The sequence below is a fragment of the Lissotriton helveticus genome, chromosome 4_1 (assembly GCF_964261635.1).
Source record: "Lissotriton helveticus chromosome 4_1, aLisHel1.1, whole genome shotgun sequence".
Lineage (NCBI taxonomy): Eukaryota > Metazoa > Chordata > Amphibia > Caudata > Salamandridae > Lissotriton > Lissotriton helveticus.
Genome location: NC_136063.1, coordinates 935,222,009 through 935,294,097, shown reverse-complemented (window position 1 = coordinate 935,294,097; position 72,089 = coordinate 935,222,009).

Sequence of the window (72,089 nt, the reverse complement as noted above, 5' to 3'; positions counted from 1 at the left end):
ACAACATACATATACGTCCTACATGTATTAATTCCTTGTGCCCCACGTGTGTCAGCACTTGCCATTGTTAGAGTGATGCAACAGTGCTGCAAGTCCTTCATTAATTATGCTAAAAAAATATGCAGTTACCTATGCAACTAAAAGGGTCACCTGCAGATTTCCCGATTGACATCACTACTTCATATGGAATGATGTACTTGTGTCTAAATGGTACTTGCATCATTTACCAGGCATAGTCAAACCACATACCAGGCCTTAATGCTGGCCATGATTTGACGTCCCCTGTCAAGATGTCTCTACCATGAAAGTGTTGTGCTGTGTGTGTTGCGTTGTGTGTCAAAATCCAGCACGTATACACTCCGAAGCAGCACCCCATGTACAAGTGTAAAAGAAATCAGAGGCGGTGCCCAAATGAATAGCAGGGCACACCTGTGCTTTTCATAACATCACTACCAAAATTGCCATTGTTTGTTTCAATAGTGCATTTGACACGTGTGTTGCCTTGTGCAGCATACAGGGATGATGTGCCGTTAAACTTGTATTGTATCTGCGTATGAAGTGTCAACTTTCAATCCCTAAACAAACCTTGCCTGCACACAGATGCACTGGCATCATGTTGAAGAGGGGCCTGCATTTGTGCATGCAGAGCATTGGGTTCATGCGCAGGCAAAATGCATATGTATTGAGGTATTCCATGACATCTAGATTTGTCTTCGTGTTAGGAATTACTCAACATTACTTCGCATCCCTGTGTCTGAGCATCAATGATGATGCCAAGATGCGTCACAATTGATGCCCTGTTAGCAATAGGCCCTTGACAAAATGTGCCTAACATTGCATGAATGTGCATGTGTACAGGTGTCAATGTGTAAGTGCAGACTGATGTGGATGTTCTTGCTCCATTGCAGAAAACATGTCACAAGATGAGGAGAGGCAGTATAGGATTCGTCTTGAAAGATACCGCCACATCCGCAATGTTGGACGCTCATTCAGGCAGATGGGACGCAGACATGAGCAGACACGTGCAGCTGGAGCCTGGAGATCACCAACTCCCACTCCACCATCCAACACGCGGACCCGGAAGCAAAAGGGAAATAAATCTGCCATGGACACTGGACCAGGACCTGAATCATGGCAAGAACATCCTCCCCAAATGGACACCGCATCCCCAAAACAGAGTGGACCCTCAAGCCTACCCACCACTGCACCATCAACATCAGGTTCGTCTGCACCCCCAGCTAATCTTGCGTCCGGATCATCAACATATCCCACTTCCGGACATCCCTCTGCTCTGACCCCTGTGACCACCACTGCTCCACCATCTGAAACCATCACTGCTCTGCCCCCTGCAACTAACCCAGGTCTATCAGCAGTAGCGTCAACTGAACTGCCCCATGCCGAAGTCACACATCCTACAACTGGACATGCAGCAGCCCCCCCAGAGCTCGACGTTGGCCTACTGATGGGCAAAATTGCCACACTTGAAAAGGGCCAACAGGACATTAACTTGTAGATGGCGGGCATACAACTGCAGCTGTTGAGCATGGTTGCTGACTTAAATGCCACCATTAGCCAAATGGATGAGCAGCAATAGCCACTCACTCAACAACGCCACTACAACTGTGGTCGTTGTCCCGGACATGTAATTTCACATGCAAAGTTACAGACAATGTTATTTTTTACCTCTTAAATAGTTAGATAGGCATTAGGATAGTTGTAGTAGTTAGGAATAGTGTTAGGATAAGTGTTAAGTTATTAGGAGTGGGTGGGGGGTTGATGTATAGTGTATGTTAAATGTATTTTAATATTACAAAATTTTAAAAATTCCAAAAAAATATATATTTGTTTAGTTAGGTAGGTTAATTAGCATGTGTTTAGATTAAGTGTATGTATGCCTGATGTGTGATTGTTGAATAGGGGGTGGGGGGTCATCTGTGTGTTGTGGTGTATGTGTGAGGTAGGTTTAGGAACAGTAAGAAAGTATAAGTGTAGATGTTAGTGCCTTAGATTAGCTTAGTGTAGGAATTATCTTCAAATGTTAATAAGTGTAGTGTAGTTGATAATTGCATTTTATTTATGTGAACTTGTTTGTAAATAAAATATGTTTAAAATTTACAAAATGTCTGACTTGTAGGCATATGAAGTTGTGAAATCAGCTTAGTGTGAGCCTTACACTTGCTGTCCTAGGAATGTCAACAATGATCTTATATCTGACATTACCGTTAAATGTTAGGTTTTGTGATCCAAATGTTCATAACACTATCACTAATTCATAGAGGCCACTACTCACCCTTGAGGGACTTAAGGTATTGTGTGGCAGGTGAGCCCATGTGACCAACATTCATGTGAAAAGATCTTGGGATCTCTTTTATGATGTATTGCCGTAGTGAAGCACAGCAGGTCTTCCTGTTGCGCTACTCGTTTGCAGGCTAAAGGGCAGGACCGTGCCGTATCTGTAAGATAGTGCGCAGTCCTGTTGTTTTCACCAGCAGCGGTGCACAATGGCCTGTCCTGCACAAACGCAGGCACCTTTGCACAAAGGTGCAAGGGTGGCTGCCTTGCGGGGAACATTAATCTTGTACAGGAACGGACACCTCTCAGTTAAGTAATCATCACAACAGCCTCTTCCTCATACTATATGTGCTGCATTGTGTGGAAAAGGGAAGACAAGGGGAAATTATGATATTTCTCACCATTGCTCCTTCCTCACACCTGCCCTGGGTCTGTGTATTTTTTGGCCAGTGCCTCAGATTTCATGTTCCTATTCAATCTGGGGCAGTGTCAAAAGCAAATGGATGTTACTGGGAACGCACCCAGCAACACCCATTGCACGTGCCTGCAACGCAGAACACTGCGTTCAAGGGCCGGATTTTTAGCATGCTGCATTATCCCATGACTATGGGCCTTGGTGATGGCTGATATGTATTAGGCAGGGTTCGGCGCACAGGACGTCACTACCAGTGAGGGACAGATGGCGCAAGGGGCGTCAATAATTAGGCCACCTGGTATTGAGACTGTAGCTCAATGTTTGCAGTGTTGGCCCAATGCTGAGGGGGAGTATGACCCAGGTCTTTTCTGCAAGTGGAAATAAATCGGCATCACGGTCTGGCTATGTTGATGCATGGAAATTTGACCATGGCTAGGTATGTATTGAAGAGGTATGTCTTGTGGCCGTGGAAGCAGATTGATTGGTAGAGGTTTGCTGGTCCAGGGTTGTGGCTGACTGTGGAGGCGTGTGTGAGCTCCTTGAGTGTCAGTATATCTGTCTGGGTGTGGATGCAGTAGAGCTCCAGTTAGTGCAGGCTGAATTGGTATTGTCATGGGACCCACAGGGAACGTCTACCTACGGTGGTCTGGACATTCATCATTTTTTTCCTTAGGGAATTTGTGATACTGATGTAGAGGGCTATCACATTGAACAGGCTGATGATGATGGATGTGTGGCTGATGTAATCAATGAAATCTGTGCCAATTAATGTGATGCTCTTGCTGAGTTTGCGGAGTGTGAAGAAGTATGGTGAGGATACTGCAATTATACATAATGTTATGGTGAGGGTTGAGTTCTGTACAATGTAGAGTTTGCGTGCCACATATGAGTGCTGTAGTGTTTGCCCAGCCCACGGGACCACCAGGTATAGTCCCATTTGGTATTGGTGGTTGTGAGGATGATGACCTGTTTTGAAAACAAATAGAGATTTGCCCAGCTGAGGCACATTCTTGTTGGCACATCTTGCATCCATTGTGGTTAGTTGTGTCCTGTGATGTTGGGTACCTTGGGGAGGGAGAGGCAGAGCGGGGTGTATTAGGCGTAGGATACTATGCTGAGTCCATGTTCAATGATGTTGTCAGCAAGTGGGGCCATGTAGACGTAGTAGACAAAGGTACTGAGGGACAGTCCCTGAGGAACTCAGCATCAGTACTCTGCGTGTTTTGATGTGAAATGTATTAGGCTGATTCATCTGCTCCGGACTGCAAGGGAGGAGACAATCCAGTGTGGTGTATTACCTTGCGTCATGCCATAGTGGAGTCTGGCTGCTAGTGTGTTGTGGAACATTGTTTCTTGAAATGATGAGATGTATTGTGTATATGGAGTGGCAGTGTGGCCTACTTTGAGGAGTGTGTGGATGTTGCAGTGGCGTGTAGGAGGGATCTATTGATGCTGTTGTTTGTCATGGAGCAGGATTGGGGATGCCTGTGGGTCTTGCCGTCTGTTTGGTCAGCAGGGGTATCATTGGTAATGTCATTTAGCTCTCACCATTTTCAATTATTGTGGAGGTGCATGTTCCAATGGTGGAGTCCATATACTGTCACTGTTTATGTGCAATGGGGGATGCAGCCCTGTGGAAGATGTGCTGTGGGCAGGGTTGTCTGGGTGCTCCTTAATGTATGGCCATCAAGGTGTTTGTGGTGTCAAACATGTTGACATGTGGCCAGCAGAGGATGGTGTGTAGTGTGGCTTACTTGGGCGAAGGTGTTGTGTGGGATACCTTGGTTATGTTAATCAAAGTTGACATTCACTTTGCTGATCTAGTGGTAGGAGACTGATCCAAGTGTCTTGCAAATTTCCGTGGAGTGAGTGTGGCCTGAGCTGGGTCATATTGTGACATTTTGTATGGAGTTGATGATTACCATGGATTCGCAGGATGTGTAGAGGATTGTGCCCTTGATGAATTTGCTTTTGTGTGTATCAGATGAGTTTGACATTTTGCTGTGATGTTGGACCTGTAGGCGGAGTGTATTTCCTGGGGTTTGGTTGACCCTCAAAGCTAACTCCAGTAGCCTGCACATGAGCATTGATAATTGTATGCCCGTGGATACACATGTGACATTGGTGGTGTGTTGTATGTTGTGCTTCAAGGAGGTGTGCAGGCATGTATGTGCATATGTAGTACAACATCTGTAATTCGTAATGATCTGAGTTTGTGTGGCACATGGTGGATGGAGGGGTGTGTATCAGTGCTGAGGCAAGGGGCTCTGTGTTGATCTTGCACCAGTGTCTGCACAGGGAATGTGGCCTTGACATGTGTAAGGTGTGTTTTGTTAATGATGAGAGGATGCATTGGGCCTGTGATCTGGGAGGATGTGAGGGATGGCCAAGGAAAATGTTGTTATCTTGGATGAAAATGTGTTCAAGGGTGGGTCCCACCTTGTGAGTTGTGGTGATGACAACTTGGGTATATCTGATGTTGGCAATGTTGTCTAGGAGTGCGGTGAAGTTGAATTGGAAGAGTTTGTCAAGGAGTTATACTGGTGTCTGAGCTGTACATAGTCCCTGTATTGGTGGTTGTTGTGCGCTCTGTGATCTGCATTGGAGTTGCCAAATGCTGTGGCACATCAAGGATGCCTGTATGCGAGGGTACAACATGGAGTTGTCCTGTAGTTGACTGTGATACAGGACTGGACATGTTCAGGACTGTGCAATGACTTGATCCTAATGGCATAAGTCTGTTGGAGGCAGTTCCTGGAGATGATGGCAAGCCATCCCTCCATGGTGTTTGTGTCCGTATATCTGCATGATCTTGTACAAGTTGTGCATTGTGTATGCAATGTCCGTTACAGATGAGAGCCAGGCAACATAACTTGTGCCAGAGGCTGTTGATGGCATAACACATTTATATGACATGTCTGTGCAGAGGACATGTGTGTAGGAGGATGCAGCTCAGCCATTACTGTGCATTGGCATACAGCTGGCTGTTCATAGCTGACATTGTCTGGAGACGGGGTAAGGTGCTTCAGCTGTGTCAACTTGAGACTGTTGCTTGTTAGTTGCACGGTGTTGAGAGCTGACAGTTGTATCATCTTACAAGGTTGCATACATGGAGTGTTGCATTTGTAGTGGGGGTTGTTTTAACGACCAGGGTAACTTGAGCTGGTCTTGCTCATGTTGTGTATGTTCACTGATGTGCTTGAACTCTGCACAACAATGGTACCTATATACATCATCCTCCATTCAGCTGGGGTTGTGTGTAGGGTGAGCAGCTTGGAGGCAGGAGCATGGACGTGTGTGGGTGCTGAGTGGACAGGTAACTGCAGTGGAAGTGGCAAGTAAAAGTCAGTGTGAATACAGAGAAAAACAGGGGATAGGCAAGAGACAGCCTAAATTAGCGCTATCAGGAACAGCAGACACACACAACAAGGGCACAAAACAGTGAACAAGGCACAGACAGACCATGGTGCCACAGGCAAATGGGCGCATTGGCAATCTACATTGTACTAGTGGTACGGATCGTACCACGAGTCTAGAGGGGCATTTCAATTTGGCTATGACATTTCTTGTCTGTTGTTGTACAAAAATCTGTTTGATGGACCTGTACATTAGTAGTTATTGTGGATGTATGCTAGCTGACTCATTCTCACATTGCATTTTTGGGGATTTCCTAACTGACTCCAACCTTGAAATCTGTGACGTTGTCACTTCTCCAAATGAAAAGTGTAACCGTGCTCAAGGATCAGTGGTGTGCCGAGGCTTTGCCATTCGCTCCGATTGACATCTGTGTTAGGACATCTCAATTCTGACATGTCATGTAAGTTATCTTGCCATGGCTAATTCCACGGCCAGTTTTGTGCATCAGTGTGTCAACATACATCAGGCACACTTGGCCTCATCTATGACAGCCTTGCTTCACTTTTGACATGTGAAAATAGTGACGCTTCGGTGCTACAAGGCTTCAAGGAATGAAGCCCACTGTCTTTGCAGCAACACTAAAGTGTTTGTAGTACTTCATACATGATACACCATTAGAGTGATAAGTGATGTGGTTGGTTGCAGGCACTGGTGTGATGCATGTCCCTATTCCTATGCTTAAGCTAATTGCATTGTCTGCTACTTACCTCACGTTAGGATGTGCCTTTGATGCCAGCCACGTGCAGATGTTTCACATGTATACATACATGTGGTATGTCAGATATTTCATCATCACATACATACACCTTGGACTGACCCACTTTTATGCTAGGTTGCAAGCAGATCAGATTTTACCATTCACACCCTCCTTGTACAAATTGTAGTGTTTGTCATAACAACTTGTGACATCATGTGCTATCTTAGACATTTTCAATCCTGTACTACACACGTTACTGGTCACTTTCTGAACATTGCCAGTTGGACATTGCATGTTGTGTTTGCTAAATAATTTAAGTGACACAACTTAGCAAGTAGCAAGGTATGACAGAACTCTACTAATCAAGGGACACATACAGTAGGGTTGAGGATGTACATGCACAGTCCATACAATACCATGACATTTGTGAGCTGTATGTGTGAGTAGGTTTTTATTGTGTGGTAAGGGAGTGCCAACATCATACGTTCACCTCATGGAGGGAGGCCACAGATAATTACTTGTAAATCCATTGACTAGCAGTAATTGGTATTTCTTCATTACTGGGGTACAATGTCAGTAGTATGAGCACCAGACAGTGTATATTTAGTGTCCTGGTACAATAGGTGATGCTAACGTGCAGTTTTGCGCAGGACTGGACATTCATCAATTTCTTCATCAGCAGATGTATGTTCCGTCGAAGACGGCTGTAATGCCAGAAAACCGGTCCCCGGAAGCTTGTTTCCTTCCCAGTGTAAGAATTGGCTTTTGTAGTCTGGTCTGCCCTGTTCCCATGATGCACTGGGCCAGGGACAGACTCATTTGCATACAGCCAGGTTCTGAAACTGGGATGGTGCAATGAGCTAAAAAACGGTGTTGGATCTAGCCCAGATCTCTTGACTGGGTGAGAGTATTCTGCTTAATTCAGAGACTCTGTCCCTCACCACCCCTTGTTGTAAATATTTTTGTCCACCCTAAGCGTGGAAGGGTATACTCAGACATGAGTCCCTTGCTCATTGCACCATCAGGATTCAAGCAAGCCGGGCCGAAGACAGCTGTAATGCCAGAAACCGGTCCCCGGAAGCTTGTTTCCTTCCCAGTGTAAGAATTGGCTTTTGTAGTCTGGTCTGCCCTGTTCCCATGATGCACTGGGCCAGGGACAGACTAATTTGCATACAGCCAGGTTCTGAAACTGGGATGGTGCAATGAGCTAAAAAACGGTGTTGGATCTAGCCCAGATCTCTTGACTGGGTGAGAGTATTCTGCTTAATTCAGAGACTCTGTCCCTCACCACCCCTTGTTGTAAATATTTTTGTCCACCCTAAGCGTGGAAGGGTATACTCAGACATGAGTCCCTTGCTCATTGCACCATCAGGATTCAAGCAAGCCGGGCCGAAGACGGCTGTAATGCCAGAAACCGGTCCCCGGAAGCTTGTTTCCTTCCCAGTGTAAGAATTGGCTTTTGTAGTCTGGTCTGCCCTGTTCCCATGATGCACTGGGCCAGGGACAGACTAATTTGCATACAGCCAGGTTCTGAAACTGGGATGGTGCAATGAGCTAAAAAACGGTGTTGGATCTAGCCCAGATCTCTTGACTGGGTGAGAGTATTCTGCTTAATTCAGAGACTCTGTCCCTCACCACCCCTTGTTGTAAATATTTTTGTCCACCCTAAGCGTGGAAGGGTATACTCAGACATGAGTCCCTTGCTCATTGCACCATCAGGATTCAAGCAAGCCGGGCCGAAGACGGCTGTAATGCCAGAAACCGGTCCCCGGAAGCTTGTTTCCTTCCCAGTGTAAGAATTGGCTTTTGTAGTCTGGTCTGCCCTGTTCCCATGATGCACTGGGCCAGGGACAGACTAATTTGCATACAGCCAGGTTCTGAAACTGGGATGGTGCAATGAGCTAAAAAACGGTGTTGGATCTAGCCCAGATCTCTTGACTGGGTGAGAGTATTCTGCTTAATTCAGAGACTCTGTCCCTCACCAGCCCTTGTTGTAAATATTTTTGTCCACCCTAAGCGTGGAAGGGTATACTCAGACATGAGTCCCTTGCTCATTGCACCATCAGGATTCAAGCAAGCCGGGCCGAAGACGGCTGTAATGCCAGAAACCGGTCCCCGGAAGCTTGTTTCCTTCCCAGTGTAAGAATTGGCTTTTGTAGTCTGGTCTGCCCTGTTCCCATGATGCACTGGGCCAGGGACAGACTAATTTGCATACAGCCAGGTTCTGAAACTGGGATGGTGCAATGAGCTAAAAAACGGTGTTGGATCTAGCCCAGATCTCTTGACTGGGTGAGAGTATTCTGCTTAATTCAGAGACTCTGTCCCTCACCACCCCTTGTTGTAAATATTTTTGTCCACCCTAAGCGTGGAAGGGTATACTCAGACATGAGTCCCTTGCTCATTGCACCATCAGGATTCAAGCAAGCCGGGCCGAAGACGGCTGTAATGCCAGAAACCGGTCCCCGGAAGCTTGTTTCCTTCCCAGTGTAAGAATTGGCTTTTGTAGTCTGGTCTGCCCTGTTCCCATGATGCACTGGGCCAGGGACAGACTAATTTGCATACAGCCAGGTTCTGAAACTGGGATGGTGCAATGAGCTAAAAAACGGTGTTGGATCTAGCCCAGATCTCTTGACTGGGTGAGAGTATTCTGCTTAATTCAGAGACTCTGTCCCTCACCACCCCTTGTTGTAAATATTTTTGTCCACCCTAAGCGTGGAAGGGTATACTCAGACATGAGTCCCTTGCTCATTGCACCATCAGGATTCAAGCAAGCCGGGCCGAAGACGGCTGTAATGCCAGAAACCGGTCCCCGGAAGCTTGTTTCCTTCCCAGTGTAAGAATTGGCTTTTGTAGTCTGGTCTGCCCTGTTCCCATGATGCACTGGGCCAGGGACAGACTAATTTGCATACAGCCAGGTTCTGAAACTGGGATGGTGCAATGAGCTAAAAAACGGTGTTGGATCTAGCCCAGATCTCTTGACTGGGTGAGAGTATTCTGCTTAATTCAGAGACTCTGTCCCTCACCACCCCTTGTTGTAAATATTTTTGTCCACCCTAAGCGTGGAAGGGTATACTCAGACATGAGTCCCTTGCTCATTGCACCATCAGGATTCAAGCAAGCCGGGCCGAAGACGGCTGTAATGCCAGAAACCGGTCCCCGGAAGCTTGTTTCCTTCCCAGTGTAAGAATTGGCTTTTGTAGTCTGGTCTGCCCTGTTCCCATGATGCACTGGGCCAGGGACAGACTAATTTGCATACAGCCAGGTTCTGAAACTGGGATGGTGCATTGAGCTAAAAAACGGTGTTGGATCTAGCCCAGATCTCTTGACTGGGTGAGAGTATTCTGCTTAATTCAGAGACTCTGTCCCTCACCACCCCTTGTTGTAAATATGTATGTTCCGTCTCAGCTGATGATGTCATCACTGGTGCTGTCGACATAGGAGGTATACCCACATTAGGGACTGCAGATGTTGAAGGGAGTGTTCCAGCATCATGTTCCTTGCCCATCAGGTAACGCATAAATGCACCAAGCATGACTTGCTGGTTTACCAGCACTGCTGTAACATCCTGTTGGTAGGCAGCCAAGTTGATGAGGTATGCATCCTGTTTTTGATTCATTACTTGAAGTATGTCCTGAATTTCCCTCAGCCTGTTGGCAACTTCAAGGCTGGCACTTGTGTTGGGCATTTGTTTGTGCCTCTGCTGCATGACTTCAGATATGTCATTCAGGGCCTGAAACAAACCACGTGGTGGAGCATCGTTGCTGCTTCCAGTTTCCGCACTGCCACAACTAGATGTTAGGCAACGGAGGACTCCCTCTAGGGTGGCTGCCATGCTCTCTATCCCTTTCCGCACCTCCTGTGCCAACTGACCCTGTACATCAACAACACGTTGTTCAAATGCATTTAGGGTGTCCTGCGAGTGGTGAGGCTGAGATGTTGTGGGAGGTGGCGTACGAGTGATTCCATGTTGGTCAAGCGGAGATCCCACTATGCTGCTTTGCGTTCTTGTGCGGGGAGAGGGTGTTTGATTTGATTGTAAGAGGTCCTGGAAGAGGCCTATGTCCACGCTTGGTACACTGTCAGTGTCCTCTTAATCGTCTTCAAACAGAGGTTCCTGCTCACGAGTAGGTGTAGCATGCCCTGAAATGTAAGGAGATGTAGGTTTAGGCTCATGTCTGACATATGGTCTACAGATTCACAAATTTGAGTTATCTTGACTTTTGGACTTTGATGTGTGCCAACATGTCAAAGTTAAAGCTACACATCATCAATTATGTAACCTAAAATGTCATGGCATGATTAATTTAATGCATTCAACCTATCACATGGCACATGGCCAGACAGCGCATGCCCACTTGCAACATTCAACTTGCGTGCATGTCCTGATGGGTGTTTTTTGGTGTATATTGAAGACACATTCCAGGACAGTAGCAAGTCCAAGTGGCATTATGCACTCTGTATGTGAGTTACAGGTATGAGTACACAATTACTGATGAATTGGCACATGGATTTCTTTATATCTCACATCATCCCACCTGTCATAGCCATCATGGCTGTGTTGTTTGTGTGTGAGCCATTTCCTGTGTCTTCATGCTAATGACGTTATATTGAAATGATACAGATTGCTCCTGGTATGTTGCTCAACCTACACGCAGCTCCGCCTGTGTGCCCCAGCTGCCGCTGCCGAGTACACACTGGTAGGTGTGCTCAACCACCGTTTGTGTGTCCCGTTAGTGCCCTCTGTGCAACTGTTTTTCCCCCTGTTTGCACACCATTTTTCTTTATGTGCCACCCTTTCACCACCCCATGCACACTTGCTGCTCCCGCCTACCAGCTGCTCCTCCCTCCCATATCCCTATATATGCCAGACTTTGCGCGGCTGTGCAGCTGCCGCACCAAAGGCACACCTTTAGCAAGCCTGTTTGCAGCCATCCGCACCTGGACCGTGCCCAGCCCCAGGAACCCTTGTGGCCACAAACGCCACTACACCAGACTCCAGTACTACGCCTGTACCCTCCACGCACTCAATGCCGGCCAGTACCACACTTGCTTCCAGGCCACCACAATAACATACACACGGGACACTTCTCCTGCTGCACATGCAGCTTCACATGCGACAGAGCCACCAAACCTCCATGGACTGGACCCAGCCACCTCCAATGCATTATCCACAACACCCACTCCGCACGCAAACAGCCCATGTGGCTCTGGGATCTGCTCAACATCTCCGCCCCAGATGTGTGATTCTTAACCGTGGAACTACTCCTGTGCGAACAACATCACCATAGACATCCCAGACAGCTTCAAGATCAACCCCAGCGATTGTGCAGACTGAATTGGTGGATGAATCGCTATCGACCAGATGTCCACCCTCAAGGTCGGCAACCATGCAGACAACAGCATCAACACCGCCAACCACCTGCACTTAACGATCCACAATGACACCCAACACCACCCTCAGAGGAACACTCGTCTACAGCACCCCGGACTCTGTACTCCATCGATGACCTCGCCAGCACCCACGCATTTGCCTCCACGCATTACATCATCCTGTGGGACCTGAACTTACACCTCAAGAACAACAACGACGCCAACTCCGCAATACTGATCAACAACCTCACTAGACCCTGCCTCAGACAACTCAAGACCGCACCCACGCCCCGGCCACAAGCTGGACCCCGTCTTCTCAACAGGCACCCACGTAACCTCCAACCACACCACTGAACTCCACTCGAACAACCACCGCTGCATCAATTTGACCTGGAATAAATCAACCACACACCACCACAACCAACAGCTGCTTCGCCAATGCTGGGTCAACGTCAACGAAGAACAGCAGGTCACCCTCCTCGGACAGAACCCAAACAACAACCCCACCAACCCAGACGCCACAGCCCAAAACCTCTGACAGTGTATCTAGGACAGCACCAACACTTTTGCCCCACTCAAGTAACCCTCCAACAGCCACGCCTGCAACAGAGCCACCTGGTTCACCGACTACCTCCAGACCTACCAACGCGCATGCCGGAAAATGGAGTCAAAATGGCTCCACGGACACACACCGCACAACCACACAGTCCACAAGGACGCCACCTGTATACATCACCACCTCTACAGATTTACAAGGAGCTCCTCCTTCAGAGCCCGGCTGGATACCAATGCACACGACAGCAAAGAGCTCTTCAGCATTGTTATAGAACTCTCAAACCCGTGCGCAAACGTCAACAACATCCCACCCTCACAAGAACTGTGCGACTCACTGTCCATCTTCTCACAGTGCACGTTTGGTGACATCCACGACTGCTTCAACAGCACAACCGCCCCAACTATGCCATACTACGCCTCCCCTGCGAGGACCACCATCGCCAAGCGCATCACCTCCTGGTACAACGTCTACACACAAGGTCATTGACTCCATACACTCTGGATCACCAGCAGTACCATGACCACACCACATATTGTACGAAGCAGACAAAGCCATCATACAGCAACTACGCAAGTTCATCTACATCTTCTTCGATGCAGCCACATTCTTGGAAAGATGGAAGCATGGCAAAAGCATTGCCCTCCTCAAGAGGCACAGGCAGACCCCAAGGCCCTCAAGGACTCACGGCCCATCTCTCTGCTCACGTTCCCAACAAAGGTCATCTAAGAAATCATCAACATGCAATTGGGCCGCGAGCTTGAAGAAACCAACATCTTTGACCCGTCCCAGTCCGGATTCATACGTACATACAGCAGCAAGACAGTCCTCATGTCCACCACAGACAACATCAAGTGCCAACTAGCCGGCAGCAAGACATCAGCCCTCTTGCTCCTGGACCTGTCAACCGCCTTTGACACGGTATGCCATCACACTCTGAAGACACACCTCCAAGAATCCAGAATCAAATTGAAGGCCCTAGACTGGACCACGTCCTTACTCTCCGGCAGAACCCAGAGCGTCCAGAGCGTCAAAATCCCATCCTTCAAATCAAACGCCAACAACATCATCTGCGGCGTCCCCCAGGGGTCATCCCTCAGCCCAACGCTGTTCAACATGTACATGTCCCCCTCGCACAAGTGGCCCACCATCACAACCTCTACATCATCTCCTACACTGACAACACCCAGCTCAACCTCTCCATCACCAGGGACACACACACAGCCTAAACAAACCTCCACGAGGGAATGAAGTCCCTCACCAACTGGATGAGGAGCAGCAGTCTGAAGCTGAACTTCGACAAGACAGAGGTCTTTCACAAAGTGGAATCACACAATTATGATGATTTATCATAAGTATCCGAGGATGAGGACCTTGTTACATCCTCATCCTCGGGCCCACACCCTAAACCTGGGACGACTCCTGGTGGGCAACCACACTGGGAACAGCACCAACACCCACTGACAATGCACACAACTTACGATCCATCCACTACTCCTCCCTCTCCATGTCTGAGCAGGTCAACGCCATCTCCTCCTCCTGCTACGACAGCCTCCGCATGCTATGCAGGATCTACAAGTGGATCCCCACCCCAGACAAAAAGAACGGTGACACAGGCCCTCAGCAGCAGCAGAGTGGAGTACGGCAACGCACTGTACGCAGATTTTTCCCAGCCAAACACCTACAACAACTGCAACGCATCCAATACACATACGGCTACATGAATGTCAAAGTCCCCCACCGCAGCCACATCATCCCCCAAATGTGAGCCCTACACTGGTTCCCCATCAGCAAGTGGATCACCTTCAGGCTCCTGACCCACCCACACAAAGCACTCCACTAGGCCGGACCAGCCTACCTGTACAGCAGACTCAGCTTCTACACCCCAAACACCAGCTCCGCTCCCCAAGCCTCCCCCTCACCACTGTCCACCGCATCCTATGACCAACCTCCAGCAACAGATCCTTGTCCTACCTCGCCGCCAAGGCCTTGCACACCCTCCCTGCCCACCTACGGCAGACCCAGGACCTACTCGCATTCAGAAGACTCATCAAGACCTGTCTCTTTGAGCGGTAGCTGCAGCCCCCTCCCATCAGAGTGGGAGATCCAACAGGTGTTGTTGCATGCTGAAGGAGTGGTTCCGAGAACACAGACTTATGTATTGTCTGATTTTGTCTTCATGCGGCTGTGGTTCATGCAGACTGCAAAGTCATACATTCCTCAATGTGTTTCAAGTCTGTGGTTGGTGTAGTCTTAGGTGTGAGAGAGGGTGAGCTGTGTGTCATGAGCAATGGATACAATGTTGAGCCCGTGTTTGTTTCAAATGGCGCTGAGGCAGCCCTGTTCATGTTGAAGAGGGTCAGGCACATTGATGGACCCTCTGGCATTAAGCATTGGATTTACGTGTATTTATAGAGGAAGGTTGTCTGTCTGACCCTTGGACCTCTTGCTGGGATGAATGACCCAGTTAAGCGGTGTTCCCTGGAATCCTGCCTCATGTAGTGTCGCTATTACTGTGTGTTGTTAGTCTGTGTCGGCGGAGCACAGTCACGGCACTTGGTCCCAGAGGGTGCGGATGTCATCTGTGGCTGTGAATAGGGTGATCTTGGTGCTGTTGTTGATCTGATAAGGACAGGGCTCTATGTGATCCCACAGGTGGATGTATCTCATGGTCGAGGGGGTGCAGTCAGCTGTGACTGGTGTCCCGGTGGGGATGGTAGTATGGCTGTTGTGTTGGGAAAGGTTTGCGTGGTGCTGCCCGTGGCATCTCGTGTGTACCGCAAAGTTGTTGTTGTGTATTTTGTAACTTTAGGGTGGACTTTGTTGCACACTTATCACAGGGCTGTAGTGCCAGGATGATGTCTGTAGCTTTGCTGCATAGGTTGGTGTATTCATGCTTGACCTTGACGAGTTAGCAGGAATTTCCCGATTCTTAGAGTATTTATTTGTGGTAGTCGGTCATTGCGTCCATATATGTGTTGGACATTTCATGTGTCTTGGTGTTTATCCAGTTCTTCCCAAGGTATCTGCTGGTGCGTCTTGCTTCTTAGAGATCAGTGCTCTACCATGCGGTGTCCCTGTAGTGCTGTTTGTCAGACTTGCAGAGGGTGGAGGGCTGGTATGCACAGTTGTGTATCCAGGTGTGCATTTCAGCCTCCATGACAAACATGGCCAACACTCCAGCATGTGGCTGCATGACTTATCCCATTTCCAATTACCAGTCACACCAGCACTTCACAGCGTTGTGATTGACTCGGAGTAGGGAGCCTGGCTGCCTAATTCCTTTTACGTGACACAAAGGCAGGGTTGCATAAGCTCCAGACACATGGGACACAGCTTTGAGCTAAGACTTCCCTCAATATATGTTTTGCTGCACCGGCTCACACACACATCCCCGCATCCATACGACATTCATTGTTATTTCCTGCAGTTCCAAACTCACAGCTGTCCACCCCCGCAATTGCCAATGTTTGACACTGTGCCCCCATGCAGAGCAGGTGTACCACTCTTGTGCCAAAGGCACATACTTATTAGCAAAACATGGCATGACATTTCATTACATTGAATCATTGTTTAATACTAGGCATGTTGCAACTATGGAGTAGGTGTTGCACAGCGGAGACTTTAAGTACACTGTTCAAACTTAAGTGAGTACATCCCCAAACTATCCTTGTCACCACAGACACAGACATGAAGCATGAGAATCCTTGATGAACAACCACGACACACACAATGGAGTCAGATTTGTGATTAATGCACACACCATTTTTCATTAGCAAAACTAATATACACACCATTTGTAATATTTTACAAAATTTCACCCCCTATTTCTCATGATGTACATCAATACAAATAAGAGTAGAGCCATATTTTACCACATGAGACACCCAAATGTTCTTAATTGACACATAATTGAACAACTTTTTACATATTTTGTACACGAGTCACAATATTTTTTGTTTTTACTACTGACACACATTACCACATGAAATATTTACATCACAACATAATTGTGGTCACAATGACGTTATTTGAGATGATATTTTGCAACACATGCGTTGCATTGTTAACATTGTACTGCATGCATTGTAATGGTCATCTCAAAACACAAAGGCAAACATGTTCTACGCTGTTTGCATCTGACTGGCTCAGGTCCACACTCTGTACCAAGGATTATTCCTCTTGGACACTGCAACAATACAATGTCAGCAACCTCCTGACCATCAACCCTGTATGCCACCTCACCTGCCAGGACCACCCTCTGCTCCAGACATCACCATCACTGTCACTGACAACTTCTGTGTCACCTGCAGGAGGCAGCACGCCAATCATGGAAGAGGCATTGAAAACCCATACACTGGTACACTCAGAATGAGCAGGCACACTAATGTGCCATGGATGACCATGTACTACGGCAACTACATTATCGTGACCAGGCCCATGGCCAGACTCAGCAGCACACTCATGTGCAGGACACCCAGGCCATGTGTCCCATTCTCCAACACCATTGTAGACCTCATTGCACACCAGTGTCGCACATCCACAGACAGCATCCCTCTTGATGACCTCAAGTTCTACCTCAGCAGGTAAAGTTACCTGAGCACCAACACCTCCTGGGTAAATTCACTGACATCAGACACAAGCATCAAGGGACCGCAACATACCACTGAACAGGACACGGTTAAGTACATATACTACAGCTGCAGGTACTTCAGATTCAGGCCAGACTTCTGACTCTCCTGGCACTACCATCATTGGATGCATGGCATATGTGACTTGACCAGCTATCACCACCGCCATCCTTGTACCCTCTTGCAGCTGGAGCAAGGACACTGCATGACATCTCATCAACTCCTTGTGCAATGACAGTCCACCAATGGTTAAATACTTGTGACACTACAGCACACAACTTCCACTGTTAGGATCTCTAATGACACCATCATTTATGCACCACTCATGAATGTCCTTGCGTCAGACCTTCCCCCCTGCCTCATGGCAGGCATGAATGTGGGGCAGTGCCATTGGGATCGGCTCCCGCAATGCATTGCTGGAGTTGCGTCATGGTTGTGCATACACATACATAATGATTTCAGATGGATCAGTAATTACTTACCTCATGGAGCAATGTCCAGTGAGTACTGTACATCCATGCTATTGCAAGGGGGACATGTTGAGAAGTGTTGCCTCACTGTCTTCCTGCAGCAACACTTTTCATGGTTGGGGCATAGAAATGCACACAATATTGTTGTATGTGCACATTCCTAGAGTGTATCTTGGTCACAGGGCAACCCTGAGACCTTGTTTGCAGCGCTGTCCAGTACCAGTCCCATGCATAGATGTTGTTCCACAAATTGTCACCTTCCTTAGGGACTTGTATGTTGTGGCTTTACATTCCAGCAGCTAATGTGCATTTGCGTAAGTTAACTTGTTTCTTTGTATGTCTGTGACAGCCTTGCTAATCTTGCGAGGTGCAGTTAGTTAGATTGTTAGCATTATTCGGATACGTAACGCCTACCTTGCATGTCATTGCCATAGTTTAGTTGGGACATGCAATGCCATTGACATACAAGTTATCACTCCTAAGCATTTGCTGTCATCTGTATGCTACAGCTTGCTAATGTGAAAATACATTATTTCCACTTTAGATGCACAAACAGTGCTGCAGACTCGCTCATGATCCATTTGTATAATACACTATGGTGAATATTTGCTCAATATTTTGCAGCTGGACTGCCCCACTTGCAATATTGGTGTGCTGCAGTGCATGCATAGGTACAGGGCATGAATGGAGTCCATCGATGAGATGGTGCACATTCCAGCACACTATTGATGTTGGGTGTTGTATCACTGCAACAACCCCATTGGTACACTTATGTTTTGGCCATTCTCGTGACAACATGGATGTGCTCTATTCACTGTGTGACACTACATGTTGCGATTGATGTTATATACATCATTCATCCAGATGTAGCTGGTCAGTGCTTTAGTCATGCATTCATGCAGTCAAGTCAGGAGCATCATTGAAGTACAGCAAGCCTTGGTGCGAGCCTCGCCCTGTGACACAGCCTCACCCCTACACCTACCATGATGCAGGTGTGAGGTACTGACACACTTGCCAGATGCTAATTTATTTTCAGGAATTAGATGGATTGTACAGCACCACTACTGAGACTTTTTATTGGATGTGCAGACCCACCGTGCATACGTTATGCATGATGCTTGTATAATGTGGCACAGGGCGTCCCATGCTCACTAAAATTCCTGAGTACTTACCCTTACATATGCAGATAATGAAGCTGAAACCATCATGCACAAAGTGGAACGATAAAAGATTTTGGGCCAGCATGGGGTAACTATCAGTTGTGACTCATTATTGGGCTCACCTGTCCTTCACAACGACATAGGTGCACAATGCTTGCCATGCACCTACCCCGGCAAAGTTGCACCATGTTGCAGGGGGTCCTGCGGTGCAGGGGATCATTGTTTGTGTGCATGGAACGGACACATTCCTGCATGAAGCAGTCATCAGAATATTTTTCCTCTTTCTATGTGTCCACTTGGATGCAACACCTATATGTAGGGGATATCGAAGAGGGAACAGATAATGTTTCTTCAGGTTGGGCAATCCTTACACAGACCCAGAGGATGCATGTGTTAGTTGCGCAGCGTAATATTTACAGTTTAACTTTGCTATATATATATTTAGCACGGCTGTTTAGCCGTGGGACCGTTAATTTTATTCTGTCCTTTCTTTCTTTTCTTTTCGTGAGGCACACGAGACAGGATTACTTTTTCAGTGGGACTTGGTTTCACAGTATACCTGGACTTCATTGCCATTGCGATGCAGTGATTTTTTGCCCCACTGTCGTAACTGTAGATTTGCGCAAGGTACGTAATGGATAACCCTTTAAGATAGCAATTTAACAAATTGTATTTTAAGAAAGTGCTGGAGTCCATTTGAGTGTTCACGTTTAGGTAGTAGTATCACAGGGCTATATTACTTGCAGGACGAAGTGCGGTCCAGTCATGATATCAAGATAACCCCTTTATGGTAAATTATGTGGCGATGGAGGGCATTGTATTTAAATTATTTCATTTTGCAAATTGCCTGTATGTTTCTGGGTATTTTTTCGACAATTCCCGTTCCTTGATCATGTAGTGAGCCATTGCGCATGAGCAGGGGAGTAGTGGGCCCGATTTAAGCTCATGCGCGTTTATCTCCGGTGCTCACACATGCGCATTTAGTTGCTTCTCACTAGGATTCCTTTCCTCCCCGGAAAAGGATACCGCCTCACACCAGACCCGGCCTGTGCATTTAAACTGGCGGTTTTGCCAATGTGAGTCTCCTTTCGGCAGAAGCGTGGTCTTGGGTAGGTTGCAAGAAGGCAGCACCCGCACTCATTTGTAAGTACTTCAAAGATGCAATATCCTGCACTGTTCGCACTCGGCCCAGCACTTCAGATGATTGGCTAATGTGCCTGTATGCTGCTGTCTCTGTGTTTGTTTTTACAGCCCGGTTACTTGCGGACGCCCATAATTCTGACCACGTAGGATTACTACACGCAGTGCTTGGTGAGCATATTCTTTGAGCACTTATCTCTTTACAGTTTGTACGCCCGTTTTAAGTAAACAAACCAGGACAGATTGCTTTGTCGTATGGAGCATATATTTTAAACTTTACTAGGTTGAGGATCACTTAAACTCCTCCCCGCCTTTTTTCAATATTGATGCTATGTAAGGTAGGGGCCAAAACCACATTAAACAAAGCCCCCCCCCCTCTCTTTTTGACCAGTTACGATCAACCTGTCCTGTGTGCCTTTCTACTTTATTGCTTAAGTGTAATTGATGTACACACATGTGGTACATTTTGCGGCATCAAGATGTCATCGATGCTGTCTTATTACTTTGTTTTGTTCTTTTTCAATTTCCTAGGCTTCATTCAGGAGTGGCTTCCACCTATTAGCTGTGACCATGATAAGGGTACACAGGTTCTACTCCACCCTGATTGAGATAAGAGGGTAATTTTTATACTCACTAAATCACGTGCACTTTACATATTCTTTATGGTCCTGACGAAGCGCTAACGACCTATGGGCAACGGAAGCGCGAAACATGTTGACCTTGACAATTGACACCTAGGCATAATAGGCCTCTTGGGTCAATAACTTTTAGCAGTATTGACTGCCAAGGGTATACTTTTAAACATATCGCTGCATGTTTACCCTTGTTTTAATTTCAATCTATCACACTGGCACGATTTTTCTTTACCCTCCTCTTGACTCATTACCCGCACACCCACATGCATCATCCGGCATTCCTCTAAAAGATCTCCGATAAAGTGACCCTTCGGGGGACCCGTAGGGAATTGCAGCGCCGGCCCTACGAGGAGCAAACGCCCGATGATGAAGCATGACACTCTTCGGGGTGTGTGAGGGCAACAGAGGAAACACAATGTCTTTCCCTCTCATAGCTTTGGGTCTTTTACACCTAGGAATCCCCCTTTCTCTTTTTCCTTTCTTTTGCTTCCAATTTTTTAAGTATGGGTGACTTTTTGCACCACGATGCATGGGTGACTTTTTGCTCCCTGGCATAGGAACTTTGTCCTCCTTGTTGTTTAAACATTGATTTTCGGAGCACGGACACTGGACCTTATAAGCTCCTTGGTCCCCCCCTCTCCTTTTGATACATAACTTTGCTATTGGACATTGTCAATTGAACATGTATGTTTCTGGGTACACCCCCAGCAACAGCCCTGGAATTCCACTTTCTCACACTTTAATGTGTGAATTATGCCAATTACATGATATGTAGTACTATGTAACATGGCTGTCTCTGGCCTATTATTGTGCCTGTGGCACATTGTGCCACCAGTACATACTCACAGTTACATCCTGGCAGCACAGTGGTGGCAGTGCAGGTCATAAATGTGTTATTCTCGGTCTGTTGCAGGATGTTGTGTGATTGGTATTTCATTAGGGTAGTTTTTGATTTGCACCTGCGTGTGGCAATTGTCAGGTGTACCAGTGGGCTATTTTGTAATATGTTTTTTGTTTAACATGGGTAGATGTTTACGAAATGTGACATCTGCATGTCCGAGGTACAATACATTTGGAAGACACTTTACAGTTAATGACATGCATGACTTCTATTTCCACAACACGTCAGTAATTCAGCCAGCCACCTTAGTTTATGCACTGCACAACATTACCTTGTTTGCAACATTGCCCCTTGTAGGAACTTACCCTGTGTGTCTTGCGGTTCCTCATGCTGTGCACTGTCCTGTCCTGCAATTCCTACCACCAACTCGTCTGGGATGACCGCCGCAACCCGCTCCTCAAGGTCATCCAGCTCTTCCTGGTGTGATGGGCTGCCTCCTCCTGTCAGCGTTGCTTCCTTGCGATTTTTTGCCATTTTTCTTTTGGCCTACGCTTGATGTCATTCCAGCGTTTCTTTAGGTCAAGCACTGTCTCTTTGATTGGGCCACACAGTTGACCTTCGTCATTATGGACTGCCAAATGGCCTCCTTTTTTGATAATGGCAACTTGGAACTTGCAAAAAGCTGGTGCTAGTGGTCTGTCACCTCATTGATGAGAATGTCGTTCTCCTCAGCACTAAAATTTATTTTCCTTTTCCTCTTTCCATGTGTTTCTCCCTGTGCTTCAGGCTGGGCATCCTGGCTGCCATGTGGAAGGTTCCCTTGACTGCTGCTGTCTCCTATCTGCTCCATGGTAGCTATTTTTCGCTTTGCGGGTGAATTGGGAGATGGATGCGTGTATTTTTGGCGTTTTCCCGGAATCTGACGCAACGTGAAAGTGACGCAGAGCGACGCAGCTTTGCGTCAGAACCGCGATTCTGACTTACGGCACTTTTGCGGCTGTTGCGTGACTTTCTGTTGCGTCAAGACGGCAGCGTCTGCGTCACTTTTTTTCTACGTTCGGCGTCACTTGCGACGTGATGCGCCATTGCATTAATTTGACGCATCTGCGTCGCAAAATTGTGATGCAGCGCGTCGTACGGAATTGTGACGCATCCCTGCGCCTGCGTAAGGATGCGTCATTTTTCATAAATGAGGCCCATGGTACCATCATTTACTTGTACTGCTCTGATGAACAGATTGATAGTGTTCTAAAGAGCAGCAAATGCTGTTGAGTTTAGAACCACTGTTCTTCCAGGACTGAAATCAAACGTATACAGCTGCCATAAATGTGCACAGGACCACAAAGACTATATACATTACTTATCTTTGGAATTGAAGAAACCCCTTTCTTCAGGAATAATTTTCAATGAACCTTCCACTTGTATCCAATGAGGCTGAAAGCCTTAAGTAAAGAAATCACTCCCGATGCTTCTAGTGTCCAAACCATGCTGCCCTCGTTTGAAGAGAGCAAAAACATACAATGTGCATTCACTATCCCCCTTAACACGACTGAATTGAACTACAGGCTTCATGCTCATATTGAAAAAACATGCTGTGTTTGGCTAAAGGTTCCTGGCAGCTTGCATACTTACAGTTAAAGTCACTAGTAGATGATATTGTAGCAATGCGTCTATTAGAACAGTTAAAGTGCATCTTCCACAGCATCATACACAGACAGTCTGTCTGTGCTTCAGGACACACAAGCAATGTCAACATGCAATGTCTTAAAAATTAGAAACAATACATGTTAAATCTACTTGCTTATGTTGCTGTTCACCTATAGGGCCCCATTAGGATGGCGGGTGGATTGCCCCCGCCATCCGTGTAGAAAAGACCCCCGCCATATTATTGTGGCTGGGGGTCCGCGGCGGACGGAAAGACCGTCCGCCGCATTTCCGCCCCGGTCGACTTGCTACCGGGGCAGAAAAGGCTGCAATATGGTCGGTGTCTCTTGAAACGTGGGTAAGTGTAAAAATAACCCTACAGTTAGAATTATTTTTTCCCAAAAATATAATACCTTGGAGGATTTAGCCTGCTAGAAGTTTATCTCTTGAGACCAAGCATATACTGTTCATTGAAAGACATTTCGTTTACAATGGGCGGGCTTGGAGCACATCCACTGCTTACTATGTGTTAGCTTCATTGTCATTCTTTTTTGCTCCCTACTAAGTGGCAAGTGTTTACTGGTTTCACTTACTCTTCTTTCATTTTTAGCATTGACCACGTACTGATTGCTTAATTTTGATTTGTTGTGATTAGTGACCTTTCATTGCACGCTCTGTGCTTGAGGTACTATTTTTTTAATTCGTCTTTCGGATCGTCATTGTCTGCCTTGCTTGTTTCCTCCTACCCTGCCATTGTATGTGTTGCTTGTTCCCTTCCACCCTCCCATTGTCCATATTGCTTTTTTCCTTCCACAATCCCATTGTCCATATTGCTTGTTCCCTTCCATCCTCCTGTTGTGTTGCATGTTCCTTCACACTAACCCTGGGCACAAGACCTCGCTCCACCCACGGAGTGTACGTAGTGTTGCCTACTTTGCATTTTGAAAAGTAGGCGTAGTAGGCAACACTACGCACGCTCCGTGGATGAAGCCAAGTTGCCCGCCACCCGCCTCACTCCCGCCCTCTCCTACATACCTAATTTCAGCTAAATATACTAGAAAAGTAAATTAAAGGCACTTACCTGGTCCGCGGCGTCCCGGGGCTCCCTCTTCTCTTTCGAGCCGCGACTCCATCCCAATGCGCATGCGCATGCGCGGCCGCCCGCGCATGCGCATTTCTCGCAAAGATGAAATGTTGTGGCTTTACATTCCAGCAGCTAATGTGCATTTGCGTAAGTTAACTTGTTTCTTTGCATGTCTGTGACAGCCTTGCTAATCTTGCGAGGTGCAGTTAGTTAGATTGTTAGCATTATTCGGATACGTAACGCCTACCTTGCATGTCATTGCCATAGTTTAGTTGGGACATGCAATGCCATTGACATACAAGTTATCACTCCTAAGCATTTGCTGTCATCTGTATGCTACAGCTTGCTAATGTGAAAATACATTATTTCCACTTTAGATGCACAAACAGTGCTGCAGACTCGCTCATGATCCATTTGTATAATACACTATGGTGAATATTTGCTCAATATTTTGCAGCTGGACTGCCCCACTTGCAATATTGGTGTGCTGCAGTGCATGCATAGGTACAGGGCATGAATGGAGTCCATCGATGAGATGGTGCACATTCCAGCACACTATTGATGTTGGGTGTTGTATCACTGCAACAACACCATTGGTACACTTATGTTTTGGCCATTCTCGTGACAACATGGATGTGCTCTATTCACTGTGTGACACTACATGTTGCGATTGATGTTATATACATCATTCATCCAGATGTAGCTGGTCAGTGCTTTAGTCATGCATTCATGCAGTCAAGTCAGGAGCATCATTGAAGTACAGCAAGCCTTGGTGTGAGCCTCGCCCTGTGACACAGCCTCACCCCTACACCTACCATGATGCAGGTGTGAGGTACTGACACACTTGCCAGATGTTAATTTATTTTCAGGAATTAGATGGATTGTACAGCACCACTACTGAGACTTTTTATTGGATGTGCAGACCCACCGTGCATACGTTATGCATGATGCTTGTATAATGTGGCACAGGGCGTCCCATGCTCACTAAAATTCCTGAGTACTTACCCTTACATATGCAGATAATGAAGCTGAAACCATCATGCACAAAGTGGAACGATAAAAGATTTTGGGCCAGCATGGGGTAACTATCAGTTGTGACTCATTATTGGGCTCACCTGTCCTTCACAACGACATAGGTGCACAATGCTTGCCATGCACCTACCCCGGCAAAGTTGCACCATGTTGCAGGGGGTCCTGCGGTGCAGGGGATCATTGTTTGTGTGCATGGAACGGACACATTCCTGCATGAAGCAGTCATCAGAATATTTTTCCTCTTTCTATGTGTCCACTTGGATGCAACACCTATATGTAGGGGATATCGAAGAGGGAACAGATAATGTTTCTTCAGGTTGGGCAATCCTTACACAGACCCAGAGGATGCATGTGTTAGTTGCGCAGCGTAATATTTACAGTTTAACTTTGCTATATATATATTTAGCACGGCTGTTTAGCCGTGGGACCGTTAATTTTATTCTGTCCTTTCTTTCTTTTCTTTTCGTGAGGCACACGAGACAGGATTACTTTTTCAGTGGGACTTGGTTTCACAGTATACCTGGACTTCATTGCCATTGCGATGCAGTGATTTTTTGCCCCACTGTCGTAACTGTAGATTTGCGCAAGGTACGTAATGGATAACCCTTTAAGATAGCAATTTAACAAATTGTATTTTAAGAAAGTGCTTGTGTCCATTTGAGTGTTCACGTTTAGGTAGTAGTATCATAGGGCTATATTACTTGCAGGACGAAGTGCGGTCCAGTCATGATATCAAGATAACCCCTTTATGGTAAATTATGTGGCGATGGAGGGCATTGTATTTAAATTATTTCATTTTGCAAATTGCCTGTATGTTTCTGGGTATTTTTTCGACAATTCCCGTTCCTTGATCATGTAGTGAGCCATTGCGCATGAGCAGGGGAGTAGTGGGCCCGATTTAAGCTCATGCGCGTTTATCTCCGGTGCTCACACATGCGCATTTAGTTGCTTCTCACTAGGATTCCTTTCCTCCCCGGAAAAGGATACCGCCTCACACCTGACCCGGCCTGCGCATTTAAACTGGCGGTTTTGCCGATGTGAGTCTCCTTTCGGCAGAAGCGTGGTCTTGGGTAGGTTGGAAGAAGGCAGCACCCGCACTCATTTGTAAGTACTTCAAAGATGCAATATCCTGCACTGTGAGCACTCGGCCCAGCACTTCAGATGATTGGCTAATGTGCCTGTATGCTGCTGTCTCTGTGTTTGTTTTTACAGCCCGGTTACTTGCGGACGCCCATAATTCTGACCACGTAGGATTACTACACGCAGTGCTTGGTGAGCATATTCTTTGAGCACTTATCTCTTTACAGTTTGTACGCCCGTTTTAAGTAAACAAACCAGGACAGATTGCTTTGTCGTATGGAGCATATATTTTAAACTTTACTAGGTTGAGGATCACTTAAACTCCTCCCCGCCTTTTTTCAATATTGATGCTATGTAAGGTAGGGGCCAAAACCACATTAAACAAAGCCCCCCCCCTCTCTTTTTGACCAGTTACGATCAACCTGTCCTGTGTGCCTTTCTACTTTATTGCTTAAGTGTAATTGATGTACACACATGTGGTACATTTTGCGGCATCAAGATGTCATCGATGCTGTCTTATTACTTTGTTTTGTTCTTTTTCAATTTCCTAGGCTTCATTCAGGAGTGGCTTCCACCTATTAGCTGTGACCATGATAAGGGTACACAGGTTCTACTCCACCCTGATTGAGATAAGAGGGTAATTTTTATACTCACTAAATCACGTGCACTTTACATATTCTTTATGGTCCTGACGAAGCGCTAACGACCTATGGGCAACGGAAGCGCGAAACATGTTGACCTTGACAATTGACACCTAGGCATAATAGGCCTCTTGGGTCAATAACTTTTAGCAGTATTGACTGCCAAGGGTATACTTTTAAACATATCGCTGCATGTTTACCCTTGTTTTAATTTCAATCTATCACACTGGCACGATTTTTCTTTACCCTCCTCTTGACTCATTACCCGCACACCCACATGCATCATCCGGCATTCCTCTAAAAGATCTCCGATAAAGTGACCCTTCGGGGGACCCGTAGGGAATTGCAGCGCCGGCCCTACGAGGAGCAAACGCCCGATGATGAAGCATGACACTCTTCGGGGTGTGTGAGGGCAACAGAGGAAACACAATGTCTTTCCCTCTCATAGCTTTGGGTCTTTTACACCTAGGAATCCCCCTTTCTCTTTTTCCTTTCTTTTGCTTCCAATTTTTTAAGTATGGGTGACTTTTTGCACCACGATGCATGGGTGACTTTTTGCTCCCTGGCATAGGAACTTTGTCCTCCTTGTTGTTTAAACATTGATTTTCGGAGCACGGACACTGGACCTTATAAGCTCCTTGGTCCCCCCCTCTCCTTTTGATACATAACTTTGCTATTGGACATTGTCAATTGAACATGTATGTTTCTGGGTACACCCCCAGCAACAGCCCTGGAATTCCACTTTCTCACACTTTAATGTGTGAATTATGCCAATTACATGATATGTAGTACTATGTAACATGGCTGTCTCTGGCCTATTATTGTGCCTGTGGCACATTGTGCCACCAGTAAATACTCACAGTTACATCCTGGCAGCACAGTGGTGGCAGTGCAGGTCATAAATGTGTTATTCTCGGTCTGTTGCAGGATGTTGTGTGATTGGTATTTCATTAGGGTAGTTTTTGATTTGCACCTGCATGTGGCAATTGTCAGGTGTACCAGTGGGCTATTTTGTAATATGTTTTTTGTTTAACATGGGTAGATGTTTACGAAATGTGACATCTGCATGTCCGAGGTACAATACATTTGGAAGACACTTTACAGTTAATGACATGCATGACTTCTATTTCCACAACAAGTCAGTAATTCAGCCAGCCACCTTAGTTTATGCACTGCACAACATTACCTTGTTTGCAACATTGCCCCTTGTAGGAACTTACCCTGTGTGTCTTGCGGTTCCTCATGCTGTGCACTGTCCTGTCCTGCAATTCCTACCACCAACTCGTCTGGGATGACCGCCGCAACCCGCTCCTCAAGGTCATCCAGCTCTTCCTGGTGTGATGGGCTGCCTCCTCCTGTCAGCGTTGCTTCCTTGCGATTTTTTGCCATTTTTCTTTTGGCCTACGCTTGATGTCATTCCAGCGTTTCTTTAGGTCAAGCACTGTCTCTTTGATTGGGCCACACAGTTGACCTTCGTCATTATGGACTGCCAAATGGCCTCCTTTTTTGATAATGGCAACTTGGAACTTGCAAAAAGCTGGTGCTAGTGGTCTGTCACCTCATTGATGAGAATGTCGTTCTCCTCAGCACTAAAATTTATTTTCCTTTTCCTCTTTCCATGTGTTTCTCCCTGTGCTTCAGGCTGGGCATCCTGGCTGCCATGTGGAAGGTTCCCTTGACTGCTGCTGTCTCCTATCTGCTCCATGGTAGCTATTTTTCGCTTTGCGGGTGAATTGGGAGATGGATGCGTGTATTTTTGGCGTTTTCCCGGAATCTGACGCAACGTGAAAGTGACGCAGAGCGACGCAGCTTTGCGTCAGAACCGCGATTCTGACTTACGGCACTTTTGCGGCTGTTGCGTGACTTTCTGTTGCGTCAAGACGGCAGCGTCTGCGTCACTTTTTTTCTACGTTCGGCGTCACTTGCGACGTGATGCGCCATTGCATTAATTTGACGCATCTGCGTCGCAAAATTGTGATGCAGCGCGTCGTACGGAATTGTGACGCATCCCTGCGCCTGCGTAAGGATGCGTCATTTTTCATAAATGAGGCCCATGGTACCATCATTTACTTGTACTGCTCTGATGAACAGATTGATAGTGTTCTAAAGAGCAGCAAATGCTGTTGAGTTTAGAACCACTGTTCTTCCAGGACTGAAATCAAACGTATACAGCTGCCATAAATGTGCACAGGACCACAAAGACCATATACATTACTTATCTTTGGAATTGAAGAAACCCCTTTCTTCAGGAATAATTCTCCATGAACCTTCCACTTGTATCCAATGAGGCTGAAAGCCTTAAGTAAAGAAATCACTCCCGATGCTTCTAGTGTCCAAACCATGCTGCCCTCGTTTGAAGAGAGCAAAAACATACAATGTGCATTCACTATCCCCCTTAACACGACTGAATTGAACTACAGGCTTCATGCTCATATTGAAAAAACATGCTGTGTTTGGCTAAAGGTTCCTGGCAGCTTGCATACTTACAGTTAAAGTCACTAGTAGATGATATTGTAGCAATGCGTCTATTAGAACAGTTAAAGTGCATCTTCCACAGCATCATACACAGACAGTCTGTCTGTGCTTCAGGACACACAAGCAATGTCAACATGCAATGTCTTAAAAATTAGAAACAATACATGTTAAATCTACTTGCTTATGTTGCTGTTCACCTATAGGGCCCCATTAGGATGGCGGGTGGATTGCCCCCACCATCCGTGTAGAAAAGACCCCCGCCATATTATTGTGGCTGGGGGTCCGCGGCGGACGGAAAGACCGTCCGCCGCATTTCCGCCCCGGTCGACTTGCTACCGGGGCAGAAAAGGCTGCAATATGGTCGGTGTCTCTTGAAACGTGGGTAAGTGTAAAAATAACCCTACAGTTAGAATTATTTTTCCCCAAAAATATAATACCTTGGAGGATTTAGCCTGCTAGAAGTTTATCTCTTGAGACCAAGCATATACTGTTCATTGAAAGACATTTCGTTTACAATGGGCGGGCTTGGAGCACATCCACTGCTTACTATGTGTTAGCTTCATTGTCATTCTTTTTTGCTCCCTACTAAGTGGCAAGTGTTTACTGGTTTCACTTACTCTTCTTTCATTTTTAGCATTGACCACGTACTGATTGCTTAATTTTGATTTATTTTGATTAGTGACCTTTCATTGCACGCTCTGTGCTTGAGGTACTATTTTTTTAATTCGTCTTTCGGATCGTCATTGTCTGCCTTGCTTGTTTCCTCCTACCCTGCCATTGTATGTGTTGCTTGTTCCCTTCCACCCTCCCATTGTCCATATTGCTTTTTTCCTTCCACAATCCCATTGTCCATATTGCTTGTTCCCTTCCATCCTCCTGTTGTGTTGCATGTTCCTTCACACTAACCCTGGGCGCAAGACCTCGCTCCACCCACGGAGTGTACGTAGTGTTGCCTACTTTGCATTTTGAAAAGTAGGCGTAGTAGGCAACACTACGCACGCTCCGTGGATGAAGCCAAGTTGCCCGCCACCCGCCTCACTCCCGCCCTCTCCTACATACCTAATTTCAGCTAAATATACTAGAAAAGTAAATTAAAGGCACTTACCTGGTCCGCGGCGTCCCGAGGCTCCCTCTTCTCTTTCGAGCCGCGACTCCATCCCAATGCGCATGCGCGGCCGCCCGCGCATGCGCATTTCTCGCAAAGATGAAAAAATGAAAACAGTTTCACAGCAGCCACCTGATTCATCTGCATTCCCCTGCTGAAGCAGTCTCTCAATTGAAAGCGCCCAGCATAGAGCCAGTCCCATTACATGAGGAACATTGAAATCAGACTTAAAGATTTAAAGCGCTTTAGCATAACCCCAGATGCATTACCTCAGGAACCTTGGAATCATACTTTCATTTGGGAGCGCCCAGCATACCACCGGTTGCGTCACCTGAGGAACATTGGAATCACTAAATTGAGATTGCCTACCAGTAGCACTACTTGAGGAGCATTGTACTCCCTTTTATTGAGACACCAAGTATAGCACTTGTTGCATTACCTGGCATGCGTTGCCCTACATGACAAAACATTGAAAACGGACTGTCACAAAGTTGGCCTGGCCTCAGCTGAGAGTCGATAGCACGTTTCATGAATGGCTGTCCTAAGAGTGTAAGAACCTGCCTTACATCAGCTTCCCGCTAACATGCTCGCGCCCACAGGCCCACAGGCATCAGTGGGGAGCAACCACTATACACCACGCGCTGCCGCCCACCTGACTCGTGCTGCTACGCTATCTGGCGTGTGGCCATTCAATTCTGGAAAATGACTAACACCAAGCACCCCTAACCCCAACAAATCAAAGCGCGCGACAGGCCCGTCCCCGGTATGGGCATCGGGGGCTGGCACGCCCGCCATACCTTCGGCGTGGCCCATGCAGGCCCCGCCTTTCTATGGGTATGGGTCATGTATCTCAGAACCTTACATAAGAGTGTATCCACCTCTACAGTTGTGGCTCAATCCATTTGCCACAAACTGGATAGCTTTGTGGCAATCAGCTGATGGTTCTTGGTGTTTTCTGCTCTACCCTCGAACATAAGCTGTTATTATCACCATTTTATTACTGTCGCTCTCCCATATGGCGGTCACCTCTCTCGTACTCTTTCCATCTCCCCCCTCTTTTCTCTTCCAATTCTTAATTTATATTGGGTATGCCTACTATAATCCTCCCCAACAACTACATTTGTTAGGACTATGCATCACTCTTTTATATGCTCTATTTAGCAAACTCAGTGTTGCGCTTGCCTTAGTAGCCCATCGCCTTCTGCCTGTCGACAAGTTTAAATCAGACTCTGTTTATCTATTTTCCTCTTTGTACAAGGTTGCAGAAGGACGTATACCTGTACTGACATTAGCATGTTCTAGTAGGCTTCATGTATGTATGTATTACATTATTTCTGTTTCGTACTGTTTGTAAGAAAATAATAAAATATTTAGAACACAAAAAAAATAACTGGCTGGACATTTATGCTCGGGTTTATACTATTTTAAGACCATGAGTAAAGTCGAGTTTACCCCTAGATTCAGCCTTGACTACTTCCCTGTGCTGTTGCTTCCTTGATAACCAAAACCCAAATGAGAAGTAACCTGACATTCACTGAGCTGGGCCTTAAGCCCATGGTACCTTTTCATCGACTGATTACATTACATGCATGGGGCTTCCATTTTGCAATGCACTTGTATTCAGTCATTGCCGAGAGCCCATCTTCCCACAGCTACTAACAACTACAAGATGAAATGGATTATACGGAACTCTTTCGCACCGCAGTATACCAAGGCCTAACTTTTAAATAAAAGTCACCCAAGGACAGGTTCTATATTGAGCTTTTAGCGTTCAGTCTCCCTGAAGTTCAGTCTGCTACAACCTAGCGCCATTTAAGAAATGCGTCACAGTCTCTGCCAGAAATGAATGGATCGCCCCGTCATTCAGTGAAGCATTGTCTGCTGGGAGGCAGCCATTGAACTTCGGCCTGAGAGACGTTAAAGTGTCTTTTTATTGGCTCCAGCCTGTTTTGCAGTTCATTTTCAGCTTCCTCCACTGCTCCTGCCAATAACTGGAATGAAACAGTGAGCCAGGTTCCAATTTTTCATTTCCACAGTCCTATCGTCTTCCTGAACTCAAATGTATTTGCTCACAGGAACAGCATTGCAGTCTGCTCCTTACAATGAACAATTGAGAGAATTGACTGTGTTAACAATGTCGATAAGTTGCGTTGAGAGCACAAGGCTATTCCTCTGCTTGCTGGTGTCCAGGGCCAGTACAAAGCATGGAGGTGGAATTACGAGAGGAAGATCGCCAAAATAATCCAGACCATCGCAAACACAAAACAACATCACTGAAGCATAAAAGGCCACTTTATTCATAAGATCAGGCAATTTTTCTAATATCAAACATATTAACTCATGCTTTATATTTTTCTTCGAAACCGTACAATTTGAACTTTAAACCAAAACCTTATATTTCATTTCAAACTTTATTCCCTTGTAACTGTTTTGACCAAAACCAAGCCTAAGCTTCATTTTATGAATTCACCCCACATTTCCAATATATTTTAATTTCCTTCTTTTTCTTTTCCTTTTCCCCATCCTGATCCTCCCCCACCCCCTCTCGTGAAGGACGATCAACTCCGCTATAGACATTGATCTCCCCCTATTCCGCCTGTGGACTATAGATTAGAGCAAATTGCCTGTCCTATAGTGGTATTCGGACTTAAAACACCCTTCCCTTCTTTTATCTCCTTTTTTTAAAAAAAAATTATTATTATTTTTTTATATTTGTATATATATTTATTTATTAAAATTTTTTTTTAGGGTGGGTGGGTGGGCCTCACAGAAACAAACCTCCTACTCTCCTCATGATACTGCGCAATTACGGCGCTCCCGCTTCGCCTAAACTAACGTCCCTACCTGGCTCGCGCTGTTCCCTGCCTCCTAGCCAATCAGCGCGGTTGACCTGTTCCACTTGGGCAAAAATCCTCGGGGGGAGACGCTTAGTGCTCCGCTCCCCCCGAGGACCTCATCGCCCAAAATAATCCAGATCACCACAAACACAAAACAACATCACTGTAGCATAAAAGGCCACTTTATTCATAAGATCATGCAATTTTTCTAATATCAAACATATTAACTCATGCTTTATATTTTTCTTCGAAACCGTACAATTTGAACTTTAAACCAAAACCTTATATTTCATTTCAAACTTTATTCCCTTGTAACTGTTTTGACCAAAACCAAGCCTAAGCTTCATTTTATGAATTCACCCCACATTTCCAACTTATTTCAATTTCCTTCTTTCTCTTTTCCTTTTCCCCATCCTGATCCTCCCCCACCCTCTCTCGTGAAGGACGATCAAGTCCGCTCTAGACATTGACCTCCCCCTATTCCGCCACTCAGGAAAAAAACCCAGATTTTTCCTGAACCCCACCCAAACATTTCCTTTCTTCATCTCGATATTAGAATATTTTTGTATGATTTTTTTATTTTTTTTTATTTTATTCTTCCACAACTCCTGAAGTGACCCATAAATCAACGTTCAACTGTTTATACAACATGTCTCTTATCTCCAGAATATAGTATGCCATTCCCAACTGAGTTAGATGCACTCCATCATCTCAAAACAAATGGCCTTCCCTACCAGTGATGTTATCATGTGCTACGGTCTGAATACCCATGGCCACACAAAAAAATTTCATTGCCCTGTTTAGTTTTTTCCTGGCTTTCTCCATTGCTGTTTGATTCCGTGCATTCCTCCAATGTTTCCTGAAAACAAATTCAGAACATACAAGCCTAGTACCTAACAAGTTGTTTTTTATCACCGCTAAGCCTAGCTGCATCTTCTTTATTAGAACTAAACCAGACAATGCTACTAGGTCCTTTTCTCCCAAAAGAAGTAGCAACAGATCTGGGCCGCCTCTGTCATACCTGATTTTTGCAAGCAATGGAAATAAACTTTCCCATCTCATCCCTCCTTTACCGCACCAGTAAAGTTCATGTCCAGCGCTGGGGATGCCCAGATTTCTTCCATATATCTAGTGTTATCGCAGCCCACTTGACAAACGAATGGCCTATGATCCATATTTGTTTTTTACTCGGACATAAACCCCGAACATCACCTAGATGAACGAAAAAACTTATTAACACAAGAACAATTAACCATTATCACTGTTTTTTTTTGTGGTTTTTATTTCCGTACATATCGCACACAGCAAGTTGAACGCCATCTACCTATCTTTTTGATCGCTCCCCAACCCAACCCCAATCTAGCTGCCTCTGACGCTGCCTCAATCCTAAACGAATGTGTAGCAACTTTTGTTGGATCCTTACCCAGCAATAATAAAGCCCTCCGCAAGACTGACAGCAGCTGATGGCTCGAAAGTTTTTCCCCTGACTTGTGTACAAAAATAGGCCCATCTGAAAAAAACCTGTGCAGACCTAAAATCCTTCCACTCACCCACAGGACAACACCCTTTTGTGTGGCTAGGATTTAAGTGTATCCACACTCTCTGACCCAGCTGATCCGTTTTTGATTTCTTTAATCAGATTTTCAAAACATTCCCCTCCAAAAATACTTCCGAGCTCTCTAAACCAGTCTCCGCCCTTAAACCTAACAATTCAGAAACTCTAAATGCCCCGAAGAACCGCCATGTCATGCATAACCTAAACATTCTAACTTCATGAAAATCATAACAGGAGCCAGGTAATTTCAACAGCACTTGCTGCAATAACTCAAACAATATAGGAGCTCTTACATTAGTCCATTTGGAATTCTCTCTCTGCAAACCTTTTAAAACATTTTTTGCTAGTACATTGTTAATTGGATCAAAACCCCAGTCCAGCTGCCCGTAAAAAGAGACCCCCGCTAGTTTTCCTGCTATCGTTGTATGAGAAACCCCTTTGTTGACTAACTCCAGGACAAAATCTAAAAGGAAAGGAATGGTCATCTCCTCACTGTTTACATGGTTAAAAGTCTTGCTATAACTTATAAATTCGTGCCATGCAAGCATGTAACTCCGTTGAGTGGCCGGCACTATAGACTGTTCCACAAGCTGCACGATCCTCAATCCCCTAGGGCCCAGACGCTGTGAGGAATAGGTGTTTTCATGACTGCTGCTCCCGGGGCCAGCGACCGAAATCTTTCCCACTGGGAACGAGAAAGCGCATCAGCGATTGTGTTATTTACTCCTGAGATGTGCTTTGCCTTGAACACTATATTCAATCTGAGACTCAACAACATGAAAGCCCTCAGTAAACTCAGAACTCTCAGGTCTTTTGCTTTCTGTCTGTTGACTAAGTTGACCACTGCCATATTATCTACGTGGAACAGTATCGTCCTGTTGCTAAGTTCAGATCCCCATACTAGTAGTGCTACTAATAGTGGGAACAGCTCAAGGAACGCGATACTACAACCTTGTGTCTTCCACCGTTCAGGCCACTCTTCCGCGCACCAACGTCCATCCCAAAAAATCCCAAATCCATTTGAACCTGATGCGTCTGAATAAAGCTGTACCTGCCAAAGCATACCTTCTTCAATGAAATGTAACGACACTCCATTAAAGTCTTCAAGGAACAACAGCCATATTCTCAAATTTTCCTTCATGTTTTTTGTTAGTCGAATCCTGTGATGGGGCATAGTTACACCCGACATGGCCATTCCTAGATGTCTGCAGAACGTCCTGCCCGCCCTGACAACTCTGCATGTAAAGTTTAAATAGCCTAATAAACGCTGCATTTGTCATAACTGCAACTTGTCCACCTGCAACGCATCTGTGACACATGCTCTAATCTCCACCAACTTGTTCTGCGGAAGCCTTGCCATCATCTCAACTGTATCAATTTCTATGCCCAAAAATGTAATCTATGTATCTGGACCTTCTGTTTTGTCTGGCGCCAGAGGCACCCCAAATTCCGTTGCCATGCTCCGAAAAGTATTCAAAGCAAATTCACAATGCCTAGACTGTGCCTTTCCCATGAATAAAAAATCATCCAAGTAATGACAAATTTTATCTGTGCTACACAACTGTTGGAATACCCACTGCAAAAATGAGCTAAACAATTCAAAAAGAGCGCAAGAAACTGCACATCCCATTGGGAGAACTTTGTCAAAATAAAAATAGCCTTCAAATTGCATTCCCATTAACTCAAAGTCAGCTGGATGTATCGGGATCAATGTGAAAGCTGATTGGATGTCGCATTTTGCTAGCTCGGCATTCTCTCCTAACTCTCTGACCATTCTCATTGCCTCATCCACTGTGGTGTATGACACTGAGGTATCTTCGGCCGCAATGAAATCATTAATAGACATGCCCTCTGGCCATGAGAGGTGCTGTATCATTTGGTACTCCCCCGGTGTTTTCTTGGGAATGACCCCTAATGGTGAAACTATCAAATTTTCAAAGGGCAATTGAGGAAAGGGGCCTGCCACCCTGCCAAACCTTACCTTCTCTTCCAATTTTTTCCTCACCACTTCTGGGAATTCTTTTGCAGACCACAGGTTGTCTGCCCATCGTCTGACTCTAGGACCTTGGTAGCTTATTCTAAATCCTTCTTTAAATCCCCAATATAATTTTGCTGCCGCCGGCCTGTCTGGGCAAGAATTCAGCCAAGGGATAAACAATTCCCACTTAATTGGGGTAAAAGCCTTTTGATAAAGGATGAAGTGGTGCCCCTCTCCCCCTTGCTGCTTGTCCTTGCTCTTGAAACTTATATCCCATCGCACTTGGCGCTGCTGCATAGCATTGAGAGAGTGTGTGCCTACCACCACATTGTGAGCATTCATGTTTGAAGCGGCAGTATGGCCTGCTGCAATAACCCCTGTTGTAATTCCAGCATGCTCCCAGACCACTTGTTTGCCCTCTAGCCATCGTCCCCGCCCCTCCCTGGGCGGCACGCCCCAGAAAGGGCCGGTAAGTCACTGGCAGCCCACTAGCTGTGTGTGTCATTGCCGGAGGGTGTGAAGATGACATCCACTGAAGCCACAGTTCAGCGTCTATGTCTCCCCATGGTCTATCTCCAGCCATTCCCATCCTAGCCCTAAACTCCTCATCATAGTTTAACCATGAAATACCTCCAAAATGCATGTGTGCTTTCCTCACTACGTCCATGTATTTAAATAATGATACCGCCCTCTCAGGGAATCTCTCACCGTAAATGCTGGCAAATATTAAAAAGGCTGATGTCCAATTGTCTATACTACGAGGCACTCTGGGACGCCTTGCTATTTCCATTTCTTCCTCTTTTGAACCTTCCTTTGCCTGGACATCACGATGCAGCAAACGAAAAACATCAACATACTCATGCTGCCATATTTTCTGTTTACTTTTTATTGACAAATGCAAACCTAAAGGCATTGCCAAACCCATATAAGGCAATCTTTTTGGTAAATTTGCCCCCTCTTTAAGTTCTTCTTGCTTTTTACCTTGACCCTCCCTACCAACCTCCTCACCTGTTGGTGGAAGCTTCACCTGCTGCAGCGGTATATCCTGCTCGTTGGCCCCCTGCCGTTTTCCAGCCCCCGTTTTTGCCCCCACATCCCACGCCCCCCACCATTGCGGCTTACCCTTTGGTAGTTGCTCCGCTCTCCTCCGCAAATCCGTTTGAGATATCCGCTCGTGATTCTCTTGTTGATCCAAGGGTGCTGCATCTTCACGTTCAACCTGAAATGATTGAGCATATTTTGTTGTCCCACTCCCCCTCCCCTTAACCTTTTCTTTATTCATGACAACCTCCATATTGTCAAAAACATCCTCCTCCCGTCCCCCCTCCCCCAATCCACCTCATTCTCAATCTTCCCTTACCCACGTGCTCTGGGGAAAAATGATTTGCTGGCTTCTTCCTGGACATCCTCCATCTCCCACTTCCCCATCATAAGTTTTCCAATTCAAAACAGGCCCTCGCTCTAAAAGCCTGCCCGCTTGTGATGAATCCGCTGAAAATTCAACATTGTAACCACTTTGCTCAGTGGTTGCCCTTGCTGTCTCAGCTGTTCTGCCATATCCTCCGCCCGTGCCTGTCTTCGTCTTAGCCCTATTGTGATCAGGTATACTGTTCCGTGACCTCTCCTCCTGTCGTCCCACCAAACCCACATCTCTACTGGTGTCCCCTCTGTTGCTCTTCTGACGGTGCATGTCCCCCGCTGGAGCATGTGCCACCCACACCCACTAAACTTTCTTCCAAGTCTTGTTCCTCCGGTCCAAAGCCCACAGGCGTGTCTGGCTCAACAGGGAAAATGTATTCCCTGTTAAAACGAGTATGCTCCAATCCATTGTCATACATGAAATCTATGTAATCCTCATGAGTACTCCCTTTGTGCAAACCCTCCCTCACCCGCTCTCTGTGTCCCTTATCATGTGCACCTAGTCGCTCTTTCTCGAATGCCTGCGTGTCTCGTGCAGCATCCTTGGCGTTCTTGACAATTTTAAATTGTCCCACTCCAGCCATATCCCCCGTGCCTTTTGCCTCCTTGCTAATGAAAAATGCTGGCACCATATTCTTTTGCACTATACAAGTCTCCACCTGCTGGTGCTGCTCCGCAAGTTCCTCCTCACTGCCACTAGAATAATCAACCAGTGCCAGGGAACGTACCTCTTCTGCTCCTGGACTTAGTCTACCCGGCTCCTGCTGGTCAGCGTCATTCACTTGAGCAGTGACTGAGCTCTGAGGCACACTAAAAACCGCCACAGGTCTGGGTCTTGTCATCCTTACCAAGCTTGGTCCTGCTCCTCGGCACCTCCCCCCTCCTATGCCCCGCAGCTCGCTTCTAGGACCGCCCCCCACTATGACACCTCTCTTCCCAGTGACCTTGCACGACTCACCCAGCAGCCCTGCGCACCCGTTGTTCCCCCTCGCCCACGCCGGGGAAAGCAAATGCGTCTTCCTTCCTCCTGAAGACGTCAGCTGGCCGCTTCTCACTGTGGACATCCATCGACCTCTCGCCGAGCGCGCTCTCCTCAGGCCCCTTCGAAGCGCTGACGCCGGCCAGCAAGCCTCCACTGCACGCTGTACACCCTTCACGTCATTCCTCCTCGGCGGCCTTACCGGACGAGCAGCGACGTCATCAATACTGGGAAACAGCAGGTCACTCCTCCCTGCCTCCGCAATAACTCGAAGTGCCTCTCTCAGCGCTTCCTGGGATACCATGACGGTAGGCTTTCTTTTTAAATATATTATATTCTGGCAGCCGCTGCCTCACAGAAACAAACCTCCTACTCTCCTCACGATACTGCGCAATTACGGCGCTCCCGCCTCGCCTAAACTAACGTCCCTACCTGGCTCGCGCTGTTCCCTGTCTCCTAGCCAATCAGCACGGTTGGCCTGTTCCACTCGGGCGAAACTCCTCGGGGGGAGACGCTTAGCGCTCCGCTCCCCCCGAGGACCCCATTCAAAAAAGTACTACGTAGTTTTGTAATGAGCATTTTGAACAATACATGTATATCTGCACACTTTACCTGCACACTGGTCCAGAGTCGCTAGTTTTTAACTCTAGAATGTTGTAAAACTGCAAACCATTCCAGTATGGCAGCCTTTATCTTACTTTGCATGGAGAAAAAAAGCTATCTCCTCAAGGCCTGTTTGCCACTGCACTCGTATCCTCAATATGGCACAGTTACAGAGGCAAAGTGATTCCCTCACTTGCATGGAGCCACTCCCCATGGATTGCATCAACACCATATATACAACAGAGCTGTCTGTATTAGATAAGGGGATAGTGCAAGAATCTGTGGCATCTTCTGTAATATCAAAGTTCCCGGGGATGCAGAAAGTGGGCTCACTTGCCCATTGAGCTCCTGGTCATTTTATGTAATACGTACTGTGGTGTATGATAGTAAATGTTTTTTAATGTTTCTGCTACACATTCAGCTCCCAAAGCAGTGGCGTAACACAGGCCCCTGAAGCCCCCACAGTGCGGTGTGCCCGAGCTCCATGGGGGCCCCCAGCACAGTGCTTTACCGTGCCACCTGACACCTACCTGATGAATGGGCACAGGGGTCAGACATCATGAGGACCAGAGCAGCTGTCCCTGTGCTTCCTGTGCTTCAGCGCGCGGGAGTCAACAGTCTGTGTTTGTTGTGTTCGTTGAACAGAGCAGTTCAGAAGCAAAATGGAATTAGTACTGTATATCGCACAGGGAGCTAATAATTGGCTAGATGTACAAACTCAGACCTGTCCTTGCTGGGCTTGAATTACAGCCTAGGAAGGCCAATGTGAAGGACTGTATTGTCTTTGCTGAGAGCACACCTGACGCTATGGGCCTCAAGGAGATGTAGATGCTTTACTGGGTCACTGACACATATGCCTCCGTACCGTGGCTCGGTTTTACTTCTGGGAAACGACAGGCCCCTGTCACTTTGCAAACATGTAAAAAAACATGTTCATCGTGCAATGTGTGGTGACATACTTGTGTAGACTTAAGTAATTGGGCAGCCACAGTTTCAAAGGTATAATAATTGGCTATTTCAGGGCCAGTTTAAGCTTGCTAAGGCACTGAAATGTGCCTCACTGCACGGATTTAATCCCTTCTACTCACGGCTGTGGTTAATGACTACTAAGCAGCACCAAATGTGCATAGTTTTTTTTATTCTACCTGAAGCCAGTTATTTTTATCACCTGTTTGCTAGTCAACTTTAGGTATCCAATTGCGTACCGTGGAGTAATGCATAATTTCGGGAATTTGAGTAACAAGCATAACATAAAATTACTAAAATTATGTGATATTCCACCTGAATACCACATTTTAACTACCGCCCTGTGAAAGAAGTTCAATATGGATTTGTTTTTTCATAGCAGTCCGAGTATCTTAATGAAATGGGGCTGCTTAAAAAAAGTATGTTGAGACACTTCCCCCAGCAATAATTGGGATGCCTTTAATGCGTCCTGCGGGGGAAATGTATTGAGCTTAACTTCACCCTAAATAAACAACAGGCACGGGAGCAAGAGAACCTAGTGAAGGAGCTAGAACATGCGGAACTAGCACACAAAAACAAACCCTCTAGGGTTACTATGCACCCCCTTTATGACTCTGCGCGGCAAGTTAAAGTCAAACTACAACAATAGGGTAGAATACACCCTGTTAAAACTTCGTCATGCCTCTTTTACGCAGGGGAATAAAATAGGCCGGCACCTAGCGCGTCAAATACGGAGAAGCACGAGAGGGAATATATTGGAGGCCTCCGTGATGGGATTGATGAGATGATCCTAAGGGATGGGGATAAAGCTGACCTTTTTGGCTCCTTCTATGAGTCACTCTATACCGCAGAACCTAAAGACTCGCTCTTGCAAGATAACTAACTTCAGGCTCTGCAGTTCCCTCGTATCTCACAAGTCGTGAATGCTCAACTCATTGCCCGATAACCATAGAGAAGGTAGGCGAGTCGATTGCAGCTCTTAAACTACACAAAGCCCCGGGACAAGACGGCCTCACGGCCCACTTTTATAAAACCTTTGCCCCCACCTTAGTCCCCATCTCACGTGCCTTTTGAACCAGATGGCAGAGCTGGGAGAGGTGACCCCCTCGATGGCTGATGCGGTCATTACGGTTATTCTTAAGCCTGGGAAGAATGCACAACTGTGTGTCTCATATCGCCCTATAGCGCTCATAAACGTAGACGCAAAGCTCTACTCTACTATCCTTGCGAACTGGATACAGGACTTAATGCCTGACTTAGTCCATCCCGATCAATCTGGCTTTAGTCAAGGCCGAAAACACACAACAACATCAGGCGCTCGGTGCGCCTCATCGAAAAAGCCGCCAAACGGGGGATACCAGTGGTCATAGTGGGGCTTGATGCCGAGAAGGCCTTTGATCGGGTGGATTGGGTATTTCTATTTCGCGTTCTCAAAGCTTTTGGTTTTGCCGACAAATGTATTCGCAAGATCCAGGCCAATTACACACAGCCCGCTCTTGGGTACAGGTTAACGGAGTGATGTTGGCTCCCTTCTCTCTTGCAAGGGGCACACAGCAGGGATGCCCTCCGTCACCCCTGCTCTTTGCATTAAGTATTGAGCCCTTCGCAATGTCCATTAGAAACAATTTGATGATTCAGGGGATTCCCTTTGGGGGCGAGGACCACAAAATTTTGCTTTTTGTGGACAATGTACTACTCACACTCGCAGATCCGTCTCGATCCCTTCCGGCATTGGGAATTGAACTATCCAAATTCGAGTCGGATTTAAGGCTAACCTAGACAAATCCTATGTTCTTAACCTCACCTTGCCGGACGATGAAGCACGGACCCTCCAGGCTCAGTCCCCCTTGCAGTGGACTAGCCGCTCCCTCCAGAATTTGTGAATCCAGCTAACCCCACGGTGCAGGGGCTTTATAAAGCCAACTTTCCGGCAGCCCTCATTGAAATTGGAAAAGATCTCCTACAATGGAAGCCCCTATTTATCTCTTGGCTCGGACACATTCAAGCTATTAAGGTGAGGCTGCTGCCCAAATTATTATATCGGTTTCAAGCCCTACCTCTCGATCTTGATGCCACCTTTCACCCTAAAATCAAATAGTTCTTTACACAGTTCATCTGGCAACGGGGGAGGGCTCTCTTGTCCTTTAACATTTTGCGGCGCCCTACAGCTAAAGGGGGAGTGGGGTTGCCAGACATTGGGCTATATTACAAAGCTACCCAACTGCAAATTGTGACAGAATAGCTTCAAAAGGAATCAGGGAATCTAATTTGGAAAGCCAAGAAAGACCGCCCCGCAAATACGTACATTAGCACCACCACACGCACCGTTCAGAAAATGTGGGACTCTGTGTCAGGGGGCGAGGGATGGACCACGTTCCCCTCCCCATAAACCCTGATCCACTTTAATCCAGCCTTTCCTCCAGCTCTTCATGAAGGCAAATTTGATGCCTGGAGAGAGGGTGGCTGCCTCATGCTTGACCATATGTTCCACAACCACGACATCCTCACTTTTGATAGTTGCAGAAGGGATTTCCACTTACAACCAGAGGAACACTTCCATTACCTTCAACTTAGACACTGAGCACTTACCCCTCACATACATGAACAAGCCACAAGGGAGAAAACAGATTTTGAGAAATATGTTAGAACAGTGGGCTCCATGAGAGGAGTGATCTCTTTTCTCTATAATTATTTGGTCTCTGACACACATTCAGTCCAACCACGTTACATGTCTATGAGGGAGAGGATACTACAAATCGATATTCAGGACATAGAAGGGATGGCACTATGGTCTGATGTATTGAGGTTATCCCTAGAGCTTAGAGAAGCACACTTAAAAACCCTTATGGACTGGTACCTAGTTCCCTCCAACTCAAACAAATCTTCCCGAAAACGACTGACTGATGTTGGAGGGGTCATAGGGACTGCCCCACCATATGTCCCTTTTGGGAGGAAGTTCTGGCACACATAAAAACTGTACTGCGGTACCCCATACCAACCACCATGGAGGGAATCCTTCTAGGTCTTCGGGATCCCGCCCTAGAACATCAGACCAGGGCCGATAAAGCCATTATGTGGACCTGTATAGGAGCGGCGTAGGTAACAATCGTGGCAGCCTGGAAGAAGAGGACAGCTCCTTCCCTCTCTGTATGGCACTCACGACTATGGAAACTCCTTTGCTTGGAAAGGATGGCAGATATATTCCACGACGATTACAAAAGTTTCAAATATAAATGGGGTCCCTTAGTTGCCTTCCTTATTCAAGGCCTGCCTTTAGTGGTGTGCCCCCGTCAATCAGAGACATTCACCTATTCCAATGTTAACATTGTCCAGCTGGCCATACAACATCCTTAAGCAATGTTGCCACCAACCACCTAGTTAATGGGGGGAGGGTTAGGGAACTTGGGGTTCTTTTGGTTTTGTCGTTTGGATTATATCTTTTCATAGGAGTGCCTTCCCAGTTGGAAGGTCTGAATGTAAGCCGGTCACAACACAATGGATTTTGACCACCTAGTTGGGGGACTATGTCAAGCTGTGACTGGTACTTTTTTATGAAACTGTGCGGCTCAATATAGACTCCCTTTCAGAAGACAGGTACAGCAATGTCCACAACAGTGCCATCCACCTTGCTATCTTATGACAATGCGTGTTGCATTCTATGATACTGATATTTTGGTTGTTGATACCCTAACAATGTCTGCTTTAAGAAATGCCAATAAACATATGTTTGGAAAAGAAAAGAAAAATGTGTTGTCCAATTTTAAAAAGCTTCTGTGGGAGTGGGCCTAGACCTCTGCCTACAGCTCCTGAAACTGCCACCATGATTCACAGAGGGGACAAGGATCCGAAGAGGACGACCCATTTGCTTTGCAAATCAGTTACTATGTCTTGGGAGTCAGTAACTTGTCAGTGGTTTGTGACCAGAATTAGTGTTGCAAACTATTGATATCTAGTTACTGATTTGCAGTTTAGAATGGATGCCTCAGACCCGCCCCTTCAATAATCTCAAGTCTGTAACTATTCCTAAAAACATTTCTGAACCACTAAATGGATTTAGAAAACTAGAAAAATGTTTTTACCAGTCACAAGTCCCCTAGTTTAGTGTAATATGGGGTTTAAACCAGTAAAAACCTTCATAGATCTGGCCGATAATGCCTTTAAAAATATGGATACCATATATGTGATTTTAAAAGCTTGTGAGCAGCTTCTAGCTGCAGATCAGACATTGATTCCACCAACACTTTTTTCATTTGACAGGTATGGAGTTCTTGATGTTGTCTACAAAATACAAATCATATATTTTAAATATTGTGGTTCTTACTGCCATCTTGCGCTTTCAAAGCATTTTTTTTTCAACGAACGCATCTGAGGTGCAGGTAGAATTCTGGTTTAAGAAATTTGTCCGGAATCTTAGCAATTCGTCCATACTCCCCTTTCTTTAATAGACACATAGACGTCAAGCATCATCTTGTTGCAAATCATCTTCGCTTATTTTAGCATGGATAATGTCTGATCTCATTTTCCAGTTGTATGTAATCTTGGCCAAATATTTTCTATATCCCGTCCTAGTATTCTTAAAATACAAATCTCGGCCTTCCAGGCACCCTTACTTCTCCATTACAAATCCCTGCTCGTGTGTCCGGGCACCCTCACTTCCCTATTCTGAATCCCTGCTCCTGTAATCTTTTGATCTCTTACAACACTATAAATAATCCCACTACACTTGTCAAGATGTGTCCACATAATACAACATGGGTGTTAATGGGGAGTGCCCCATTTTAGAACATCTGCCCTTTAGCGGCTAGCTGTTGTACTAAACAAACATAATTTCATAGGGTTTTCACATGACTATTCTCCAAGCAGCATGAATTAAGAGCTATTTTTGCAGTGAAATAGAAATTCAATGAAACCATATAATTACATTTTTATCTTCATTGTTTTGTAAGGCTCCCCTAAGACGAGTTTCAGGTATTTTGGAGAGATCTTTGACCCTGGTGATTGGTAGTTCCTCAACCAGGTTCAGATATACATCTTTTCAATTGTTAGTTGTGTTTTACTTAAGCATTACAATTGTGTAAGAAGTGCTGTGTAACAGTGTAATTTCAGTGTGGATAACAAAATCCAGCATTAGCCTGATATCACAGGTACAGAAGTAGAGGGTAGCTGGCTTATCAATAAATAGATAAGCATTTATATCCTTTAAATGTACCGTTCCTCTTCCTAATCTGTTTAGGTGTTCTTCAACTCACTCGTGAGTCAAAATTAGTGATTTAAAATAAGCCTGTAGATATTTTGATCTCAGTGCAGTTGATGTCGAATAAAAATAGGTCTACTCTTAGTAGCACTTTTGCTACACTAGGATTTCCCAATCAGTGTACATATTGGTCCTGTGAATATGTTGGCATGGCATGGATGGAGACGACTGAAGTCCCGGGCCTATCTTTTTCCTGCCATGAGATGCAGTACCTAAATCTTGACTGGAAACCAGAAAACTAGCCATTAGACTCTATACATATATTTTCCCAATGAAAGAAAGAACCAAGTGGAGGGGAAAAGCATTCTAGTACATTACATTGCCACCAAGATGATGGTAACTTGTGGGTGAACAAAAAGGGAAAGGGGGCTAGGAGTTCAGTTAGTGACAGAAACACTCTTCTCTGAACTTCTCAGACACTCTCTCATCCCTGGTTCACACCTTCTGGCTGAATGACCTGTGACAACTATTGTTAGGCACTGCCAGTTTATGTCTTTTCTCCAGGTTCGGTGTGTGACCTTAAAGGGTGCTACTTTTGTAAAACAGTCTTACCCCTCTTTAAAAAACTTGAAGTACGCATTCAAAAATGTTAACTCATGGTCTTTTCAGAAGCCTGCTTTGTCTTGGCTAGTAATTAATGGACATGAGCTCCAATACCCCATCCATGAGGCTGGGGGACGTTCAAATCGATTTTCAAAGTCATGCTCTTAACACCATCAGATTGTAAAAAAAAGCAAAATATGTTTTTTTCATCATAACCACAGTAGAATGATGCTACAAAAATCCTACACACACTTCCCCCTCCACAGACACATTGAGTGTTGCTCTTCAGAGGGATTATTTTGCTACGTAGAAGGATTCTTTTAGAATAGTACTTTTAGAATAGTGCTGCCTGGGACCAATACAGCACCTGATACCACCCCATACTACACAGTGGCACAATTCATGATAATAAATAAGTGATGGTATGATACCAGAGAACCAGGCTTACGCATCAGAAAATGGGCCGGGCAGGGAACACTGCTGCAGCATCTCATATATGGAGGGATTTTTTCTCCTTCTCTTCCATCTGATACTAGAGTGGTCTTCAGACATGGTACATTACAACCAAAGCCCCAGGGTCTAAACATAAACTTACCAAAGAAGCACCTTCATGGGCCGGAGATTGGCTCTGACATGTGGCGGAACTTTGGGGGTTTTGACAATTAGACATAATAGGGATCTCCAAACTGGTGATGCCATGGCCAGGACAGTAATAAAGTCCTTTGCAACACTTCAGTAAGAATTTGAACTACATCTCTCCCAATTTTTCAAATACTTACATTTGTGACATGCCCTGTGGCTCTAGATTAGGAGCATTGACATCATTTAGGGATCACCAGGGGTTGCTGCTATGACCACTGGCTTGCCCTTTGCGACCCCTGGCCCTGCCTTTGTGCACCCCAGACCTCAGAGGTGGCAAAATCAGTACCAGTAATGCTGGGGAAGCTCATCTTTATGGACGTACATTGGGTACTCTCCTTGTTTTTTGCCAGTTTATTGATTTTAGTAATGGTGAATAATATTGCATAAGTCACTATTAGGGTTATATAAAATGGAGTTCAAATAGCAGTTATATGACATCTGAGATAAGTAAAAAAATATTATTTTAAATTCATGTTCTGTACGTGCTTATGGGTGAGTGTGTGTTTATGTGAGAGAGTGTGTATTATTAAATGTGTATGTGTTAGCAGGGCGTGTTTGTTTGTGAATTTGTGCATTTGTGTTAACTTGTGTATGTGAGTGAAACGGAAGGTCATAGGGCATGTGATGTCACTTCCGCTACCCCTGGCATTTTGGTGAATTTGTGTCCATCGTTAGGGACGACCTCCATAACTTTGGCCCTTTGAAAGCAAAACTCCCCTATAGAAGAGTTCCAGATGCATAAATTCTTGTAAATCTATAGAACATTAGTGAATAACTTTCTTGACACTTTTCCCCACCTCCATGAGGGAAGGGAGAGAGATCTAGGTTTGCTCCTCAAAGGCAATTGGAGAGAGACATGTACTTCACTGGAGATCTGTCTCCGCATCACATTTTATGACCATCCAACTAAATGACTTTCATTGTACATACCTTACCCAACAGAAATTATGGGAAATATTTCTGATGAATTCCCTGCATAGACACACATGGAGATTTTTTACATAACGGTCTGGGGTTGTGGGGTAGTTGCTGCTTTTTTAAAAGGGCTCCTGTCAATGCTTGAATAGATGTTGGGCTGGTCACAGCCCATGAATCCTAATTTCTATTGATATAGATGGAAATCTTTACCAACTCAGAAAGTTGCTGATTGGTCTCTTGGTTGCAAAGATGGACTTTGCTCGAAACTGGACAGATGTTGGCCCTCCTTCATTGGAGCATTGGAAGAGGGGTGTTCATTATTCCATGAACCTGGAAAGGCCAGCCTACATGTTCAAGCAGTGACCCCAAAATCTGCAATGAATGAGCTCCTTATAGAGAAAGTGGACTGGGATCCCTGCCCACAACACATGAATGTTGGAACGAAGTGGCTAGACAATAGCCCCTGCAGCCCCCTCAGTGTGGGAGGGGGGCTCCGAACTCCAGGGAGGACCCTCCAGCGCTGTGTTGCACTGAGAGCTCCTGACTGGGTCTGGAGTGCGGGGACCCCCTCGAGGTACTTTGCGGGGGGCCTTAAGAATTTTGTTACGCCACTGTCCCAAAACCGTGCACTGGTTCTGTCTGTATTCGTTTCTTGGCATTTGTACAAGGTGTGTTTTTCCGGATGTGGAAAGTAACTTCAAACATGCACGCAAACTAATTCAAGGACCGCATTTTGCATAGTTCAAAAGTATGGCTGACACATGATCTAGTGTTCCCAAAGTATGATGGTAGATGCAGTTCAGTAAGTTAAATTTAAATTGATTTCAATTGTATTAGCAGTCAAGTATTTGCTAAGCAAGTACTTAAAATCTCCAAACTTGTGCTGTGTTGTTCTTGCTGTTCATAAGATACAAGTTTTACTATAATTTGGGTTGCTTATATTCTGCTTCAACCAGCTGTGGTGAAATACCAAAGAAAGTGTATACCATGCAAGTGGCTCAAACAATCAATTGACCTTGTACAAAGGAAGCCATTTTGCTATACAAGCATGGTGTCTGTCCCTTCAAGGTCTCTTGACAGTTATGTTATGTTATGTTAAAAACACTTTTAAAGCCCACTTACACCCAACGGTTTTATGGCGCTATGAGCATAGGGAGAACAAACATTCAGCAGTGTGGGTAATAGGAAGAGAGTGTGACTATCCATAAGCTTGGCGGAACAATAAAGTTTTCAGAAGGGATCTAAAACAGGGATAGGAAGTGGTAAGTCTCAGCTCTAAAGGAAGTACATTCCAGAAGGAGGGGGCGAGGAAAGAAAATCTGAGACCACCGTGTCTTTTGCGGTTAAAAGTGGGAGTTGTGAGTAGGGCCAGATGAGAAGTGCGGAGGTTACGCAAAGGGAGGTAGTAGTGGAGGATGGAGGAGATGAAGACTGGACCAAAGCCGGCCAGGGCTTTAAAAATAATGCAGCCTAGTTTGAATTCACTGCGTTTAGCCACTGGGAGCCAGTGAAGAGCTTTAAGCAAAGGGCGAACATGACGATGTCTAGGCTGATGGAAGATTAGTCTCGCGGCCTGGTTCTGTACCAGCTGTAATCGATTTAGCTGGTACGCAGGAATGCCAACATAAAGTGAATTTGCGTAGTCAATCCTAGAGACTACCAGGGCCAGGAGAGCCAGGGTCAGGGCCTCCGTGGTTAAGAAACGGGAGATCTTACGGATTTTTCGGAGATGGAAAAAACAAGAGGATACCACAGCGCTGATCTGGGGCTTCATGGAAAGGTCCCTTCTAATAATGACTCCTAGGCTTTTTGCTGAGTTGACAGGGCAAGGGGGGGAACCAAGGCTAGAAGGCCAAAAATTTGAATTCCAGGGATTGGAGGCACCACCGACCAAGACCAACTCGGTCTTGTCGGTGTTGAGCTTTAGGTGATTATCCTCCGTCCAATTGCTAATAAGGCACAGGGTAGACTGAAAATTATGAATTGATTGGTCAGAGGAGTCAATGGCAAAGACCAGCTGAATATCATCAGCATAGTTAAATGCGATGACATTGCAGTCCCGCAAAGACCGGATGAGTGGGGTCAGATACAGATTAAAAAGAAGGGGTGAAAGGGAGGAGCCCTGGGGGATGCCACATGTCAGCTTAACTTTATCCGCTAAGAAGTTGGAAAGGCGGACGGCTTGATGGCGATTGCTCAAAAAGGAGCGGATCCACCCAAGGGCCGGCCCTTGGATTCCAGCGTCTCCGACACGGCCAATCAAGGTGTCATGGTCGACCGTGTCGAAGGCAGCCGACAGATCCAGCAGCACCAAGGCCTGGCTGATCTTAAGGTCCGCTCCTCTCCTCAGCTCCTCCATAACTGAGAGAATGACTGACTCAGTAGAATGGGCTGGTCTAAAGCCTGCCTGTTGCGGGTCGAGGAACTGAGTGCGTTCGATAAATGAGCTAAAAACATTGGTGACATGGGCCTCCAACACCTTGCTAAGGTAGGGGAGCAGGGAAAGAGGACGAAAATTACTCATTAAGGAGGGGTCGGCGTTAGGCTTCGTCAAAATGGGTACCACTTCAGCTATCTTGAAGGAGTCAGGGACCAGACCAAGTCGAAGTGAGTTATTGAGGAGTGCCAGAGGGGGTTTAGGGCAAGCAGTAAAGGCCTCTCGTAAAATATGAGGGGGACAGCAATCTGAGGGGGAGCCAGAGCCCACCTTTTTTAGCAGGGTAAAAAATTCATCCTCGGATATCAGGGGTATTTGTTCCACTGTGTGGGAGTTACTGGTGGCAGATGTATGGCAAATGTAGGGGTAGAGGAAAGGAATACTATTTTTAATTTTGGCGATTTTGTCCACAAAAAAGGAGTTAAGGGAATCACAGAGGGCTTGGGAAGGGAGAGGCTTAATGGGCACTCTATCGGGGTGTGAGAGCTCTTCCACTATAGAAAAAATATCGTTTGCCTTAACAGCAGAATCAATAATCTTCTTCGAGAAGTATGAGGATTTTGCCTGGAGGATAGCTAGCTTGTAATCTTTGAGCTGGGCCGTGAATAGAAATTTTTTCTCGGGGGCATAATCTCGCCTACAGCTGCGTTCGGCCTGCCTAAGTGTGAGTTTTTTTGTTTTTAACTCATCCGAGGACCATCTCTGGGCATCATGGGGGCGCTTTAGTTTGATGCGTCTGAAAGGCGCAACAATGTTGCTGGCTGATTCAAGCCAGTGTTTCACGCTAGTAGCCTGAGTGTTTAGGGAGTCGTGTTCGGCAGGAGAGGAAGCGCTGAGTAAGGAGCAAAATTCATTGAGGTCAGCCCTGTTCCAGTTCCTCGCCAGGAGATTCCCCATGGGAGTTTGACTAGTGTGGGGGGTGCAGGCCAGAGAGAATGTAATAATTAAGTGGTCAGACCACGGACAAGGAAAGATAAGGGGATGGGAGATATCCAGATTAGACGTCCAGACCTGGTCTAGGACGTGGCCTTTGACATGCGTTGCCGACTGGATATGTTGGGTACAGTTCATACAAGCTAGGAGATCAGTGAAGACCGAGGAGCAAGTGCTCTCCCTAGCGTCGGAGGGCCAGTAATTAAAATCACTGATGATCAAAACTTTTGAGTTGTTGATCACCAGTTGGGATAACATATCGCCGAACAGCGACGGGAAGCCAGGCATGTGATGAGGGGGGCGATAAACAAGAACACAGATAAGAGGGGACAGAGAAGATTCAAGTCTTAAAATAAGGCAATCGACTGAGAGTATGCTAATAGCATCCAGGGCCGTGAACCTGAGTGGCTGCGACCCCGCCACCAGGCTTACCAGAAGGTCTCTTAGCCTGTAGGATGTAATAGCCCGGGGGTAACGCCGCCAGAATGTCAGGGGTTGACTCCTCATTAAGCCAAGTTTCCGTCGCTAGGAGTATGTCTGGTTTCTCTGAATCCAATAGTTGGAAAATCTCTAACTGGTGTTTAACCAGCGAGCAATTGTTTAGGTAACTGACTATCAAGATAGAGTTGGTTACACTTCTGGCTGGGAGGGGCAGGGAGTCAACAGGACCAGACAGAGTGGAGGGGGACTGGGCAACTGTCAAGGGAGATGTGAATTCATGAAAACCGGTCCTGAGGCTATAAATTCCCAGTGAATCGAGGAGGGTTTGCGTGGTAGGCCAAAGAGGCCAATGGTTGTGAAGGCGAATCAATGCCGGTGCCACGTAGGAAATAAAATGAGCAGAGTTCCCTGCCCCTTGCCCCAAACGGCCGCGGACGGGCACGGACGGGCTTGCCTTGGCGCGCCTTTGGCATGCTTACGGCGCACCCGCTGCGCGCTTACGGCACGCCCGCTGCGCGCGCCTGCTGCACACGCCCGCTGCGCACTCGTGGTAACATGGGCAGTATGAAGCCTAGCCCCACCTCCAGCTAGACCGCAGCCTACGGTCCTGCCAGGCTCAGGGACTGACCTAAGATGGCGCCCTGCCCTCCACACAATCGGCAAAGCAGCCGTGATGGACCATGGCAGGGGGAGCACACCACACAACAAGTAAGTGAAGGGATAAAAAATTAGTGAAGAGCAACGATTTAAAATGTCACGCAGTCGCTTTTAAAAACGCAGATGATGCGATTAAGAACAGGCAGATAGCGATGGAGTGGGAGATGTGTAAGCAGAAGAGTACACAGTAATCTAACTCATTACTAACAGCGTGCCGCGCAGTCTGCCCCCCAACGCTCAGTGGTATTGCAGGAGCTGCCACCACCTACTTTTACCGCTGTGACAGTGGAGCCTTTAATATAAACATCAGATATCACCCTTCAGTGAGTCAGAAATTCATATTTTCCAATATTAAAACAACACCTGGACCTGATTTTGGAGTCGTGAAAACTCAATGTACATTTGTTTCAAAACTTGACCACAACGAATCAACAATATTGTTCATAAAATGCTAACAAATCCTGCAGATTACTATCACCCTTAAAATAGTGTTAACCGGTTGTGTTTATTTAAATTAAATACAATTAAAAATTGTTGCCTCACCATATTATTCTAAATTGATGTCTATGAAAATAGCCACTGATGAAGCAAGGTAGAGAACAATATTTTGTTCAAACTTGCGAAGTTAATCTATCATAATTATAACAGAATTAACAAGCATGTGATGAAAATACTAATCAACATAGTATAAAAGTTTTTGCAACAGAACACGTGGGTTAACTAATGTGCTTTCATGTCGCAAACGCAAAGAAGAAATAATAAACTAATCTTGTCTATTGTCTTTGTCAGTATTAAATGCAGCTGTTAAACTAATGGTATGTGCTTATTTCGTGTGCTTATGTTATGTCCTTTTTGTGACAAAAATGCATAAAAGAGTTCCTGCAATCTTATGGATTGGTAGATATAAAGCTGCTTATTTGTGCTTCAGCTAGGTAACATAATTATGGGATTAATTAGCAAAGGGGGTGGGTAATAGAATGGGTTTCAATTATTTTATTAATTGATGTCTTGTGTTTGTTTAATAATAGTTTCCGAGTAAGGCCTAGTGGTGGTTCTGAAAAATGGTTCCAGACGCTAGGCTTGTCCAGAGTGGAGCCCTGCACATGCGCAGCTGTGAAGATTTTTTACTGCATCGACATTAATTTTGAAAAAGCAGTTCTCCGGCTGTGATGAACGTGCACTCGAAGAAAGGCTCAAGGACATGAACTTGTTATTGTCTGCCAAGGCTAGGAAGCGAAAGTTATAACTCATGGAAGAAAGTAACTTTTCTGAGGAAGTCGGAAGATGTTGTAATGAAAGACAATGGGCTTATGCATAAGCCCGGGCCTAGTCAAGTAACTGACGTGAATAAACATTTTATCGTGGACTGACTGGGCTCAGCCAATGAGAGGATTGGATTTTCATGAAGGAATGCAAAAGTTGTTAGTTTAGCTAGAAAGAAAGGTATAAAATCTGACCTTTGGAGTGGAGCAAAAACTCTTGCTGCTTGCCATTCCTGATTGAAGTGACATGCTGTTGGACTTTTGGCGCACGTAAGGACAGCAGACTTTAAATGATTTTTCCTTTCTAGGTGGAGTGTGAGAGTCAGACAGGGAAATAGATTTAGGGAATGGAAACTGTTATTCTGCTATTAATTCATGATTTTGAACTTGCTTAAAAAGTGTCAGTCTATTAATTCTTTTCCTCGCTAAAATGCTCCTTTCTTGTTTGCTCATAAAATAAAGATTTTAAACGTAAAATGACTTTTCCTTTATGAATAATAAAATTAATAAAATTAGATTTGAAATGACAAGCTGGTCTTGTTTATTCGTGATCTAGTTACCATCAGTTGATTCAATTGCCATAGTGGCTTGATTAAAAATTGATTTATGTTTGAACCATGGTTAAAATAGTTAAACTGCAGATGTATATAGTGTGTAAATAAATTGTGAATAGGTTAATATAATCAGGCCACTTGATTCAGTCGCTCAAAAATTGTCCCATTGGTGTTATGGGCCGTTATTAGTGATTCATGATTAATGGTGAGTATTGAGGTGATAGGTAGCGTTATTGAGACAGTTTTTCTTTAGGAGCGCTGGATTAATAACTTGGTAGCAGAGTTCAGTTACTATGGTAACTGACATGTTACATGGTAATTACATAGGATCGATGTTTAACATATGTTGAGTCTGTTAAGTTGTCATATGTAGTCGAAAGGTTTTTTCCAGCAGTGTGAAAATTCCTAGTTGTGCCGGCAAGAAAAGTGTGACAGGTGAAGTTACACAGTGCATTTGTTTTGTTTCAAAATAGTGGAATCATCGTATATCACTAGTGTTGTGGACGTACAGCACAAGTTTAGGGATTTTAGATGTGCAAGGTAGAATGCATAGTGAGGATTGTGTATGAAATCATAGCTTTCGAGTATAGGGACTTGGAGCCCGTTTTAAAACTCACTGTGAAAAGAATAGTAGAATGTATCCATGCTTGAGTGAAGGGTAAGGAAGTGTTGTCTATCTTAATGGCGAATGAGGATTTCTTTTGGTGGGTTAGAGTCCTACTAAAGATTTAATGTATGCTTGGTTAGAGATTTTTCCGTATGAATGTGCGTAAATGATTTTGTAATAGTCGATCGAGTCAAACTCTGAATTGTCTCTAAGGAGGTGTAAAACATCTCTGTATGTACATTCAGAGGGAAACGAGTTTGTTATTACCTGCTAGAAGGGTAGAGTAGCTTTACTTTACAGACGAAACTAAATATTCTGTGAAAATAGCGTTGTCTATTTCACGCAAAAGAATACTTGAATAATTGAGAAAGCTATCACTTTATTTAGCGAAACAGACAAATGGTTTGTTTATTTGTGGAGTTACTAACTGAATTCAATTGAAGGTTTTGTAAATATGGCGCTTTGAAAATATTTTGTAAAGGAGGTGTCAGTTTAAGGAGCGGAGCGAGAGACAGAGAAGCCGCAGCAGCAGTATACGTCACAAGCGATGCGCTGTGATTGGCTAACATATGTCACAGTGTTCGCGCACTGATTGGTTCACGTGACTAAGGCAAGCCACAGCTGATTGGCTTATCCTGAAAAGCAGCAATTCTATTGGTTGAGCAGAATACTGACGTAGCTTAACCTGATTGGCTTGTTGGTGAGTTTCAAGCATGGATTGGTTGGTGTTGCGGAATAACAACTTCCTTGTTAGAAGTGTTTACAATCCTTTCTGAAGTAAGGGAAGTCGTTTTAAAACATGGATTATTATTTTAGGAAAGAGAAAAAGAAGCTTTCATGGTTTCAGAAATTGAAAAATAAATTTAAACCTGACAAGAAAATTGCAACGCGAGGTGGAAGATTAATTCATAAATTCAAAACACCTGCAGCGTATATGTTGGGTGAATATGGTTATCATACTTGTCTTTGGATTGAGAATTGGATGAGATATACCGAAAATGATGGTGTATTAGCATGGCCAGAAGATGGATCTTTTAACATGGCAGTTTTGAAAAATTTGAGTGAAAAATTATGAAACTTGTACCAAAGCCTAGACCCACTCAATTTGAAGCTCTGGTTGAATGGGAGGATGAAATGTTTGAATTACAACGATAAAGTAGAGGAGTATCAAGGAATGGAGGACTAGATCTAAACAGAGAAACACATCAGGATAGAATACGTCGATGGAGAAGTGCAGACATGTGTGATGGTTTATACCCAGTGAGACTAATTAGTGAGGTAACTGGACAAAAGTGTACCCAAAAGAAAAATAATACTATTGAAGAAAATGAGTTAGAAGATGCAGTTTTAGAAGAAATCAATACTAGAAAACCGCCACCTTATCAACCAGTTTGTACATGGACTTCTCCTAGTGCTTCTCCAAGAGAAATTATTGATGAGTCGTCTCCTAAAACAAATTCGATTAATGGAAAAATACGTGAAAGAGTAGAAACAAGATGTAGTTCTAATATATCAGGAGAAAATAGAAATTATGCTGAAACCCCAGTCCACAGAAATGAAACACCAGTACATGTAACTCCAGTTCAGAGAAATGTAACCTTAAATAGAAAAAGAACAGAAAGGTGTGAGGAATTACCAAGTACCTCAGAGAATATTCGTTCTACGAATGAATTAATACAGCAGTTAACTAAAAACATGGAAGCAGTAACAGTACCAGTAATGATTGGACCTGTTCTTCCAGTATTTGATCAAAAGGAAATTAGACATTCAGCTTTGACTGTTCCACTAAATTCGGAAATACAGAAGGTGACTGAAAATTTTTATTCAGATTTGTCTGAAATACATCGAGAAAAATAAAAAAATGCCTGACTTAACTTTTAATCAAAGTTTGACAAGTAAAACTCCATCTGGTGCAGAATCAGATTTTGGAACTCCGGAAAAGAGCCTGAATAAAATAGATTTAACACAAACCCCCGAATGTAAATTACTTGAGGTTGCAAAATTGAAAGCAGATATTGAGGAATTAATAATTGGAACAATTGGAACTGACAGTTTGAAGCTATATCAGGATGATGAATTATTGTTTATCTGCAAAAGCATAGCTTGGAAAACGAAAAACAAATATGATCAATTAGAGGAAATGGCTGCTGAATTAGAAATAGATTTGAGTAAGCAAAAGAATATGCAGAAACATTACAGAGTGGATTTCTCTGAAAAAGATATTGAAAACATGAATAACACAGGAAGAATGATTCACATAAAAGGCTTAATTGGGGTTTTTAGAAAATGGGGTGATTTAGCTAAATTGAGAGTGAAATGGACAAAGAAAAGAGAGGAAGACAGAACAAGCTTAGCTTTTCCTGTCAGAGAAAAGAGAGAGGAAGTAGAAGTGGTAAATGAATTACCAATGAGAGAAATACCAGGAGGAGGGTATGTACACTTCCCATGGACAAGGCAGGACATTTTAATGTTCACAAATGATTTTCCTCGGTTAAGAGAAAAACCTGTAGAATGGTATCGACAGGTAGACAGATTTGTGAAAGTTTCAAAAGTTTTATGGGTTGATCTTGATGGATTCTTTGACATAGTTGTCCCATCAGATCTTCGGGCAGAATGTAAAATTACTATAAATTGGCCTAAAGAAGAATACCCTCGACATTTGGTAACAGGTGCTCCTTCACCAGAGGTAATGAGAAAGTATGAACAGGTAATTACGGTCTTGAAAAACAAGATTCCCCCAAAAGAGATAGATTGGGTTAAAATAGATAGAACTACCCAAGAGCCAAAAGAATCAGTACATTCAATCTCTGAGAGATTACTGCTGGTATTAAAACAATACAGTGGTTATGAGAATTTAAGTGAAAAGGATATGAGCCATTTTATATACAGGTTTGTATATGGCTTGAGACCTGAAATTGGAGAAATGATAAGAACTGGAATAGTTGGTTGGCAATCAAACTCAGTAGATGAGATCCTGAGAAAAGCTAAATATTGCAGTGATGAAATAGATGCTAAACAAAAGAAGCTAAAAGAAAAAGCTATGTGGGCACAGGTAAAAGTGGCTGAACAACAAATGGCAAATTTGGGAAATAAAAATGTTGATCAGAATCAAGTAAAATTTAAAGGTAATTATAATAAGCCAATATTGATGGGAAATATAGAAGAGTTAAAACAGAAACTCCCATGTTTTAATTGTGGCGAAATTGGACACGGGAAGCGCGAGTTTAAGAATCCGCCCAGAAATTTTAAAAATGCATCATTAAATCCCCAGTTGCGGAATGAGATAAATCTGCAGCAACAGCCACAGCGACAGGTAGTGAATCAGCAAAGTCAGATACCACAACCGCCACTTCCAAACTGTGTAAATGTGCAGAGATACAGTGCAGAAACAGGATTCAGCAGAGGTGAACAGGTAAACAGACCACCAAGAGTGAATGTGTCGAACGTATCACAACAATTTTGGTTGAAAGAAGATGGTGGGAGTGAATCTGATGATTACTTCTGACGGTGCCTGAGAGAGGAGGGAGAGTGTGTGCTTGGAGCCACTCTTGAGGTAGATCAAACTGGTCCATTTGTAAAAGGTAAAGTGAATGATGTAGAAATTACTTTCCTAGTGGATACAGGTGCTACCCGTTCCACTGTTAGATCAGTGGAAATAGAAAACCTCCCTCTCTCGGATGAAAACATTCAAGTAGTAGGTGTAGCTAATCAGCAAATTAAAACAGATCTAACTGAACCAGTTGAAGTTGAAATAGGCAAATTTAAAGACATGCATAAATTTATAGTTTGTTATAGCAGTCCTGTTAATCTTTTAGGTAGGGATATTCTTTGTAAGATGAATTGTAAGATATATTGCTCACCGGATGGTATTGAGCTACAAATTCCAGAAGAAGATGGGCTTTACAGATTAACAATGTCAATGGTTGAGGCAGAAGAGAGTAAACTATTTCCTGTGTTTGATAAGAATAATCTACCTGGAGAGTTAAAAGACACAGTGAATGTTAAAATTTGGGATTTCACTGGAGATGAAATGGGTTTGATGGAAAATGTAGATCCAGTAAAAATATCAGTAAAACAAGGAGCAGATTATCCAAACATTCCACAGTATAAGATGAAAGCAGAAGTTATAGAAGGAGTAATTCCTGTGATAGATAAATTCATAAAACAAGGTGTTCTAAAAGAGATTGAGAGCAGCCCATGTAATTCACCGATTATGGGAATTAAAAAGCCAAACGGCACATTCAGGATTGTTCAAGACCTGAGAAAAGTTAATAAAATTGTTGTTCCATGTTGCCCAATTGTACCAAACCCAGCGGTAATTTTGTATCAGATTCCGCATGATGCAGAATGGTACACAGTTATTGATTTATGTAATGCATTCTTTACTGTTCCATTTGCATCCAGAAAGGCAGCAAATTGTTGCGTTCAGGTTCAAAGAGCTTATATTAGCATGGTGTCGTATCCCTCAAGGGCACACAGAGAGTCCATCTATTTTTAATCAGTTGCTAAAGAAATCCTTGGAAAATCTAGATTTACCTGGAAAATCTATGTTAGTGCAGTATATTGATGATCTCCTTGTGGCTGCAAAAACAAGAGATAATTGTGTAACAGATACCATTACTCTTTTAAATCATCTGGCAGATGAGGGACATAAAGTATCACCTGCAAAATTACAGTTTTGCAAACAAGAAGTAAAATATCTTGGTCACAGAATTGCAAAAGGAGTCAGACAAGTGACAACAGATAGAGTAAAAATGATTCAAGCAATGCAACCTCCAAAAACACAGAGACAGGTTAGAATGTTTCTGGGAATAGTTGGTTATTGTCGTCAATGGATTAGTGGATTTTCAGTAATTGCAAAGCCACTGCAGAGACTGACAAAAGCAGACATAAAAGACCTGATTAGTCTAACAGATACTGAGTTAAAAGCTTTTGAACAGTTAAAAAGAAGTTTGTGTGAAGCTCCAGCATTGGGTATGCCTGACTACGAGAAAGAGTTTGAGTTGTATTGCAGTGAAAGAGAAGGATGTGCATTATCAGTTCTGATTCAGAGACATGGAAGAATGAGAAAGCCAATAGCATATTTCTCAGCTGTTCTTGACCCTGTTGCAAAAGCATTACCAGGTTGCTTAAAAGCAGTAGCTGCAACCAGTGTGAGTCTGGAACAGAGTGAAGGAATAATAATGGGATTCCCTGTAAAAGTATATGTACCACACTCAGTTGATATTCTCCTCACAAGAAGCAGAACACAACATTTAACAAACAGCAGGTTAACAAAATATGAAAAGGTTATCCTTGGCTCAGATAATGTCTCAATTGCGAGATGTGTGAATTTAAATCCTTCCACATTATTACCTGACACTTCTGAAACAGAAATCAGAGATGAGGCTGTTGATCATGAATGCCTGGATGTATTGGAATATTGCACAAAACCCAGACAGGACATAAAACATGTTCCTTTAGCAGAATCAGATTATGTTTATTTTGTTGATGGTTCATGCTTGAGAACAGATGAAGGTGTTCTGAATGCAGCTTATTGTGTATGCACAGTTGCAGATGTAATTGAAGATTCTTGTCTCAAAGGAATTCGTTCAGCTCGAGTAGCAGAATTGATTGCTTTGATTCGTGCATGTGAATTGGGTAAAGAGAAAAAAATAACTGTAGTGACTGATAGTCAGTATGGTTATGACGTAGTCCATGACTATGGCCAGCTCTGGTCTCAAAGAGGTTATTTAACTTCTGCAGGATCACCAATCAGAAACGCACAGTTGATTAAGAGACTGATTGATGGGATTCAGTTGCCAGAAAAGATTGCAGTTGTAAAGTGCACAGCACATAAAAAAGGAGAGGATTACATGACAAAAGGGAATTCACATGGTGATGAAGTGGCAAAATTCTGTGCGAAAAATAATGTGTCAATCAATCGGGAAAAAGCAAATGAACATGTTTTGAACTCACTTATGCTAACATCTGTAGTTGAGACTTGGCAAGGAGTAAAACAGTTGCAAGATGAGACAGATGATGAAGAGAAAAACACATGGCTAAAAGCAGGCTGCAGACAGAGAGAGGAAGATGAGGTTTGGGTTTACAAAGATGACAGAGTAGTAATGCCAGACAGCATGATTTCTGACATGGCACGAATGTATCATGGTCCAGGACATATTGGCAGAGACTCTATGATCAGATTATTTAGACAAACATGGTACAATCCAAAATTCAGGATAATTGCAGAATCGCTTTGTCAGAGGTGCCTTACCTGCCAACAGATCAACCCAAACAGAAAAACTGTTGTGAGCATGGGAACCATGGATGGGAGGGTGGTTCTTTTACCAGGTTACAGCTTGACTTTATTGACATGCCACCTCACAACAAACTCAGATATGTTTTGGTGATAGTCTGTTTGTTTTCAAGATGGGTGGAAGCATTTCCAACACGCCGCAATGATTCAATTACTGTGGCAAAATTACTTTTGAGAGAAATCATACCAAGGTATGGATTTCCTGTGACGGTCGATACAGATCGTGGCACACATTTTGAAAACAGATTGTTACATTTGATTTGTGAAGCTCTAGTTATAAAGCAGAAGCTACACTGTGCTTACAGACCAGAAGCATCAGGTGTTGTTGAACAAGTAAATGGTACAATAAAAAACAGGATAGCAAAAATGTGTTTAGCTACAGGAATGAAGTGGACTGATGCACTTCCACTTGTTTTGATGTCATTGAGAAGCATTCCAGATAGAAAAACAGGTTTGAGCCCTCATGAAATTTTAATGGGCAGGGTCATGAGGCAAGCATTTGTTCCAGTTGATAAATTGTTGGCCATTAATGATGCCATCATAATGGATACTGTAAAAATCTATCTGATGTGGTGACTTCTGTGTTCCATCAGGTGGGAACTGAAGTAATTACAAAAGAGAAGGAACAAGCTCATGATCTGTTACCTGGAGACTGGGTGAGGACAAAAGTTACCCGAAGAAGAAACTGCCTAGAACCAAGATGGCAAAAGCCAAGAGAGGTGATATTAGTCACAACAAATGCAGTAAATTGTAGGGGATTGAAGAGATGGATTCATGCTAGTCATACCATACGAGTGCCTACACCTGAAAATCCTGACGAAGCTGATACAACTGCTGATTCATATTCAGAGTAAGAACCTGAAAGAAATCAAAATCCAGATCCTAAGGATCGACAATGAAGTCGACATCTGGAAGATTCAAATGCAAATGAGGCATTGAATGAAGAGATTGTGATACAAGATTCTGAAGACAATAAAAATGATGAAGATCTGCTAGATCAAGTAGCAGAAAAAGAAGCTGAAGAAGTAGTGATTCAAGATCAAGATCGGGAGAATATTGAAAAGCAGATTGGAAGCTCTGAAAGCAGGGACGAAAATTCTGAAACTGGGAAGTTGGAAGTAATCGAAGAAGAAGAAGAAGAAATTCAGAGTACTAGCTATAAGGACGATGTTCCTAACAGAGTGAAACTGCCGAGTAAAGAAGTTCCTGAATCTGGAAAAAATCTGATACAGTAAAATTGATCATCAATGAATCAGCTGATGACACAGAAAGTGAAACTAATGAAAGTGGAGATGAATCAAAAGTGAAAAGATCAAGGAAAAGAGCTTGGAGAGTGGAACATAATTCAGCGGAACCAAAAAAGAAATTATCAAGAAAGGGAGATAATTGGCCAGATGAAAACAAAAGCCTAAAGTTTAAATTAGCAAAAGAGCAGGTTAATGAGATTTCAAGTCAAAAAGAAGAAGTCTCAAATAAGAAAATTCAAGCAGGCAAGAGAATAGAAGTGATAAACAGCAGAGCAAAAAGAGTGATAAAGCCAAATCAAAAGTACAAGTCCCCTGAGTGGACCTACATTATCATACCTCCAGTAGTAGAGGTAAATAGTCAAAGTAATTTTGATGATGCAAGTGATAATGATTGATTTCATTTATTAGGTGACACAAGGTTGAAGAAATTGTGTTAGGTGACACAAGGTCGAAGAAATTGTGTTAGCTGGAAAACATATTGATGTATGACATAAGGTCGAAGAAAAGCTGTTATAGAATAAAATCATTTGTTAACAACAAAAAAAAAGAGGGGTGTGTATTTAGTAATTTCAAATTTTTCTTTACATTTTATTTTTAGGGTTCTTGTTTGTTAGTAAAAATGCCTTCCTATAATAATAATTTGAGATGCTCGATTCTCAAGAGGTGCTGTAAATTGTCTTCAATATGTGTAGTCTTGTTAATTTTAGTTTGGTTAATTCTAACTGTCATTTTTCCTTTTGGAATTGATAAAGAAGCATATAAAACTAATGTGACTAGTAAAGTTGTGGTTAATCATGTTAAAGCTGACAAAATCTGATAAAATCATTGTACACAGACCAGAAATTCCTTAGGATAGATCTGTAGGAGATTTTTCTAGTAATACCTTTTCAAGACTTTTATCTGAATATGTTAAGGTGATGGATGCAAAAGATTGCTATATTTGTGTAAAATTACCTACTTCTGTGTCGGAAGGTGTCACTTACAATATGCTTCCTCTTACTTATGGCATAACCTGTAGTGTAATAGCTAGCTTGTTTTATCAAACTGGTCGTTTGGAATACTATTATTCTGATTTTGATGACATTTTTGCAAATTTAAAAGTTGTAAATAGCTTGAATAAAGTGGAACATGCTAAACAGATGAGGGAATTTTTCCTAGTAACTAATGAACTCACTTATGAGTATGCTTTTAGAAATAATTTAACCTGTAAATTGAGAGCAGAAGAAAAGTCTTTCTTAAATTTGGTGGAAGAAAGAAGGGCAATTTACAAGCGAAATGAGATGTTGAAACATACTAAGTCTAAATTTTGGCAAATGGAAGATGAAAAACTCAATGGTAGAATTGAGAATGTTGCAATTAACATAGATACACCTGTTAGTGGAAAATTCTGTATTAGAAGAGATAATACCTTGTTTGATAATTATTTTGTTGGTGCAAGTCAATGTGAAGACACTTATCGTATAACAGGGGGTTGGGGATTCAAAGGGGACAAAGATCCAATTTTTCCTGGAATCTATTTTGTTCGTGGGAACAAAGCTTATTACAATCTTCCGGATCACTGGTATGGCACATGCTATATAGGTTTAGTTTTCCCCAAAATTTTTCATGTTGATAGAAATACAAAAGGTTCATTTGAAATTAGTAATCACTTTATTAGATTTAGAAGACTAAGTTTTTCAGAAATATTGGGAGACATATTTGGTGCAGTAATACCTATGGTGGGTATAACCCTGAATGCAGTCAAGATCAGAAAAATGTCTACAATTGTTGATAGATTGTTCACTGATACTGCAAATGGATTTCAATTAGTGAATACAGAGCTTATTGCCATGAGGACTATGGTAATGCAAAATCGTCTTGCTCTAGACATTTTGCTAGCAAAAGAGGGTGGAGTCTGTGGAATTTTACATGTCCAGCATTGCTGTACTTATATCCCAGACAAGAGTCAAAATATAGAAATGTACATTAGAAACATAACAGAATTACATGACGAAACAGAACATTTAGAAGATGGTAGTTTTACAGAACGCTTAAGCAAAAGATTTTCAGCTATTAAACATTGGTTTCAAGAGATTGGTAGTTCAATTATAGGCAAAATAGTTTTTCCTTTGATAGTCATAATTATAGTTATACTTTTGTTAAAAATTAGTTGCATGATTCACAAAAGAAGAAAACATGTTATGGAAAAGAAAAGAATTTACAAACTGAGAAAGGAGAAAGAAAAAGAAATACAATTAGAAGAGTTTCGGAGAACTCAATACGAAAGTTGCAGAAGAATAAACGAATCTAAACTCTAGAAATACTAATATTAAGAAAGTCCAAAACATGTTCAAGGATTGAAAAATGATAGATTTTTAGGTATAGTTTGGTGACTTTAAAATCAGCAGATGAGGGAGTTGATGAAGCAAGGTAGAGAACAATATTTTGTTCAAACTTGCGAAGTTAATCTCTCATAATTATAACAGAATTAACAAGCATGTGGTGAAAATACTAATCAACATAGTATAAAAGTTTTTGCAACAGAACACGTGGGTTTACTAATGTGCTTTCATGTCGCAAACGCAAAGAAGAAATAATAAACTAATCTTGTCTATTGTCTTTGTCAGTATTAAATGCGGCTGTTAAACTAATGGTATGTGCTTATTTCGTGTGCTTATGTCCTTTTTGTGACAAAAATGCCTAAAAGAGTTCCTGCAATCTTAAGGATTGGTAGATATAAAGCTGCTTATTTGTGCTTCAGCTAGGTAACATAATTAACAGGATTAATTAGCAAAGGGGGTGGGTAACAGAATAGGTTTCAATTCTTTTATTAATTGATGTCTTGTGTTTGTTTATTAATAGTTTCCGAGTAAGGCCTAGAGGTGGTTCTGAAAAATGGTTGCAGACGCTAGGCTTGTCCAGAGTAGAGCCCTGCACATGCGCAGCTGTGAAGACTTTTTACTGCATCGACATTAATTTTGAAAAAGCAGTTCTCCGGCTGTGATGAACGTGCACTCGAAGAAAGGCTCAAGGACAGGAACTTGTTATTGTCTTCCAAGGCTAGGAAGCGAAAGTTATAACTCATGGAAGAAAGTAACTTTTCTGAGGAAGTCGGAAGATGTTGTAATGAAAGACAATGGGCTTATGTATAAGCCCGGGCCTAGTCAAGTAACTGACGTGAATAAACATTTTATCGTGGACTGACATGGCTCAGCCAATGAGAGGATTGGATTTTCATGAAGGAATGCAAAAGTTAGTTTAGCTAGAAAGAAAGGTATAAAATCTGACCTTTGGAGTGGAGCAAAAACTCTTGCTGCTTACCATTCCTGATTGACGTGACATGCTGTTGGACTTTTGGCGCACGTAAGGACAGCAGACTTTAAATGATTTTTCCTTTCTAGGTGGAGTGTGAGAGTCAGACAGGGAAGTAGATTTAGGGAATGGAAACTGTTATTCTGCTATTAATTCATGATTTTGAACTTGCTTAAAAAGTGTCAATCTATTAATTATTTTCCTCACTAAAATGCTGCTTTCTTGTTTGCTCATAAAATAAAGATTATAAACGTAAAATGACTTTTCCTTTATGAATAATAAAATTAATAAAATTAGATTTGAAATGACGAGCTGGTCTTGTTTATTCATGATCTAGTTACCATCAGTTCATTCAATCGCCATAGTGGCTTGATTAAAAATTGATTTATGTTTGAACCATGGTTAAAATAGTTAAACTGCAGATGTATATAGTGTGTAAATAAATTGTGATTAGTGATTCATGATTAATGGTGAGTATTGAGGTGATAGGTAGCGTTATTGAGACAGTTTTTCTTTAGGAGCGCTGGATTAATAACTTGGTAGCAGAGTTCAGTTACTATGGTAACTGACATGTTACATGGTAATTACATAGGATCGGTGTTTAACATATCTTGAGTCTGTTAAGTTGTCATATGTAGTCGAAAGGTTTTTTCCAGTAGTGTGAAAATTCCTAGTTGTGCCGGCAAGAAAAGTGTGACAGGTGAAGTTACACAGTGCATTTGTTTTGTTTCAAAACCATGGTTAAAATAGTTAAACTGCAGATGTATATAGTGTGTAAATAAATTGTGAATAGGTTTATATAATCAGGCCACTTGATTCAGTCGCTCAAAAATTGTCTCATTGGTGTTATGGGCCGTTATTAGTGATTCATGATTAATGGTGAGTATTGAGGTGATAGGTAGTGTTATAGAGACAGTTTTTCTGTAGGAGCGCTGGATCACCACACAGCTTTAAGGATCAAACATTCATTTTCTATTTGGGATTTAGATTTTAATGTCCTTGTTACGACTTACCGAAAGGTATGGGATCCTGCATCCTTTTTCAATATGTCTGTTAATCCCTCAATATGGCCCTCTAAATTTATGAATGTCAACATTTCATTTTGAAGTATTCTTTAGTAATTGTGGCTATGCAATGCTTTTCGATCTCATGTGGGAGATCATAACACTTAGCAGCTCTTCTCCAAGAATGGGATCCAAAGAGCCTAATCCCATTTTCTGTTTAATCTTCACATATTTTTCTTTTCATTGAACTAACAGATGTCCGCGATACCCACTGGAACGTCACCCCATGGGTTTCAGATCCTTTGATGCAGAGGAACACCTCATATCCACTTCTTATTTAGAAAACCATGAACTCCATGATTGTTATCTTGAATAGGAGTTACCTGATGGATGGTCTAGAAGAGCTATTGTTTGAAGAATAGTAACTTTGTCTGCAGACCCAGGAACCCCAATTCTGAAGTATATGGTCAGGGTAAAGTGCTCAACTCACAAGCAACTCAATATGAATGACTTCCTGTACTCTGATGCATTGATCTATACCACTATTATAAAGAGAGAACAGAAACCCTTTGGCAAGGTAAACTCGGGAACCACAGCACCAATCCACAGACCCAATACATTGTTGTAATCCTCAGGGTGTGTAGATGGACATAGGCTGCATAAAATAAAAAATAAACATAAATTAAAAAATTAAAGTTTAAAAACAAAGTAGTCCCCTAAAACAAGCGCCGGCCGGGACGTAGCGCTGACCGTGACCTACACCTGCGTGATGACGACAGGCGGGGAGGAGCGGTCACGAGCGGCGACGTTCTGCGAGGAGTGACGTGCGACGAGGAGTGGCGTGGCGGCTCAGGTAAGGCGAGGTGGGAGGCGGTCCGGGCAATGTCGGGGCGGGCGGGGGCCCGGGAGTGGGGGCTAAGTCCGGAGCGCGGCTCAGGTAAGGCAGAGGCGGGAGGCGGGCGGGAGCCAGGCGGGAGGCAGGCGGGCGGGCAGCGGTATAAGCAATGTCGGGGCGGGCGGGGGGCCCGGCCGGGACTAAACAAATGCTCAAAATGCAGCCCCCAGCCCCCTTCTGCCCCCGGGCAACGCCGGGGCTGGCTGGCAGCGGTATAAGCAATGTCAGGGCGGGCAGGCGGGGGGCCCGGCCGGGACTAAACAAATGCTCAAAATGCAGCCCCCTTCTGCCCCCGGGCAACGCCGGGGCGGGCTGCTAGTATGTAATAAAGCATAACTTTTGATTCATGTCAGCCCAATCCACTTGACAGAATCATCACATAGGCTTTTTATATCCATGCAGCACCTGTTAGAATCTTAGGCTTTCATGCTTTTTGTAGACATATGTGAAGAGTTAAATCCATGGTGTTATAATAGAACTCCGTACAAATGGATAAATCTTGAGATTACTTGGTAGATGCACTTTTTATATGGCTTTCAGTGCACTTCACTTCATTAAACACATCATACCCCATGAATACATACGGTCCTTAATTTGCATATATGTGGCCTAATAAATAATATCGAGTGTGGAGCCAAAGTTATGCTGCTCCACTGTAGTCCACATTATGCGCTATACAGATAATAGTATTTGGAAACATTTTTAAAGTGCCATTGCCCTGCTGAAGCCTCCTCTCTCATTCCTATCAGGGCATTATAGTTAAAGGAAAATGGCTCACATTCTTGCTTGTGCCAGGGTGTGAATGAAAACAAATGTGATATATTACCATGCAAGTGTTTTTCCTTATCTAGGACTCTCATTCACCTCCCACATGTAGGATCACCAAAAGAAATCTAACCAGACCAACTAGGTGGAAAGAAACAAATTTCTCAAATCAAAACTGGAGGAGCGTGGCAATGCCGATGATATGTAGGATGAAAATGGAAAACCTGAGCAGTGTTGACATCTGTAAGAAGAGATAAACAGAGCCTACATCTCATTCTACTCTCATGCACACAAAGCATGCATAGACCACTTGCTGGCAAGCGAAGCATCTATGAAAACAGCGGAAAAGTTTGAACATGATGCCTGGCCGTTACAGGAATGCCCCTTTAGAGTACAAAACACAAATTTCAAACTGGGCAAGAGACTTAGGGGCATATGTACAAGGAAGTGTCGGAGTGAGGCGTTAGACGTCATGGCTTAACGCCTCACTCCACCATTTCAGAAACGCAAGGCTGCACCAAATAAGAGAGGCAGTAGATAAAGGAGGAAATGCCATACTAATCCTATTGGATTTATCTGCGGCCTTTGATACCGTGCACCATAAGGTTCTACTGAACCGGCTATCGGATATAGGAGTCAAGGGTTAAGCATCGGAATTGTTGCGATCATTCCTATCTGATAGGTCTCAAACAGTTGACCTTGACGGAAACATCTCAGAACCTTTTACCCTTCCATGTGAGGTGCCACAGGGCTCGGCCCTCAGCCCAACACTTTTTAATATCTATGTGGCACCTTTGGCAGGTATCATTAGATCCTTCGGCTTCCAGCTCACCTCCTATGCTGACGACACTCAAATTGTGCTGTCGCTGAAGGTTCCCCTTCCTGCACATAAACAATCCTAAAATGCAATTTTGTCACTTATATGTGTACTGCTTCATGCACTCCATAACCACGACTGCACAAAACCACCGGGAAGAAGACATAGAGCACTCCATAACCATGTACTATGCACAAGACTAAGTGGAAGAAGATATGGAGCACTCCATACCCACCGACCATGCGCAAGACCAACTGGAAGAAGACATAGAGCACGCCATAACCACCGACTATTCACAAGACCACCTGGAAGAAGACATAGAGCACTCCATAACCACCGACTATGCAGAAGACCAGCTGGAAAAGACATAGCGCACTCCATACCCATCGACTATGCAGAAGACCAACTGTAAGAAGACATAGAGCACTCCAGGGAAGGATTGTTTATGTATAGGAAGGTCCCCATTCCTGCACATAAACAATCCTAAAATGCAATTTTGTCACTTATATGTGTGCTGCTTCATGCACTCCATAACCACGACTATGCACAAGACCACCGGGAAGAAGACATAGAGCACTCCATAACCACTGACCATACACAAGACCAACTGGAAGAAGACGTAGAGCACTCCATAACCATGTACTATGCACAAGACCACCTGGATGAAGACATAGAGCACTCCATAACCATGTACTATGCACAAGACTAAGTGGAAGAAGATATGGAGCACTCCATATCCACCGACCATACGCAAGACCAACTGGAAGAAGACATAGAGCACGCCATAACCACCGACTATTCACAAGACCACCTGGAAGAAGACATAGAGCACTCCATAACCACCGACTATGCAGAAGACCAGCTGGAAAAGACATAGCGCACTCCATACCCATCGACTATGCAGAAGACCAACTAGAAGAAGACATAGAGCACTCCAGGGAAGGATTGTTTATGTATAGGAAGGTCCCCATTCCTGCACATAAACAATCCTAAAATGCAATTTTGTCACTTATATGTGTGCTGCTTCATGCACTCCATAACCACGACTATGCACAAGACCACCGGGAAGAAGACATAGAGCACTCCATAACCACTGACCATACACAAGACCAACTGGAAGAAGACGTAGAGCACTCCATAACCATGTACTATGCACAAGACCACCTGGATGAAGACATAGAGCACTCCATAACCATGTACTATGCACAAGACTACGTGGAAGAAGACATAGAGCACTCCATACCCACAGACTATGCACAAGACTAACTGGAAGAAGACATAGAGCACACCATAACCACTGACTATGCACAAGACCACCTGGAAGAAGACATAGAGCACTCCATAACCACCGACTATGCAGAAGACCAACTGGAAGAAGACATAGAGCACTCCATAACCACTGACTATGCAAAAGACCCCCTGGAAGAAGACATAAAGCACTCCATAACCACCGATTATGCACAAAACCACGCGGAAGAAGACATAAAGCACTCCATAACCACCGACTATGCACAAGACCAACTGGAAGAAGACATAGAGCACTCCATAACCACTGACTATGCACAAGACCACGTGGACGAAGACATAAATCACTCCATAACCACCGATTATGCACAAAACCACGCGGAAGAAGACATAAAGCACTCCCTAACCACCGACTATGCACAAGACCACCGAGAAGAAGACATAGAGCAGTCCATAACCACTAACTATGCACAAGACCACCTCGTGTGCAGAGCATGTTTTCTTCCTACAAGAAGAGCAGTATCAGATTCTGCCATTGGGTTCTTCCCTCCACGTGGTCACAGCATGAGCATAGGTTATGGATAACGAAGTGCATCACATGATGATCCCAGAAAATTAGTTCCTGTTGGGTCCCACTCTGATGTTATAATGATCGCTATGATGCGTAGTCAAGAAAATTCATCTGTTCATCCTGGTCCTTCTACCACCAGTTATTACTGGCGTGAAGACTAACATGCCTTCTGGACCCTGACTTTTGCTTCCAGCACCAGTGACTTGTCTGAGGCCTCCTAGCATTTGACGAGACCCAGCTACAGACCTCTCTAACTGTTTGCCCACGTGGTGACTCCTCCCCAAATCTTGCCTGTATACATTGGTACTTACCATTGCTGATGTCACCCATTGCACTCCTCTCTCTTGAAATTACTAAGGAGTTTGCATCTTTCAACCCTATTCTATATCATATCGGGTTATTTCTGGGTACTTCCTAGTGTTGTGCTAATCTTTGGGCCCATTCGACAAGCTGGGTGTGATGTTAACCTTCAGGTATCTCTCTTCGGGTATCTCTCTTCATGAGCCCGCTCTGTTTTACTTCGCCCTGATGAAGGTGTGACGCAGATCCGGGTTAGACACCAAAACACGCATCGGCACTGGAGCCCCTGTGTCTCCCCCACTTCTATTTCCCTTCTGGAAAAGAAACCATATTCCTGAACTGTACGAGAAGTGAAGAAGTGAATATCCCTCCTGTACAATTGTTGAGTC